Source organism: Phyllobates terribilis, unplaced genomic scaffold, assembly GCF_046119375.1.
Source record: "Phyllobates terribilis strain yellow unplaced genomic scaffold, ASM4611937v1 Scaffold_99__1_contigs__length_5935540, whole genome shotgun sequence".
In the NCBI taxonomy this organism is placed as follows: Eukaryota; Metazoa; Chordata; class Amphibia; order Anura; family Dendrobatidae; genus Phyllobates; species Phyllobates terribilis.
In genome coordinates, this window is record NW_027362859.1 from 480,303 (window position 1) to 550,529 (window position 70,227).

Below are 70,227 nucleotides of genomic sequence, written 5' to 3' on the forward strand. Positions count from 1 at the left end.
CTCCGTACACCTCGTACACGCGCGGCTCCGCTCCGTACACCTCGTACACGCGCGGCTCCGCTCCGTACACACGCGGCTCCACTCCGTACACCTTGTACACACGCGGCTCCGCACCGTACACCTCGTACACACGCGGCACCGTTCCGTAAACCTTGTACACACTTGGCTCCGCTCCGTACACCTCGTACACACGCGGCTCCGCTCCGTACACACGCAGCTCTGTTCCGTACCCACGCGGCTCCGCTCCGTACACCTCGTACACACGCGGCTCCGCTCCGTGCACCTCGTACACGCGCGGCTCCGCTCCGTACACCTCGTACACGCGCAGCTCCGCTCCGTACACCTCGTACACGCGAGGCTGCGCTCCGTACACCTCGTACACGCGCGGCTCCGCTCCGTACACCTTGTACACACGCGGCTCCGCTCCGTACACCTCGTACACACGCGGCTCCGCGCCGTACACCTCGTACACACGCGGCACCGTTCCGTAAACCTTGTACACACTTGGCTCCGCTCCGTACACCTCGTACACACGCGGCTCCGCTCCGTACACACGCAGCTCTGTTCCGTACCCACGCGGCTCCGCTCCGTACACCTCGTACACACGCGGCTCCGCTCCGTACACCTCTTACACGCGCGGCTCCGCTCCGTACACACGCAGCTCCACTCCGTACACCTTGTACACACGCGGCTCCGCTTCGTACACTTCGTACACACGCGGCTCTTCTCCGTACACCTCGTACACACGCGGCTCTGCTCCGTACACACGCAGCTCTGCTCCGTACACACGCGGCTCCGCTCCGTACACCTCGTTCACGCTCCGTACACCTCGTTCACGCTCCGTACACCTCATACACACGCGGCTCCGCTCCGTAAAACTCGTACACACGCGGCTCCGCTCCGTAAACCTTGTACACACGCGGCTCTGCTCCGTACACACGCGGCTCTGCTACGTACACACGCGGCTCCGCTCCGTACACCTCGTACACACACGGCTCCGCTCCGTACACTTCGTACACACGTGGCTCCGCACACCTCGTACACACAGGGCTCCGCTCCGTACACCTCGCACACGCGCGGCTCCGCTCCGTACACCTCGCACACGAGCGGCTCCGCTCCGTACACCTCGTACACGCGTGGCTCCATTCCGTACACCTCGCACACGCGCGGCTCCGCTCCGTACACCTCGCACACGCGCGGTTCCGCTCCGTACACCTCGCACACGCGCGGCTCCGCTCCTTACACCTCGTACACGAGCGGCTCCGCTCCGTACACCTCGTACACGCGCGGCTCCGCTCCGTACACCTCGTACACGCGCGGCTCCGTTCCGTACACCTCGTACACGCGCGGCTCCGCTCCGTACACCTCGTTCACACGCGGCTCCGCTCCGTACACAAGCGGCTCTGCTCCGTACACACGCGGCTCCGCTCTGTACACCACCTCGTACACACACGGCTCCGCTCCATACACCTCGCACACACGCGGCTCCGCTCCGTACACCTCGTACACACACGGCTCTGCTCCGTAAACCTCGTACACACGTGGCTCCGCTCCGTACACCTTGTACACATGCGGCTCTGCTCCGTACACACGCGGCTCTCCTCCGTACACACGCGGCTCCGCTCCCTACACCTCGTACACACACGGATCTGCTAAGTACACCTCGTACACACGCGGTTCCGCTCCGTACACCTCGTACACACACGGCTCTGCTCCGTACACCTCGTACACACGTGGCTCCGCTCCGTACACCTCGTACACACACGGCTCTGCTCCATACACATGCGGCTCCGCTCCGTACACCTCGTACACACGCGGCTCCGCTCTGTACACCTCGTACACACGCGGCTCCGCTCCGTACACCTCGTACACACACGGCTCTGCTCCATACACATGCGGCTCCGCTCCGTACACCTCGTACACACGCGGCTCCGCTCCGTACACCTCGTACACACGCGGCTCCGCTCTGTACACCTCGTACACACGCGGCTCCGCTACGTACACCTCGTGCACACGTGGCTCCGCTCCGTACACCTCGTACACAAGCGGCTCCGCTCCGTACACCTCGTACACGTGCGGCTCCGCTCCGTACACCTCGTAGACGCGCGGCTCCACTCTGTACACTTCGTACACGTGCGGCTCCGCTCCGTACACCTCGTACAGGTGCGGCTCCGCTCCGTACACCTCGTACACGCGCAGCTCCGCTCCGTACACCTCGTACACGCGCGGCTGCGCTCCGTACACCTCGTACACGCGCGGCTCCGCTCCGTACACCTCGTACACGCGCGGCTCCGCTCCGTACACACGCGGCTCCACTCCGTACACCTTGTACACACGCGGCTCCGCTCCGTACACCTCGTACACACGCGGCTCCGCACCGTACACCTCGTACACACGCGGCACCGTTCCGTAAACCTTGTACACACTTGGCTCCGCTCCGTACACCTCGTACACACGCGGCTCCGCTCCGTACACACGCAGCTCTGTTCCGTACCCACGCGGCTCCGCTCCGTACACCTCGTACACACGCGGCTCCGCTCCGTGCACCTCGTACACGCGCGGCTCCGCTCCGTACACCTCGTACACGCGCAGCTCCGCTCCGTACACCTCGTACACGCGAGGCTGCGCTCCGTACACCTCGTACACGCGCGGCTCCGCTCCGTACACCTTGTACACACGCGGCTCCGCTCCGTACACCTCGTACACACGCGGCTCCGCGCCGTACACCTCGTACACACGCGGCACCGTTCCGTAAACCTTGTACACACTTGGCTCCGCTCCGTACACCTCGTACACACGCGGCTCCGCTCCGTACACACGCAGCTCTGTTCCGTACCCACGCGGCTCCGCTCCGTACACCTCGTACACACGCGGCTCCGCTCCGTGCACCTCGTACACACGCGGCTCCGCTCCGTACACACGCAGCTCTGTTCCGTACCCACGCGGCTCCGCTCCGTACACCTCGTACACACGCGGCTCCGCTCCGTACACCTCGTACACACGCGGCTCCGCTCCGTACACCTCGTACACACGCGGCTCCGCTCCGTACACGTCGTACACACGCGGCACCGTTCCGTACACCTTGTACACACTTGGCTCCGCTCCGTACACCTCGTACACACGCGGCTCCGCTCCGTACACACGCAGCTCTGTTCCGTACCCACGCGGCTCCGCTCCGTACAACTCGTACACACGCGGCTCCGCTCCGTGCACCTCGTACACACACGGCTCCGCTAAGTACACCTCGTACACACGCGGCTCCGCTCCGTACACCTCGTACACGTGCGGCTCCGCTCCGTACACCTCGTACACGCGCGGCTCCGCTCCGTACACCTCGTACACACGCGGCTCTGCTCCGTACACCTTGTACACATGCGGCTCTGCTCCATACACACGCGGCTCCGCTCCCTACACCTCGTACACACACGGATCTGCTAAGTACACCTCTTACACACGCGGCTCCGCTCCGTACACCTCGTACACACACGGATCTGCTCCGTACACCTCGTACACACGTGGCTCCGCTCCGTACACCTCGTACACACACGGCTCTGCTCCATACACACGCAGCTCCGCTCCGTAAACCTCGTACACACGCGGCTTCGCTCCGTAAACCTCGTACACACGCGGCTCTGCTCCGTACACACGCGGCTCCGCTCCCTACACCTCGGACACGGCTCCGCTCCGTACACCTCGTACACGCGCGGCTCCGCTCCGTACACCTTGTACACACGCGGCTCTGCTCCGTACACCTCGTACACGCGCGGCTCCGCTCCGTACACCTCGTACACGCGCGGCTCCGCTCCATACACCTCGTATATGCGCGGCTCCGCTCCGTACCTCTCGTACACGCGTGGCTCCGCCCCGTACACCTCGTTCACGCGCGGCTCCGCTCCGTACACCTCGTAAACACGCGGCTCCGCTGCGTACACCTCGTACACACGCGGCTCCGCGCCGTACACCTTGTACACACACGGCTCTGCTCCGTACACACGCGGCTCCGCTCCATACACTTTGTACACACGCGGTTCTGCTCCGTACACCTCGTACACACGTGGCTCCGCTCCGTACACCTCGTACACACACGGCTCTGCTCCATACATATGCGGCTCCGCTCCGTACACCTCGTAAACACGCGGCTCCGCTCCGTACACCTCGTACACACGCGGCTCCGCTCCGTACACCTCGTACACACGCGGCTCCGCTCCGTACACCTCGTACAAACGCGGCTCCGCTCCGTACACCTCATACACACGCGGCTCCGCTCCGTACACCTCGTACACACGCGGCTCCGCTCCGTACACACCTCGTACACACGCGGCTCCACTCCGTACACCTTGTACACACTTGGCTCCGCTCCGTACACCTCGTACACACGCGGCTCCGCTCCGTACACACGCAGCTCTGCTCGGTACCCACGCGGCTCCGCTCCGTACACCTCGTACACACGCGGCTCCGCTCCGTACACCTCGTACACGCGCGGCTCCGCTCCGTACACCTCTACACGCGCGGCTCTGCTCCGTACACCTTGTACACATGCGGCTCTGCTCCGTACACACGCGGCTCCGCTCCCTACACCTCGTACACACACGGATCTGCTAAGTACACCTCTTACACACGCGGCTCCGCTCCGTACACCTCGTACACACACGGATCTGCTCCGTACACCTCGTACACACACGGATCTGCTCCATACACACGCAGCTCCGCTCCGTAAACCTCGTACACACGCGCCTTCGCTCCGTAAACCTCGTACACACGCGGCTCTGCTCCGTACACACGCGGCTCCGCTCCCTACACCTCGAACACACACGGCTCCGCTAAGTACACCTCGTACTCATGCGGCTCCGCTCCGTACACCTCGTACACGCGCGGCTCCGCTCCGTACACCTTGTACACACGCGGCTCTGCTCCGTACACACGCGGCTCTGCTCCGTACACACGCGGCTCCGCTCCCTACACCTCGTACACACACGGCTCCGCTAAGTACACCTCGTACTCATGCGGCTCCGCTCCGTACACCTCGTACACACACGGCTCCGCTAAGTACACCTCGTACATGCGCGGCTCCGCTCCGTACACCTCGTACACGCTCGGCTCCGCTCCGTACACCTCGTACATGCGCGGCTCCGCTCCGTAACTCTCGTACACGCGTGGCTCCGCTCCGTACACCTCGTTCACGCGCGGCTTTGCTCCGTACACCTCGTACACGCGCGTCTCCGCTCCGTACACCTCGTACACACGCGGCTCCGCTGCGTACACCTCGTACACACGCGGCTCCGCGCCGTACACCTCGTACACACACGGCTCTGCTCCGTACACACGCGGCTCCGCTCCATACACTTTGTACACACGCGGTTCTGCTCCGTACACCTCGTACACACGTGGCTCTGCTCCATACATATGCGGTTCCGCTCCGTACACCTCGTACACACGCGGCTCCGCTCCGTACACCTCGTACACACGCGGCTCCGCTCCGTACACCTCGTACATGCGCGGCTCCGCTCCGTAACTCTCGTACACGCGTGGCTCCGCTCCGTACACCTCGTTCACGCGCGGCTTTGCTCCGTACACCTCGTACACGCGCGTCTCCGCTCCGTACACCTCGTACACACGCGGCTCCGCTGCGTACACCTCGTACACACGCGGCTCCGCGCCGTACACCTCGTACACACACGGCTCTGCTCCGTACACACGCGGCTCCGCTCCATACACTTTGTACACACGCGGTTCTGCTCCGTACACCTCGTACACACGTGGCTCTGCTCCATACATATGCGGTTCCGCTCCGTACACCTCGTACACACGCGGCTCCGCTCCGTACACCTCGTACACACGCGGCTCCGCTCCGTACACCTCGTACACACACGGCTCTGCTCCGTACACCTCGTACACACGTGGCTCCGCTCCGTACACCTCGTACACACGCGGCTCGGCTCCGTACACCTTGTACACACTTGGCTCCGCTCCGTACACCTCGTACACACGCGGCTCCGCTCCGTACACACGCAGCTCTGCTCGGTACCCACGCGGCTCCGCTCCGTACACCTCGTACACACGCGGCTCCACTCCGTGCACCTCGTACACACGCGGCTCCACTCCGTACACCTCGTACACGCGCGGCTCCGCTCCATACACCTCGTAAACGCGCGGCTCTGCTCCGTACACCTTGTACACATGCGGCTCTGCTCCGTACACACGCGGCTCTGCTCCGTACACACGTGGCTCTGCTCCCTACACCTCGTACACACACGGATCTGCTAAGTACACCTCTTACACACGCGGCTCCGCTCCGTACACCTCGTACACACACGGATCTGCTCCGTACACCTCGTACACACGTGGCTCCGCTCCGTACACCTCGTACACATACGGCTCTGCTCCATACACACGCAGCTCCGCTCCGTAAACCTCGTACACACGCGGCTTCGCTCCGTAAACCTCGTACACACGCGGCTCTGCTCCGTACACACGCGGCTCCGCTCCCTACACCTCGGACACACACGGCTCCGCTAAGTACACCTCGTACTCACGCGGCTCCGCTCCGTACACCTCGTACACGCGCGGCTCCGCTTCGTACACCTTGTACACACGCGGCTCTGCTCCGTACACACGCGGCTCCGCTCCGTACACCTCGTACACGCGCGGCTCCGCTCCGTACACCTCGTACACGCGCGGCTCCGCTAAGTACACCTCGTACACACACGGCTCCGCTAAGTACACCTCGTACACACACGGCTCTGCTAAGTACACCTCGTACACACACGGCTCCGCTAAGTACACCTCGTACACACAAAGATCCGCTAAGTACACCTCCTACACACGCGGCTCCGCTCCGTACACCTCGTACACACGCGGCTCCGCTAAGTACAGCTCGTAGACACACGGCTCCGCTAAGTACACCTCGCACACGCGCGGCTCCGATCCGTACACTTCGCACACGCGCGGCTCCGCTCCGTACACCTCGCACATGCGCGGCTCCGCTCCGTACACCTCGCACACGCGCGGCTCCGCTCCGTACACCTCGCACACGCGCGGCTCCGCTCCGTACACCTCGCACACGCGCGGCTCCGCTCCGTACACCTCGTACACGCGCGGCTCCGCTCCGTACACCTCGTTCAAGCGCGGCTCCGCTCCGTACACCTCGTACACGCGCGTCTCCGCTCCGTACACCTCGTACACACGCGGCTCCGCTGCGTACACCTCGTACACACGCGGCTCCGCGCCGTACACCTCGTACACACACGGCTCTGCTCCGTACACACGCGGCTCCGCTCCATACACTTTGTACACACGCGGTTCTGCTCCGTACACCTCGTACACACGTGGCTCTGCTCCATACATATGCGGCTCCGCTCCGTACACCTCGTACACACGCGGCTCCGCTCCGTACACCTCGTACACACGCGGCTCCGCTCCGTACACCTTGTACACACACGGCTCTGCTCCGTACACCTCGTACACACGTGGCTCCGCTCCGTACACCTCGTACACACGCGGCTCCGCTCCGTACACCTTGTACACACTTGGCTCCGCTCCGTACACCTCGTACACACGCGGCTCCGCTCCGTACACACGCAGCTCTGCTCGGTACCCACGCGGCTCCGCTCCGTACACCTCGTACACACGCGGCTCCACTCCGTGCACCTCGTACACACCAGGCTCCACTCCGTACACCTCGTACACGCGCGGCTCCGCTCCATACACCTCGTAAACGCGCGGCTCTGCTCCGTACACCTTGTACACATGCGGCTCTGCTCCGTACACACGCGGCTCTGCTCCGTACACACGTGGCTCTGCTCCCTACACCTCGTACACACACGGATCTGCTAAGTACACCTCTTACACACGCGGCTCCGCTCCGTACACCTCGTACACACACGGATCTGCTCCGTACACCTCGTACACACGTGGCTCCGCTCCGTACACCTCGTACACACACGGCTCTGCTCCGTACACATGCGTCTCCGCTCTGTACACCTCGTACACATGCGGCTCGGCTCCGTACACCTCGTACACAAGCGGCTCTGCTCCGTACACCTCGTACACACGCGGCTCCGCCAAGGACACCTCGTACACACGCGGCTCCGCTTCGTACACCTCGCACACACGCGGCTCTGCTCCGTACACACGCGGCTCCGCTCTCTACACCTCGTACACACACGGCTCCGCTAAGTACACCTCGTACACACGCGGCTCCGCTCCGTACACCTCGTACACACGCGGCTCCGCTCCGTACACCTCGTACACACGTGGCTCCGCTCTGTACACCTCGTACACATGCGGCTCCGCTTCGTACACCTCGTACACACGCGGCTCTGCTCCGTACACTCGCGGCTCCGCTCTGTACACCTCGTACACAAGCGGCTCCGCTCCGTACACCTCGTACAAACGCGGCTCCGCCCCGTACACCTCGTACATACGCGGCTCTGCTCCGTACACACGTGGCCGGCTCCGCTCTGTACACCTCGTACACACACGGCTCCGCTAAGTACACCTCGTACACACGCGGCTCCGCTCCGTACACCTCGTACACACGCGGCTCCGCTCCGTACACCTCGTACACACGCGGCTCCGCTCCGTACACCTCGTAAACACGCGGCTCCGCTCCGTACACCTCGTACACACGCGGCTCCGCTCCGTACACCTCGTACACGCGCGGCTCCGCTCCGTACACCTCGTACACGCGCGGCTCCGCTCCGTACAACTCGTAAACGCGCGGCTCCGCTCCGTACACCTCGTACACGCGCGGCTCCGCTCCGTACACCTCGTACACATGCGGCTCCGCTCCGTACACCTCGTACATGCGCGGATTCGCTCCGAACACCTCGTACATGCGCGGCTCCGCTCCGTACACCTCGTACACATGCGGCTCCGCTCCGTACACCTCGTACACACGCGGCTCCGCTCCGTACACATGTGGCTCCGTTCCGTACACCTCGTACACATGCGGCTCCGCTCCGTAAACCTCGTACACAAGCGGCTCCGCTCCGTAAACCTCGTACACACGCGGCTCCGCTCTGTACACCTCGTACACATGCGGCTGCGCTCCGTACACCTCGTACACACGCGGCTCCGCTCCGTACACCTCGTACACACGCGGCTCCGCTCCGTACACCTCGTACACACGCGGATCTGCTCCGTACACATGCGGCTCCGCACTGTACACCTCGTACACACGCGGCTCCACTCCGTACACCTCGTACACATGCGGCTCCGCTCCGTACACCTCTTACACATGCGGTTCCGCTCCGTACACCTCGTACATGCGCGGCTCCGCTCCGTACACCTCGTACACATGCGGCTCCGCTCCGTACACCTCTTACACACGCGGCTCTGCTCCGTACACGCGCGGCTCCGCTCTGCACGCCTCATACACAAGCGGATCTGCTCCGTACACACGCGGCTCCACTCCATACACCTCGTACACACGCGGCTCCGCTCCGTGCACCTCGTAAACGCGCGGCTCCGCTCCGTACACCTCGTACACGCGCGGCTCCGCTCCGTACACCTCGTACACGCGCGGCTCCGCTCCGTACACCTCGTACACGCGCGGCTACGCTCCGTACAGCTCGTACACGCGCGGCTCCGCACACCTCGTACACGCGCGGCTCCGCTCCGCACACCTCGTACACGCGCGGCTCCGCTCCGCACACCTCGTACACGTGCGGCTCCGCTCCGTACACCTCGTACACGCGCGGCTCCGCTCCGTACACCTTGTACACGCGCGGCTCCGCTCCGTACACCTCGTACACGCGCGGCTCCGCTCCGTACACCTCGTACACGCGCGGCTACGCTCCGTACACCTCGTACACGCGCGGCTCCGCTCCGTACACACGTGGCTCCGCTACGTACACCTCGTACACATGCTGCTCCTCTCCGTACAACTCGTACACAATCGGCTCCGCTCCGTACACCTCGTACACACGCGGATCTGCTCCGTACACGCCCGGCTCCGCTCCGTACACCTCGTACACGCGCGGCTCCGCTCCGTACACCTCGTACACGCGTGACTCCGCTCCGTACACCTCGTACACGCGCGGCTCCGCTCCGTACACCTCGTACACGCGCGGCTCCGCTCTGTACACCTAGTACACGCGCGGCTCCGCTCCGTACACCTCGAACATGCGCGGCTCCGCTCCGTACACCTCGTACACGCGCGGCTCCGCTCCGTACACCTCGTACACGCGCGGCTCCGCTCCGTACACCTCGTACACGAGCGGCTCCGCTCCGTACACCTCGTACACGCGCGGCTCCGCTCCGTACACACGTGGCTCTGCTCCGTACACCTCGTACACATGCGGCTCCGCTCCGTACACCTCTTACACACGCTTCCGCTCCGTACACCTCGTACACACACGGCTCCGCTAAGTACACCTCGTACACACAAGGCTCCGCTAAGTACACCTCGTACACAGACAGCTCCGCTAAGTACACCTCGTACACACACGGCTCCGCTAAGTACACCTCGTACACACACTGCTCCGCTAAGTACACCGCTTACACAAACGGCTCCGCTCCGTACACCTCGTACACACGCGGCTCTGCTCCGTACACACGCGGCTCCGCTCCGCACGCCTCATACACACTCGGATCTGCTCCGTACACACGCGGCTCCGCTCCATACACCTCGTACACAGGCGGCTCCGCTCCGTACACCTCGTACACACGCGGCTCCGCTCCGTGCACCTCGCACATGTGCGGCTCCGCTCCGTACACCTCGTACACGCGCGGCTACGCTCCGTACACCTCGTACACGCGCAGCTACGCTCCGTACACCTCGTACACGCGCGGCTCCGCTCCGTACACCTCGTACACGCGCGGCTCCGCTTCGCACACCTCGTACACGTGCGGCTCCGCTCCGTACACCTTGTACACGCGCGGTTCCGCTCCGCACGCCTCGTACACACGCGGATCTGCTCTGTACACACGCGGCTCCGCTCCATACACCTCGCACACACGCGGCTCCGCTCCATAAACCTCGTACAAGCGCGGCTCCGCTCCATACACCTCGTACACACATGGCTCCGCTAAGTACACCTCGTACACGCACGGCTCCGCTAAGTGCACCTCGTACACACACGGCTCCACTAAGTACACCCCGTACACACACGGCTCCGCTAAGTACACCTCGTACACACACGGCCCCGCTAAGTACACCTCTTACACAAACGGCTCCGCTCCGTACACCTCGTACACACGCGGCTCTGCTCCGTACACGCTTGGCTCCGCACGCCTCATACACACGCGGATCTGCTCCGTACACACGCGGCTCCGCTCCATACACCTCGTACACGCGCGGCTCCGCTCCGTACACCTCGTACACACGCGGCTCCGCTCCGTGCACCTCGTACAAGCGCGGCTCCGCTCCGTACACCTCGTACACACGCGGCTCCGCTCCGTACACCTCGTACACGTGCGGCTCCGCTCCGTACATCTCGTACACGCGCGGTTCCGCTCCGCACGCCACGTACACACGCGGATCTGCATCGTACACACGCGGCTCCGCTCCATACACCTCGTACACACGCGGCTCCGCTCCGTACACCTCGTACACGTGCGGCTCCGCTCCGTACATCTCGTACACGTGCGGCTCCGCTCCGTACATCTCGTACACGCGCGGTTCCGCTCCGCACGCCTCGTACACACGCGGATCTGCTTTGTACACACGCGGCTCCGCTCCATACACCTCGTACACACGCGGCTCCGTTCCATACACCTCGTACACGCGCGGCTCCGCTCCATACACCTCGTACACGCGCGCCTCCGCTACGTACACCTCGTACACGCGCGGCTCCTTTCCGTACACCTCGTACACGCGCGGGTCCGCTCCGTACACCTCGTACACGCGCGGCTCCGCTCCGTACACCTCGTACACGCGCAGCTCCGCTCCGTACACCTCGTACACGCGCGGCTACGCTCCGTACACCTCGTACACACGCGGCTCCGCTCCGTACACCTCATACACGCGCGGCTCCGCTCCGTACACCTCGTACACACGCGGCTCCGCTCCGTACACCTCGTACACGTGCGGCTCCGCTCCGTACATCTCGTACACGCGCGGTTCCGCTCCGCACGCCACGTACACACGCGGATCTGCATCGTACACACGCGGCTCCGCTCCATACACCTCGTACACACGCGGCTCCGCTCCGTACACCTCGTACACGCGCGGCTCCGCCCCGTACACCTCGTACACGCGCGGCTACGCTCCGTACATGCGCGGCTACGCTCCGTACACCTCGTACACGCGCGGCTACGCTCCGTACACGCGCGGCTCCGCTCCGTACACCTAGTACACGCGCGGCTACGCTCCGTACACGCGCGGCTCCGCTCCGTACAACTCGTACACGCGCGGCTCCGCTCCGTACACCTCGTACACGCGCGGCTCCGCTCCGTACACACGTGGCTCTGCTAAGTACACCTCGTACACATGCGGCTCCGCTCCGTACACCTCGTACACACGCGGCTCCGCTCCGTAAACCTCGTACACAAGCGGCTCCGCTCTGTACACCTCGTACACATGCGGCTGCGCTCCGTACACCTCGTACACACGCGGATCCGCTCCGTACACCTCGTACACACGCGGCTCCGCTCCGTACACCTCGTACACACGCGGCTCTGCTCCGTACACATGCGGCTCCGCACTGTACACCTCGTACACACGCGGCTCCGCTCCGTACACCTCGTACACATGCGGCTCCGCTCCGTACACCTCGTACACACGCGGCTCCGCTCCGTACACATGTGGCTCCGTTCCGTACACCTCATACACATGCGGCTCCGCTCCGTAAACCTCGTACACAAGCGGCTCCGCTCTGTACACCTCGTACACATGCGGCTGCGCTCCGTACACCTCGTACACACGCGGATCCGCTCCGTACACCTCGTACACACGCGGCTCCGCTCCGTACACCTCGTACACACGCGGCTCTGCTCCGTACACATGCGGCTCCGCACTGTACACCTCGTACACATGCGGCTCCGCTCCGTACACCTCGTACACACGCAGCTCCGCTCCGTACACCTCGTACACACGCGTTCCGCTCCGTACACCTCGTACACACGCGGCTCCGCTCCGTACACCTCGTACACACGCTGCTCCGCTCCGTACACCTCGTACACACGCGGCTCCGCTCCGTACACCTCGTACACACGCGGCTCTGCTCCGTACACACGCGGCTCCGCTCTGTACACCTCGTACACACGTGGTTCCGCTCCGTACACCTCGTACACGTGGGTCCGCTCCGCACGCCTCGCACACGCGCGGCTCCGCTTCGTACACCTCGTACACACGCGGCTCCGCTCACCTCATACACACGCGGCTCCGCTCCGTACACCTCGTACACACGCGGCTCCGCTCCGTACACCTTGTACACACGCGGCTCAGCTCCGTACACCTCGTACACGTGGGTCCGCTCCGCACACCTCGTACACGCGCGGCTCCGCTCCGCACGCCTCGTACACGCGCGGCTCCGCTCCGTGCGCCTCGTACACGCTTGGCTCCGCTCCGTACGCCTCGTACACGCGCGGTTCCGCTCCGCGCGCCTCGTACACGCGCGGCTCCGCTCCGTACACACACGGCTCCGCTCCATACACCTCGCACACACGCGGCTCCGCTCCATACACCTCGTACAAGCGCGGCTCCGCTCCATACACCTCGTACACACATGGCTCCGCTAAGTACACCTCGTACACACACGGCTAAGCTAAGTACACCTCGTACACACACGGCTCCGCTAAGTACACCTCGTACACACACGGCTCCGCTAAGTACACCTCGTACACACACGGCTAAGCTAAGTACACCTCGTACACACACGGCTCCGCTAAGTACACCTCGTACACACACGGCTCCGCTAAGTACACCTCTTACACAAACGGCTCCGCTCTGTACACCTCGTACACACGCGGCTCTGCTCCGTAAACACGCGGCTCCGCACGCCTCATACACACGCGGATCTGCTCCGTACACATGCGGCTCCGCTCCATACACCTCGTACACACGCGGCTCCGCTCCGTACATCTCGTACACACGCGGCTCCGCTCCGTGCACCTCGTACACGAGCGGCTCCGCTCCGTACACCTCGTACACGTGCGGCTCCGCTCCGTACACCTCGTACACGCGCGGTTCCGCTCCGCACGCCTCGTACACACGCGGCTCCGCTCCATACACCTCCTACACATGCGGCTCCGTTCCATACACCTCGTACACGCGCGGCTCTGCTCCATACACCTCGTACACGCGCGCCTCCGCTCCGTACACCTCGTACACGCGCGGCTCCGCTCCGTACACCTCGTACACGTGCGGCTCCACTCCGTACACCTCGTACACGCGCGACTCCGCTCCGTACACCTCGTACACGCGCGACTCCGCTCCGTACACCTCGTACACGCGCCGCTTCGCTCCGTACACCTCGTACACGCGCGGCTCCGCTCCGTACACCTCGTACACGCGCAGCTCCGCTCCGTACACCTCGTACACGCGCGGCTCCGCTCCGTACACCTCGTACACGCGCGGCTCCGCTCCGTACACCTCGTACACGCGCGGCTCCGCTCCGTACACTTCGTACACGCGCGGCTCCGCTCCGTACACCTCGTACACGCGCGGCTCCGCTCCGTACACCTCATACACATGCGGCTCTGCTCCGTACACACGTGGCTCCGCTCCGTACACCTCGTACACATGCTGCTCCTCTCCGTACAACTCGTACACAAGCGGCTCCGCTCCGTACACCTCGCACACACGCGGATCTGCTCCGTACACACGCGGCTCCGCTCCATACACCTCGTACACACGCGGCTCCGCTCCGTACACCTCGTACACGCGCGGCTCCGCTCCGTACACCTCGTACACGCGCGGCTACGCTCCGTACACCTCGTACACGCGCGGCTACGCTCCGTACACCTCGTACACGCGCGGCTACGCTTCGTACACCTCGTACACGCGCGGCTCCGCTCCGTACACCTCGTACACGCGCGGCTCCGCTCCGTACAACTCGTACACGCGCGGCTCCGCTCCGTACACCTCGTACACGCTCGGCTCCGCTCCGTACACCTCGTACACGCGCGGCTACGCTCCGCACACCTCGTACACGCGCGGCTACGCTTCGTACACCTCGTACACGCGCGGCTCCGCTCCGTACAACTCGTACACGCGCGGCTCCGCTCCGTACACCTCGTACACACGTGGCTCTGCTAAGTACACCTCGTACACATGCGGCTCCGCTCTCTACACCTCGTACACATGCGGTTCCGCTCCGTACACCTCGTACATGCGCGGCTCCGCTCCGTACACCTCGTACATGCGCGGCTCCGCTCCGTACACCTCGTACACATGCGGCTCCGCTCCGTACACCTCGTACACACGCGGCTCCGCTTCGTACACATGTGGCTCCGTTCCGTACACCTCGTACACATGCGGCTCCGCTCCGTAAACCTCGTACACAAGCGGCTCCGCTCTGTACACCTCGTACACATGCGGCTGCGCTCCGTACACCTCGTACACACGCGGCTCCGCTCCGTACACCTCGTACACACGCGGCTCCGCTCCGTACACCTCGTACACACGCGGCTCTGCTCCGTACACATGCGGCTCCGCACTGTACACCTCGTACACACGCGGCTCCGCTCCGTACACCTCGTACACATGCGGCTCCGCTCCGTACACCTCGTACACACGCAGCTCCGCTCCGTACACCTCGTACACACGTGTTCCGCTCCGTACACCTCGTACACACGCGGCTCCGCTCCGTACACCTCGTACACACGCGGCTCCGCTCCGTACACCTCGTACACACGCTGCTCTGCTCCGTACACACGCGGCTCCGCTCTGTACACCTCGTATACACGTGGTTCCGCTCCGTACACCTCGTACACGCGCGGCTCCGCTCCGTACGCCTCGTACACGCGCGGCTCCGCTCCGCGCGCCTCGTACACGCGCGGCTCCGCTACGTACGCCTCGTACACGCGCGGCTCCGCTCCGTATGCCTCGTACATGCGCGGCTCCGCTCCGTACGCCTCGTACACGCGCAGCTCCGTACACCTTGTACACACGCGGCTCTGCTCCGTACACCTCGTACACACGCGGCTCTGCTCCGTACACCTCGTACACACGCGGCTCTGCTCCGTACACCTCGTACACACGCGGCTCTGCTCCGTACACACGTGGCTCCGCTCTGTACACCTCGTACACACACGGCTCCGCTAAGTACATCTCGTACACACGCGGCTCCGCTCTGTACACCTCGTACACACGCGGTTCCGCTCCGTACACCTCGTACACGTGGGTCCGCTCCGCATGAATCGTACACACGGCTCCGCTCCGTACATCTCGCACACGCGCGGCTCAGCTCCGTACACCCCATACACACGTGGCTCCGCTCACCTCATACACACGCGGCTCCGCTCCGTACACACGCGGCCCCGCTCCGTACACCTCGTACACACAAGGCTCTGCTCCGTACACCTCGTACACACGCGGCTCCGCTCCGTACACCTCGTACACGTGGGTCCGCTCCGCACACCTCGTACACGCGCGGCTCCGCTCCGCACGCCTCGTACACGCGCGGCTCCACTCCGTACGCCTCGTAGACGCGCGGCTCCGCTCCGTACGCCTCGTAGACGCGCGGCTCCACTCCGTCCGCCTCGTACACGCGCGGTTCTGCTCCGTCCGCCTCGCACACGCGCGGCTCCGCTCCGTACGCCTCGCACACGCGCGGCTCCGCTCCGTACGCCTCGCACACGCGCGGCTCCGCTCCGTACGCCTCGCACACGCGCGGCTCCGCTCCGTACACCTCGCACACGCGCGGCTCCACTCCGTACACCTCGCACACGCGCGGCTCCGCTCCGTACACCTCGTACACGCGCGGCTCCGCTCCGTACACCTCGTACACGTGGGTCCGCTCCGCACACCTCGTACATGTGCGGCTCCGCTCCGCACGCCTCGTACACGCGTGGCTCCGCTCCGTACACCTCGTACACGTGCGGCTCCGCTCCGTACACCTTGTACACGCGCGGTTCCGCTCCGCACGCCTCGTACACACGCAGGTCTGCTCCGTACACACGCGGCTCCGCTCCATACACCTCGTACAAGCGCGGCTCCGCTCCATACACCTCGTACACACATGGCTCCGCTAAGTACACCTCGTACACGCTCGGCTCCGCTCCGTACACCTCGTACACGTGCGGCTCCGCTCCGTACACCTTGTACACGCGCGGTTCCGCTCCGCACGCCTCGTACACACGCGGATCTGCTCCGTACACACGCGGCTCCGCTCCATACACCTCGCACACACGCGGCTCCGCTCCATACACCTCGTACAAGCGTGGCTCCGCTAAGTACACCTCGTACACATACGGCTCCGCTAAGTACACCTCGTACACACACGGCTCCGCTAAGTACACCGCGTACACACACGGCTCCGCTAAGTACACCTCTTACACAAACGGCTCCGCTCTGTACACCTCGTACACACGCGGCTCTGCTCCGTACACGCGCGGCTCCGCACGCCTCATACACACGCGGATCTGCTCCATACACACGCGGCTCCGCTCCGTACATCTCGTACACACGCGGCTCCGCTCCGTACATCTCGTACACACGCGGCTCCGCTCCGTGCACCTAGTACACGCGCGGCTCCGCTCCGTACACCTCGTACACGCGCGGCTCCGCTCCGCAAGCCTCGTACACACGCGGCTCCGCTCCGTACACCTCGTACACACGCGGCTCCGTTCCATACACCTCGTACACGCGCGGCTCCGCTCCATACACCTCATACACGCGCGCCTCCGCTCCGTACACCTCGTACACGCGCGGCTCCGCTCCGTACACCTCGTACACGCGCGGCTCCGCTCCGTACACCTCGTACACGCGCGGCTCCGCTCCGTACACCTCGTACACGCGCGGCTCCGCTACGTACACCTCGTACACGCGCGGCTCCGCTACGTACACCTCGTACACGCGCGGCTCCGCTCCGTACACCTCGTACACGCGCGGCTCCGCTCCGTACACCTCGTACACGCGCGGCTCCGCTCCGTACACTTCGTACACGCGCGGCTCCGCTCCGTACACCTCGTACACGCGCGGCTCCGCTCCATACACCTCATACACACGCGGCTCTGCTCCGTACACACGTGGCTCCGCTCCGTACACCTCGTACACATGCTGCTCCTCTCCGTACAACTCGTACACAAGCGGCTCCGCTCCGTACACCTCGTACACACGCGGATCTGCTCCGTACACACGCGGCTCCGCTCCATACACCTCGTACACGCGCGGCTCCGCTCCGTACACCTCGTACACGCGCGGCTCCGCTCCGTACACCTCGTACACGCGCGGCTCCGCTCCGTACACCTCGTACACGCGCGGCTCCGCTCCGTACACCTCGTACACGCGCGGCTCCGCTCCGTACACCTCGTACACGCGCGGCTACGCTCCGTACACCTCGTACACGCGCGGCTACGCTTCGTACACCTCGTACACGCGCGGCTCCGCTCCGTACACCTCGTACACGCGCGGCTCCACTCCGTACACCTCGTACACGCGCGGCTCCGCTCCGTACACACGTGGCTCTGCTAAGTACACCTCGTACACATGCGGCTCCGCTCCGTACACTTCTTACACATGCGGTTCCGCTCCGTACACCTCGTACATGCGCGGCTCCGCTCCGTACACCTCGTACATGCGCGGCTCCGCTCCGTACACCTCGTACACATGCGGCTCCGCTCCGTACACCTCGTACACACGCGGCTCCGCTTCGTACACATGTGGCTCCGTTCCGTACACCTCGTACACATGCGGCTCTGCTCCGTAAACCTCGTACACAAGCGGCTCCGCTCTGTACACCTCGTACACATGCGGCTGCGCTTCGTACACCTCGTACACACGCGGCTCCGCTCCGTACACCTCGTACACACGCGGCTCCGCTCCGTACACCTCGTACACACGCGGCTCTGCTCTGTACACATGCGGCTCCGCACTGTACACCTCGTACACACGCGGCTCCGCTCCGTACACCTCGTACACATGCAGCTCCGCTCCGTACACCTCGTACACACGCAGCTCCGCTCCGTACACCTCGTACACACGCGTTCCGCTCCGTACACCTCGTACACACGCGCCTCCGCTCCGTACACCTCGTACACACGCGGCTCCGCTCCGTACACCTCGTACACACGCGGCTCCGCTCCGTACACCTCGTACACACGCGGCTCTGCTCCGTACACACGCGGCTCCGCTCTGTACACCTCGTACACACGTGGTTCCGCTCCGTACACCTCGTACACACGCGGCGCCGCTCATCTCATACACACGCGGCTCCGCTCCGTACACCTCGTACACACGCGGCTTCGCTCCGTACACCTCGTACACACGCGGCTCCGCTCCGTACATCTCGTACACGTGGGTCCGCTCCGCACACCTCATACACGTGCGGCTCCGCTCCGCACGCCTCGTACACGCGCGGCTGCGCTCCGTACGCCTCGTACACACGCGGCTCCGCTTCGTGCGCCTCGTACACGCGCGGCTCCGCTCCGTACGCCTCGTACACGCGCGGCTCCGCTCCGCGCGCCTCGTACACGCGCGGCTCCGCTCCGTACGCCTCGTACATGCGCGGCTCCGCTCCGTACGCCTCGTACACGCGCAGCTCCGTACACCTTGTACACACGCGGCTCTGCTCCGTACACCTCGTACACACACGGCTCTGCTCCGTACACCTCGTACACACGCGGCTCTGCTCCGTACACCTCGTACACATGCGGCTCTGCTCCGTACACACGTGGCTCTGCTCTGTACACCTCGTACACACACGGCTCCGCTAAGTACATCTCGTACACACGCGGCTCCGCTCTGTACACCTCGTACACACGCGGTTCCTCTCCGTGCACCTCGTACACGTGGGTCCGCTCCGCATGCCTCGTACACACGGCTCCGCTCCGTACACCTCGCACACGCGCGGCTCCGCTCCGTACACCCCATACACACGTGGCTCCGCTCACCTCATACACACGCGGCTCCGCTCCGTACACACGCGGCTCCGCTCCGTACACCTCGTACACACAAGGCTCTGCTCCGTACACCTCGTACACACGTGGCTCCGCTCCGTACACCTCGTACACGTGGGTCCGCTCCGCACACCTCGTACACGCGCGGCTCCGCTCCGTACACCCCATACACACGTGGCTCCGCTCACCTCATACACACGCGGCTCCGCTCCGTACACACGCGGCTCCGCTCCGTACACCTCGTACACACAAGGCTCTGCTCCGTACACCTCGTACACGCGCGGCTCCGCTTCGTGCGCCTCGTACACGCGCGGCTCCGCTCCGTGCGCCTCGTACACGCGCGGCTCCGCTCCGTACGCCTCGTACACGCGCGGCTCCGCTCCGCGCGCCTCGTACACGCGCGGCTCCGCTCCGTACGCCTCGTACACGCGCGGCTCCGCTTCGCACACCTCGTACACGTGCGGCTCCGCTCCGTACACCTTGTACACGCGCGGTTCCGCTCCGCACGCCTTGTACACACGCGGATCTGCTCCGTACACACGCGGCTCCGCTCCATACACCTCGCACAAACGCGGCTCCGCTCCATACACCTCGTACAAGCGCGGCTCCGCTCCATACACCTCGTACACACATGGCTCCGCTAAGTACACCTCGTACACACACGGCTAAGCTAAGTACACCTCGTACACACACGGCTAAGCTAAGTACACCTCGTACACACACGGCTCCGCTAAGTACACCTCGTACACACACGGCTCCGCTAAGTACACCTCGTACACACACGGCTCCGCTAAGTACACCTCGTACACACACGGCTCCGCTAAGTACACCTCTTACACAAACGGCTCCGCTCCGTACACCTCGTACACACGCGGCTCTGCTCCGTACACGCGCGGCTCTACACGCCTCATACACACGCGGATCTGCTCCGTACACACGCGGCTCCGCTCCATACACCTCGTACACACGCGGCTCCGCTCCGTACATCTCGTACACACGCGGCTCCGCTCCGTGCACCTTGTTCACGCGCGGCTCCGCTCCGTACACCTCGTACACATGCGGCTCCGCTCCGTACACCTCGTACACACGCGGCTCCGCTCCGTACACCTCGTACACGTGGGTCCGCTCCGCACACCTCGTACACGCGCGGCTCCGCTCCGCACGCCTCGTACACGTGCGGCTGCGCTCCGTACGCCTCGTACACGCGCGGCTCCGCTCCGTACGCCTCGTACATGTGCGGCTCCGCTCCGTACACCTTGTACACGCGCGGTTCCGCTCCGCACGCCTTGTACACACGCGGATCTGCTCCGTACACACGCGGCTCCGCTCCATACACCTCGCACACACGCGGCTCCGCTCCATACACCTCGTACAAGCGCGGCTCCGCTCCATACACCTCGTACACACATGGCTCCGCTAAGTACACCTCGTACACACACGGCTAAGCTAAGTACACCTCGTACACACACGGCTCCGCTAAGTACACCTCGTACACACACGGCTCCGCTAAGTACACCTCGTACACACACGGCTCCGCTAAGTACACCTATTACACAAACGGCTCCGCTCTGTACACCTCGTACACACGCGGCTCTGCTCCGTACACGCGCGGCTCCGCACGCCTCATACACACGCGGATCTGCTCCGTACACACGCGGCTCCGCTCCATACACCTCGTACACATGCTGCTCCTCTCCGTACACCTCGTACACGCTCGGCTCCGCTCCGTACACCTCGTACACGCGCGGCTACGCTCCGTACACCTCGTACACGCGCGGCTACGCTTCGTACACCTCGTACACGCGCGGCTCCGCTCCGTACACCTCGTGCACGCGCGGCTCCGCTTCGTACAACTCGTACACGCGCGGCTCCGCTCCGTACAACTCGTACACACGTGGCTCTGCTAAGTACACCTCGTACACATGCGGCTCCGCTCCCTACACCTCTTACACATGCGGTTCCGCTCCGTAAACCTCGTACATGCGCGGCTCCGCTCCGTACACCTCGTACATGCGCGGCTCCGCTCCGTACACCTCGTACACATGCGGCTCCGCTCCGTACACCTCGTACACACGCGGCTCCGCTTCGTACACATGTGGCTCCGTTCCGTACACCTCGTACACATGCGGCTCCGCTCCGTAAACCTCGTACACAAGCGGCTCCGCTCTGTACACCTCGTACACATGCGGCTGCGCTCCGTACACCTCGTACACACGCGGCTCCGCTCCGTACACCTCGTACACACGTGGCTCCGCTCCGTACACCTCGTACACACGCGGCTCTGCTCCGTACACATGCGGCTCCGCACTGTACACCTCGTACACACGCGGCTCCGCTCCGTACACCTCGTACACATGCGGCTCCGCTCCGTACACCTCGTACACACGCAGCTCCGCTCCGTACACCTCGTACACACGCGGCTCCGCTCCGTACACCTCGTACACACGCGGCTCCGCTCCGTACACCTCGTACACACGCGGCTCCGCTCCGTACACCTCGTACACACGCGGCTCCGCTCCGTACACCTCGTACACACGCGGCTCCGCTCCGTACACCTCGTACACACGCGGCTCTGCTCCGTACACACGCGGCTCCGCTCTGTACACCTCGTACACACGTGGTTCCGCTCCGTACACCTCGCACACACGCGGCGCCGCTCACCTCATACACACGCGGCTCCGCTCCGTACACCTCGTACACACGCGGCTTCGCTCCGTACACCTCGTACACACGCGGCTCCGCTCCGTACATCTCGTACACGTGGGTCCGCTCCGCACACCTCGTACACGCGCGGCTCCGCTCCGCACGCCTCGTACACGCGCGGCTGTGCTCCGTACGCCTCGTACATGCGCGGCTCCGCTCCGTACGCCTCGTACACACGCGGCTCCGCTTCTTGCGCCTCGTACACGCGCGGCTCCGCTCCGTGCGCCTCGTACACGCGCGGCTCCGCTCCGTACGCCTCGTACACGCGCGGCTCCGCTCCACGCGCCTCGTAAACACGCGCGGCTCCGCTACGTACGCCTCGTACACGCGCAGCCCCTTTCACCTTGTACACACGCGGCTCTGCTCCGTACACCTCGTACACACACGGCTCTGCTCCGTACACCTCGTACACACGCGGCTCTGCTCCGTACACCTCGTACACACGCGGCTCTGCTCCGTACACACGTGGCTCCGCTCTGTACACCTCGTACACACACGGCTCCGCTAAGTACATCTCGTACACACGCGGCTCCGCTCTGTACACCTCGTACACACGCGGTTCCGCTCCGTACACCTCGTACACGTGGGTCCGCTCCGCATGCCTCGTACACACGGCTCCGCTCCGTACACCTCGCACACGCGCGGCTCCGCTCCGTACACCCCATACACACGTGGCTCCGCTCACCTCATACACACGCGGCTTCGCTCCGTACACACGCGGCTCCGCTCCGTACACCTCGTACACACAAGGCTCTGCTCCGTACACCTCGTACACACGCGGCTCCGCTCCGTACACCTCGTACACGTGGGTCCGCTCCGCACACCTCGTACACGCGCGGCTCCGCTCCGCACGCCTCGTACACGCGCGGCTCCGCTCCGTACGCCTCGTACACGCGCGGCTCCGCTCCGTCCGCCTCGTACACGCGCGGTTCCGCTCCGTCCGCCTCGCACACGCGCGGCTCCGCTCCGTACACCTCGTGCACGCGCGGCTCCGCTTCGTACAACTCGTACACGCGCGGCTCCGCTCCGTACACCTCGTACACACGTGGCTCTGCTAAGTACACCTCGTACACATGCGGCTCCGCTCCCTACACCTCTTACACATGCGGTTCCGCTCCGTAAACCTCGTACATGCGCGGCTCCGCTCCGTACACCTCGTACATGCGCGGCTCCGCTCCGTACACCTCGTACACACGCGGCTCCGCTCCGTACACCTCGTACACACGCGGCTCCGCTTCGTACACATGTGGCTCCGTTCCGTACACCTCGTACACATGCGGCTCCGCTCCGTAAACCTCGTACACAAGCGGCTCCGCTCTGTACACCTCGTACACATGCGGCTGCGCTCCGTACACCTCGTACACACGCGGCTCTGCTCCGTACACCTCGTACACACGTGGCTCCGCTCCGTACACCTCGTACACACGCGGCTCTGCTCCGTACACATGCGGCTCCGCACTGTACACCTCGTACACACGCGGCTCCGCTCCGTACACCTCGTACACATGCGGCTCCGCTCCGTACACCTCGTACACACGCAGCTCCGCTCCGTACACCTCGTACACACGCGGCTCCGCTCCGTACACCTCGTACACACGCGGCTCCGCTCCGTACACCTCGTACACACGCGGCTCCGCTCCGTACACCTCGTACACACGCGGCTCCGCTCCGTACACCTCGTACACACGCGGCTCCGCTCCGTACACCTCGTACACACGCGGCTCTGCTCCGTACACACGCGGCTCCGCTCTGTACACCTCGTACACACGTGGTTCCGCTCCGTACACCTCGCACACACGCGGCGCCGCTCACCTCATACACACGCGGCTCCGCTCCGTACACCTCGTACACACGCGGCTTCGCTCCGTACACCTCGTACACACGCGGCTCCGCTCCGTACATCTCGTACACGTGGGTCCGCTCCGCACACCTCGTACACGCGCGGCTCCGCTCCGCACGCCTCGTACACGCGCGGCTGTGCTCCGTACGCCTCGTACATGCGCGGCTCCGCTCCGTACGCCTCGTACACACGCGGCTCCGCTTCGTGCGCCTCGTACACGCGCGGCTCCGCTCCGTGCGCCTCGTACACGCGCGGCTCCGCTCCGTACGCCTCGTACACGCGCGGCTCCGCTCCACGCGCCTCGTAAACACGCGCGGCTCCGCTACGTACGCCTCGTACACGCGCAGCCCCTTTCACCTTGTACACACGCGGCTCTGCTCCGTACACCTCGTACACACACGGCTCTGCTCCGTACACCTCGTACACACGCGGCTCCGCTAAGTACATCTCGTACACTCGCGGCTCCGCTCTGTACACCTCGTACACACGCGGTTCCGCTCCGTACACCTCGTACACGTGGGTCCGCTCCGCATGCCTCGTACACACGGCTCCGCTCCGTACACCTCGCACACGAGCGGCTCCGCTCCGTACACCCCATACACACGTGGCTCCGCTCACCTCATACACACGCGGCTTCGCTCCGTACACACGCGGCTCCGCTCCGTACACCTCGTACACACAAGGCTCTGCTCCGTACACCTCGTACACACGCGGCTCCGCTCCGTACACCTCGTACACGTGGGTCCGCTCCGCACACCTCGTACACGCGCGGCTCCGCTCCGCACGCCTCGTACACGCGCGGCTCCGCTCCGTACGCCTCGTACACGCGCGGCTCCGCTCCGTCCGCCTCGTACACGCGCGGTTCCGCTCCGTCCGCCTCGCACACGCGCGGCTCCGCTCCGTACACCTCGTACACGCGCGGCTCCGCACACCTCGTACACACGCGGCTCCGCTCCGTACACCTCGTACACGTGGGTCCGCTCCGCACACCTCGTACAAGTGCTGCTCCGCTCCGCACGCCTCGTACACGCGTGGCTCCGCTCCGTACACCTCGTACACGTGCGGCTCCGCTCCGTACACCTTGTACACGCGCGGTTCCGCTCCGCACGCCTCGTACACATGCGGATCTGCTCCGTACACACGCGACTCCGCTCCATACACCTCGTACAAGCGCGGCTCCGCTCCATACACCTCGTACACACATGGCTCCGCTAAGTACACCTCGTACACACACGGCTAAGCTAAGTACACCTCGTACACACACGGCTCCGCTAAGTACACCTCGTACACACACGGCTCCGCTCCGTGCGCATTGTACACGCGCAGCTCCGCTCCGTACGCCTCGTACACGCGCGCCTCGTACACGCGCGGCTCCGCTATGTACGCCTCGTACACGCGCGGCTCCGCTCCGTACGCCTCATACACGCGCAACTCCGTACACCTTGTACACACGCGGCTCTGCTCCGTACACCTCGTACACACACGGCTCTGCTCCGTACACCTCGTACACACGCGGCTCTGCTCCGTACACCTCGTACACACGCGGCTCTGCTCCGTACACACGTGGCTCCGCTCTGTACACCTCGTACACACACGGCTCCGCTAAGTACATCTCGTACACACGCGGCTCCGCTCTGTACACCTCGTACACACGCGATTCCGCTCCGTACACCTCGTACACGTGGGTCCGCTCCGCATGCCTCGTACACACGGCTCCGCTCCGTACACCTCGCACACACGCGGCTCCGATCCGTACACCTCGTACACACGTGGCTCCGCTCCGTACACCTCGTACACGTGGGTCCGCTCCGCACACCTCGTACACGCGCGGCTCTGCTCCGTCCGCCTCGTACACGCGCGGCTCCGCTCCGTACACCTCGCACACGCGCGGCTCCGCTCCGTACACCTCGTACACGCGCGGCTCCGCTCCGTACACCTCGTACACACGCGGCTCCGCTCCGTACACCTTGTACACGTGGGTCCGCTCCGCACACCTCGTACATGTGCGGCTCCGCTCCGCACGCCTCGTACACACGTGGCTCCGCTCTGTACGCCTCGTACACGCGCGGCTGCGCTAAGTACGCCTCGTACACGCGCGGCTCCGCTTCGTACGCCTCGTACACGGGCGGCTCCGCTCCGTACGCCTCGTACACGCGCGGCTCCGCTCCGTGCGCCTCGTACACGCGCGGCTCTGCTTCGTGCGCATCGTACATGCGCGGCTCCGCTCCGTACGCTTCGTACACGCGCGGCTCCGCTCCGTACGCCTCGTACACGCGCGGCTTCGCTCCGTACGCCTCGTACACGCGCGGCTCCGCTCTGTACGCCTCGTACACGCGCGGCTCCGCTCCGTACACCTCGTACACACGCGGCTCTGCTCCATACACCTCGTACACACGCGGCTCTGCTCTGTACACACGCGGCTCCGCTCTGTACACCTCGTACACACACGGCTTCGCTAAGTACATCTCGTACACACGCGGCTCCGCTCTGTACACCTCGTACACACGCGGCTCCGCTCCGTACACCTCGTACACGTGGGTCCGCTCCGCACGCCTCGTACACGTGGGTCCGCTCCGCACGCCTCGTACACACGGCTCCGCTCCGTACACCTCGTACACACGCGGCTCCGCTCCGTACACCTCATACACACGCGGCTCCGCTCCGTACACCTCGTACACACGCGGCTCCGCTCCGTACACCTCGTACACACGCGGATCCGCTCCATACACCTCGTACACACGCGGCTCCGCTCCGTACACCTCGTACACGTGGGTCCGCTCCGCACGCCTCGTACACGCGCGGCTCCGCTCCGCACGCCTCGTACACGCGCGGCTCCGCTCCGCATGCCTCGTACACGCGCGGATCCGCTCCGCACGCCTCGTACACGCGCGGCTCCGCTCCGCACACCTCGTACACGCGCGGCTCCGCTCCGTCCGCCTCGTACACGCGCGGCTCCGCTCCGTGCGCCTCATACACGCGCGGCTCCGTACACACTGCTCTGCTCCGTACACCTCGTACACGCGCGGCTATGCTCCCTACGCCTCGTACACGCGCGGCTACGCTCCGTACACCTCGTACACACGCTGCTCTGCTCCGTACACCTCGTACACACGCGGCTCTGCTCCGTACACCTCGTACACACGCGGCTCTGCTCCGTACACCTCGTACACACGCGGCTCTGCTCCGTACACCTCGTACACACGCGGCTCTGCTCCGTACACCTCGTACACACGCGGCTCCGCTCCGTACACCTCGTACACACGCGGATCCGCTCCGTACACCTCGTACACACGCGGCTCCGCTCCGTACACCTCGTACACGTGGGTCCGCTCCGCACGCCTCGTACACGCGCGACTCCGCTCCGCACGCCTCGTACACGCGCGGCTCCGCTCCGCACGCCTCGTACACGGGCGGCTCCGCTCCGTCCGCCTCGAACACGCGCGGCTCCGCTCCGTGCGCCTCATACACGCGCGGCTCCGCTCCGTACGCCTCGTACACGCGCGGCTCCGTACACACTGCTCTGCTCCGTACACCTCGTACACGCGCGGCTCCGCTCTGTACGCCTCGTACACGCGCGGCTACGCTCCCTACGCCTCGTACACGCGCGGCTACGCTCCGTACACCTCGTACACGCGCGGCTACGCTCCGTACACCTCGTACACGCGCGGCTCCGCTCCGTACGCCTCGTACACGCGCGGCTCCGCTCCGTACGCCTCGTACACGCGCGGCTCCGCTCCGTACACCTCGTACACACGCGGCTCTGCTCCGTACACCTCGTACACACGTGGATCTGCTCCGTACACACGGCTCTGCTCCGTACACCTCGTACACACGCGGCTCTGCTCCGTACACCTCGTACACGCGCGGCTCCGCTCCGTACGCCTCGTACACGCGCGGCTCCGCTCCGTACGCCTCGTACACGCGCGGCTCCGCTCCGTACGCCTCGTACACGCGCGGCTCCGCTCCGTACGCCTCGTACACGCGCGGCTCCGCTACGTACGCCTCGTACACACGCGGCTCCGCTCCGTACGCCTCGTACACACGCGGCTCCGCTCCGTACGCCTCGTACACACGCGGCTCGGCTCCGTACACCTCGTACACACGCGGCTCCGCTCCGTACACCTCGTACACACGCGGCTCCGTTCCGTACACCTCGTACACACGCGGCTCTGCTCCGTACACCTCGTACACACGCGGCTCTGCTCCGTACACCTCGTACACACGCGGCTCTGCTCCGTACACCTCGTACACACGCGGCTCTGCTCCGTACACCTCGTACACACGCGGCTCCGCTCCGTACACCTCGTACACACGCGGCTCTGCTCCGTACACACGGCTCTGCTCCGTACACCTCGTACACGCGGCTCTGCTCCGTACACCTCGTACACGCGCGGCTCTGCTCCGTACACCTCGTACACGCGCGGCTCTGCTCCGTACACCTCGTACACGCGCGGCTCTCCTCCGTACACCTCGTACACGCGCGGCTCTGCTCCGTACACCTCGTACACGCGCGGCTCCGCTCCGTACGCCTCGTACACGCGCGGCTCCGCTCCGTACGCCTCGTACACGCGCAGCTGCGCTCCGTACGCCTCGTACACGCGCGGCTCCGCTCCGTACACCTCGTACACGCGCGGCTCCGCTCCGTCCGCCTCGTACACGCGCGGCTCCGCTCCGTGCGCCTCATACACGCGCGGCTCCGCTCCGTACGCCTCGTACACGCGCGGCTCCGTACACACTGCTCTGCTCCGTACACCTCGTACACGCGCGGCTCCGCTCCGTACGCCTCGTACACGCGCGGCTATGCTCCCTACGCCTCGTACACGCGCGGCTACGCTCCGTACACCTCGTACATGCGCGGCTACGCTCCGTACACCTCGTACACACGCGGCTCTGCTCCGTACACCTCGTACACGCACGACTCCGCTCCGTACACCTCGTACACGCGCGGCTCCGCTCCGTACACCTCGTACACACGCGGCTCCGCTCACCTCGTACACACGCGGCTCCTCTCCGTACACCTCTTACACACGCGGCTCTGCTCCGTACACCTAGTACACGCGTGGCTCCGCTCCGTACACCTCGTACACACGCGGCTCCGCTCCGTACACCTCGTACACACGCGGCTCCGTTCCGTACACCTCGTACACACGCGGCTCTGCTCCGTACACCTCGTACACACGCGGCTCTGCTCCGTACCCCTCGTACACACGCGGCTCTGCTCTGTACACCTCGTACACATGCGGCTCCGCTCCATACACCTCGTACACACGCGGCTCTGTTCCGTACACCTCGTACACACGCGGCTCTGCTCCGTACACCTCGTACACACGCGGCTCTGCTCCGTACACCTCGTACACACGTGGATCTGCTCCGTACACACGGCTCTGCTCCGTACACCTCGTACACACGCGGCTCTGCTCCGTACACCTCGTACACGCGCGGCTCCGCTCCGTACGCCTCGTACACGCGCGGCTCCGCTCCGTACGCCTCGTACACGCGCGGCTCCGCTCCGTACGCCTCGTACACGCGCGGCTCCGCTCCGTACGCCTCGTACACGCGCGGCTCCGCTCCGTACGCCTCGTACACACGCGGCTCCGCTCCGTACGCCTCGTACACACGCGGCTCCGCTCCGTACGCCTCGTACACACGCGGCTCGGCTCCGTACACCTCGTACACACGCGGCTCCGCTCCGTACACCTCGTACACACGCGGCTCCGTTCCGTACACCTCGTACACACGCGGCTCTGCTCCGTACACCTCGTACACACGCGGCTCTGCTCCGTACACCTCGTACACACGCGGCTCTGCTCCGTACACCTCGTACACACGCGGCTCTGCTCCGTACACCTCGTACACACGCGGCTCCGCTCCGTACACCTCGTACACACGCGGCTCTGCTCCGTACACACGGCTCTGCTCCGTACACCTCGTACACGCGGCTCTGCTCCGTACACCTCGTACACGCGCGGCTCTGCTCCGTACACCTCGTACACGCGCGGCTCTGCTCCGTACACCTCGTACACGCGCGGCTCTGCTCCGTACACCTCGTACACGCGCGGCTCTGCTCCGTACACCTCGTACACGCGCGGCTCTGCTCCGTACGCCTCGTACACGCGCGGCTCCGCTCCGTACGCCTCGTACACGCGCGGCTCCGCTCCGTACGCCTCGTACACGCGCAGCTGCGCTCCGTACGCCTCGTACACGCGCGGCTCCGCTCCGTACGCCTCGTACACGCGCGGCTCCGCTCCGTACGCCTCGTACACGCGCGGCTCCGCTCCGTACACCTCGTACACGCGCGGCTCTGCTCCGTACACCTCGTACACGCGCGGCTCCGCTCCGTACGCCTCGTACACGCGCGGCTGTGCTCCGTACGCCTCGTACACGCGCGGCTCCGCTCCGTACGCCTCGTACACGCGCGGCTCCGCTCCGTACGCCTCGTACACGCGCGGCTCCGCTCCGTACACCTCGTACACGCGCGGCTCCGCTCCGTACACCTCGTACACGCGCGGCTCCGCTCCGTACGCCTCGTACACGCGCGGCTCCGCTCCGTACGCCTCGTACACGCGCGGCTCCGCTCCGTACGCCTCGTACACGCGCGGCTCCGCTCCGTACGCCTCGTACACACGCGGCTCCGCTCCGTACGCCTCGTACACTCGCGGCTCCGCTCCGTACACCTTGTACACACGCGGCTCTGCCCCGTACACCTCGTACACACGCGGCTCCGCTCCGTACACCTCGTACACAAGCGGCTCTGATCCGTACGCCTCGTACACACGCGGCTCCGCTCCGTACGCCTCGTACACACGCGGCTCCGCTCCGTACGCCTCGTACACACGCGGCTCCGCTCCGTACACCTCGTACACACGCGGCTCCGCTCCGTACACCTCGTACACACGCGGCTCCGCTCCGTACACCTCGTACACACGCGGCTCTGCTCCGTACACCTCGTACACACGCGGCTCTGCTCCGTACACCTCGTACACACGCGGCTCCGCTCCGTACTCCTCGTACACGCGCTGCTCCGCTCCGTACACCTCGTACACACGCGGCTCTGCTCCGTACACACGGCTCTGCTCCGTACACCTCGTACACACGCGGCTCTGCTCCGTACACCTCGTACACACGTGGCTCCGCTCCGTACACCTCGTACACACGCGGCTCTGCTCCGTACACACGGCTCTGCTCCGTACACCTCGTACACGCGCGGCTCTGCTCCGTACACCTCGTACACGCGCGGCTCTGCTCCGTACACCTCGTACACGCGCGGCTCTGCTCCGTACACCTCGTACACGCGCGGCTCTGCTCCGTACACCTCGTACACGCGCGGCTCTGCTCCGTACACCTCGTACACGCGCGGCTCCGCTCCGTACACCTCGTACACGCGCGGCTGCGCACCGTACGCCTCGTACACGGGCGGCTCTGCTCCGTACGCCTCGTACACACGCGGCTCCGCTCCGTACACCTCGTACACACGCGGCTCTGCTCCGTACACCTCGTACACACGCGGCTCCGCTCCGTACACCTCGTACACACGCGGCTCTGCTCCGTACACCTCGTACACACGCGGCTCCGCTCCGTACACCTCGTACACACGCGGCTCCGCTCCGTACTCCTCGTACACGCGCTGCTCCGCTCTGTCCGCCTCGTACACGCGCGGCTCCGCTCCGTGCGCCTCATACACGCGCGGCTCCGCTCCGTACGCCTCGTACACGCGCGGCTCCGTACACACTGCTCTGCTCCGTACACCTCGTACACGCGCGGCTCCGCTCCGTACGCCTCGTACACGCGCGGCTATGCTCCCTACGCCTCGTACACGCGCGGCTACGCTCCGTACACCTCGTACACGCGCGGCTACGCTCCGTACACCTCGTACACGCGCGGCTACGCTCCGTACGCCTCGTACACGCGCGGCTCCGCTCCGTACGCCTCGTACACGCGTGGCTCCGCTCCGTACGCCTCGTACACGCGCGGCTCCGCTCCGTACGCCTCGTACACGCGCGGCTCCGCTCCGTACGCCTCGTACACGCGCGGCTCCGCTCCGTACGCCTCGTACACGCGCGGTTCCGCTCCGCACGCCTCGTACACACGCGGATCTGCTTCGTACACACGCGGCTCCGCTCCATACACCTCGTACACACGCGGCTCCGTTCCATTCACCTCGTACACGCGCGGCTCCGCTCCATACACCTCGTACACGCGCGGCTCCGCTCCGTACACCTCGTACACGCGGGGCTCCGCTCCGTACACCTCGTACACGCGCGGCTCCGCTCCGTACACCTCGTACACGCGCGGCTCCGCTCCGTACACCTCGTACACGCGCGGCTCCGCTCCGTACACCTCGTACACGCGGGGCTTCGCTAAGTACACCTCGTACACGCGCGGCTCCGCTCCGTACACCTCGTACACGCGCGGCTCCGCTCCGTACACCTCGTACACGCGCGGCTCCGCTCCGTACACCTCGTACACGCGCGGCTCCGCTCCGTACACCTCGTACACGCGCGGCTCCGCTCCGTACACCTCGTACACGCGCGGCTCCGCTCCGTACACCTCGTACACGCGCGGCTCCGCTCCGTACACTTCGTACACGCGCTGCTCCGCTCCGTCCGCCTCGTACACGCGCGGCTCCGCTCCGTGCGCCTCGTACACGCGCGGCTCCGCTCCGTACGCCTCGTACACGCGCGGCTCCGTACACACTGCTCTGCTCCGTACACCTCGTACACGCGCGGCTCCGCTCCGTACGCCTCGTACACGCGCGGCTATGCTCCCTACGCCTCGTACACGCGCGGCTACGCTCCGTACACCTCGTACACGCGCGGCTACGCTCCGTACACCTCGTACACGCGCGGCTCCGCTCCGTACACCTCGTACACGCGCGGCTCCGCTCCGTACACCTCGTACACGCGCGGCTACGCTCCGTACACCTCGTACACGAGCGGCTACGCTCCGTACACCTCGTACACGCGCGGCTCCGCTCCGTACGCCTCGTACACGCGCGGCTCCGCTCCGTACACCTCGTACACACGCGGCTCCGCTCCGTACAACTCATACACGCGCGGCTCCGCTCCGTACACCTCGTACACGCGCGGCTCCGCTCCGTACACACGTGGCTCTGCTAAGTACACCTCGTACACATGCGGCTCCGCTCCGTACACCTCTTACACATGCGGTTCCGCTCCGTACACCTCGTACATGCGCGGCTCCGCTCCGTACACCTCGTACATGCGCGGCTCCGCTCCGTACACCTCGTACACATGCGGCTCCGCTCCGTACACCTCGTACACACGCGGCTCCGCTCCGTACACCTCGTACACATGCGGCTACGCTCCGTAAACCTCGTACACAAGCGGCTCCGCTTTGTACACCTCGTACACATGCGGCTGCGCTCCGTACACCTCGTACACACGCGGCTCCGCTCCGTTCACCTCGTACACACGCGGCTCCGCTCCGTACACCTCGTACACACGCGGCTCTGCTCCGTACACATGCGGCTCTGCACTGTACACCTCGTACACACGCGGCTCCGCTCCGTACACCTCGTACACATGCGGCTCCGCTCCGTACACCTCGTACACGCGCGGCTACGCTCCGTACACCTCGTACACGAGCGGCTACGCTCCGTACGCCTCATACACGCGCGGCTCCGCTCCGTACGCCTCGTACACGCGCGGCTCCGCTCCGTACACCTCGTACACACGCGGCTCCGCTCCGTACAACTCATACACGCGCGGCTCCGCTCCGTACACCTCGTACACGCGCGGCTCCGCTCCGTACACACGTGGCTCTGCTAAGTACACCTCGTACACATGCGGCTCCGCTCCGTACACCTCTTACACATGCGGTTCCGCTCCGTACACCTCGTACATGCGCGGCTCCGCTCCGTACACCTCGTACATGCGCGGCTCCGCTCCGTACACCTCGTACACATGCGGCTCCGCTCCGTACACCTCGTACACACGCGGCTCCGCTCCGTACACCTCGTACACATGCGGCTACGCTCCGTAAACCTCGTACACAAGCGGCTCCGCTTTGTACACCTCGTACACATGCGGCTGCGCTCCGTACACCTCGTACACACGCGGCTCCGCTCCGTTCACCTCGTACACACACGGCTCCGTTCACCTCGTACACGCGCGGCTACGCTCCGTACACCTCGTACACGAGCGGCTACGCTCCGTACACCTCGTACACGCGCGGCTCCGCTCCGTACGCCTCGTACACGCGCGGCTCCGCTCCGTGCACCTCGTACACACGCGGCTCCGCTCCGTACAACTCATACACGCGCGGCTCCGCTCCGTACACCTCGTACACGCGCGGCTCCGCTCCGTACACACGTGGCTCTGCTAAGTACACCTCGTACACATGCGGCTCCGCTCCGTACACCTCTTACACATGCGGTTCCGCTCCGTACACCTCGTACATGCGCGGCTCCGCTCCGTACACCTCGTACATGCGCGGCTCCGCTCCGTACACCTCGTACACATGCGGCTCCGCTCCGTACACCTCGTACACACGCGGCTCCGCTCCGTACACCTCGTACACATGCGGCTACGCTCCGTAAACCTCGTACACACACGGCTCTGCTCCGTACACCTCGTACACACGCGGCTCTGCTCCGTACTCCTCGTACACACGCGGCTCTGCTCCGTACACACGTGGCTCCGCTCTGTACACCTCGTACACGCGCGGCTCTGCTCCGTACGCCTCGTACACGCGCGGCTCCGCTCCGTACGCCTCGTACACGCGCGGCTCCGCTCTGTACGCCTCGTACACGCGCGGCTCCGCTCCGTACACCTCGTACACACGCGGCTCTGCTCCATACACCTCGTACACACGCGGCTCTGCTCTGTACACACGCGGCTCCGCTCTGTACACCTCGTACACACACGGCTTCGCTAAGTACATCTCGTACACACGCGTCTCCGCTCTGTACACCTCGTACACACGCGGCTCCGCTCCGTACACCTCGTATACGTGGGTCCGCTCCGCACGCCTCGTACACGTGGGTCCGCTCCGCACGCCTCGTACACACGGCTCCGCTCCGTACACCTCGTACACACGCGGCTCCGCTCCGTACACCTCATACACACGCGGCTCCGCTCCGTACACCTCGTACACACGCGGCTCCGCTCCGCACACCTCGTACACGCGCGGCTCCGCTCCGTCCGCCTCGTACACGCGCGGCTCCGCTCCGTGCGCCTCATACACGCGCGGCTCCGCTCCGTACGCCTCGTACACGCGCGGCTCCGTACACACTGCTCTGCTCCGTACACCTCGTACACGCGCGGCTATGCTCCCTACGCCTCGTACACACGCTGCTACGCTCCGTACACCTCGTACACACGCGGCTCTGCTCCGTACACCTCGTACACACGCGGCTCTGCTCCGTACACCTCGTACACACGCGGCTCTGCTCCGTACACCTCGTACACACGCGGCTCCGCTCCGTACACCTTGTACACACGCGGCTCTGCTCCGTACACCTCGTACACACGCGGCTCCGCTCCGTACACCTCGTACACACGCGGATCCGCTCCGTACACCTCGTACACACGCGGCTCCGCTCCGTACACCTCGTACACGTGGGTCCGCTCCGCACGCCTCGTACACGCGCGGCTCCGCTCCACACGCCTCGTACACGCGCGGCTCCGCTCCGTCCGCCTCGTACACGCGCGGCTCCGCTCCGTGCGCCTCATACACGCGCGGCTCCGCTCCGTACGCCTCGTACACGCGCGGCTCCGTACACACTGCTCTGCTCCGTACACCTCGTACACGCGCGGCTCCGCTCTGTACGCCTCGTACACGCGCGGCTATGCTCCCTACGCCTCGTACACGCGCGGCTACGCTCCGTACACCTCGTACACGCGCGGCTACGCTCCGTACGCCTCGTACACGCGCGGCTCCGCTCCGTACGCCTCGTACACGCGCGGCTCTGCTCCGTACACCTCGTACACACGCGGCTCTGCTCCGTACACCTCGTAAACACGCGGCTCTGCTCCGTACACCTCGTACACACACTGCTCTGCTCCGTACACCTCGTACACGCGCGGCTCCGCTCCGTACGCCTCGTACACGCGCGGCTATGCTCCCTACGCCTCGTACACGCGCGGCTACGCTCCGTACACCTCGTACACGCGCGGCTACGCTCCGTACACCTCGTACACACGCGGCTCTGCTCCGTACACCTCGTACACGCACGACTCCGCTCCGTACACCTTGTACACGCGCGGCTCCGCTCCGTACACCTCGTACACACGCGGCTCCGCTCACCTCGTACACACGCGGCTCCGCTCCGTACACCTCTTACACACGCGGCTCTGCTCCGTACACCTAGTACACGCGTGGCTCCGCTCCGTACACCTCGTACACACGCGGCTCCGCTCCGTACACCTCGTACACACGCGGCTCCGTTCCGTACACCTCGTACACACGCGGCTCTGCTCCGTACACCTCGTACACACGCGGCTCTGCTCCGTACCCCTCGTACACACGCGGCTCTGCTCTGTACACCTCGTACACACGCGGCTCCGCTCCATACACCTCGTACACACGCGGCTCTGTTCCGTACACCTCGTACACACGCGGCTCTGCTCCGTACACCTCGTACACACGCGGCTCTGCTCCGTACACCTCGTACACACGTGGCTCTGCTCCGTACACACGGCTCTGCTCCGTACACCTCGTACACACGCGGCTCTGCTCCGTACACCTCGTACACGCGCGGCTCCGCTCCGTACGCCTCGTACACGCGCGGCTCCGCTCCGTACGCCTCGTACACGCGCGGCTCCGCTCCGTACGCCTCGTACACGCGCGGCTCCGCTCCGTATGCCTCGTACACGCGCGACTCCGCTCCGTCCGCCTCGTACACGCGCGGCTCCGCTCCGTGCGCCTCATACACGCGCGGCTCCGCTCCGTACGCCTCGTACACGCGCGGCTCCGTACACACTGCTCTGCTCCGTACACCTCGTACACGCGCGGCTCCGCTCTGTACGCCTCGTACAAGCGCGGCTATGCTCCCTACGCCTCGTACACGCGCGGCTACGCTCCGTACACCTCGTACACGCGCGGCTACGCTCCGTACGCCTCGTACACACGCGGCTCTGCTCCGTACACCTCGTACACACGCGGCTCTGCTCCGTACACCTCGTAAACACGCGGCTCTGCTCCGTACACCTCGTACACACGCGGCTCTGCTCCGTACACCTCGTACACACGCGGCTCCGCTCCGTACACCTCGTACACACGCGGCTCTGCTCCGTACACACGGCTCTGCTCCGTACACCTCGTACACGCGGCTCTGCTCCGTACACCTCGTACACGCGCGGCTCTGCTCCGTACACCTCGTACACGCGCGGCTCTGCTCCGTACACCTCGTACACGCGCGGCTCCGCTCCGTACGCCTCGTCCACGCGCGGCTGCGCTCCGTACGCCTCGTACACGCGCGGCTCCGCTCCGTACGCCTCGTACACGCGCGGCTCCGCTCCGTACGCCTCGTACACGCGCGGCTCCGCTCCGTACGCCTCGTCCACGCGCGGCTGCGCTCCGTACGCCTCGTCCACGCGCGGCTCCGCTCCGTACGCCTCGTACACACGCGGCTCCGCTCCGTACGCCTCGTACACACGCGGCTCCGCTCCGTACACCTCGTACACACGCGGCTCTGCCCCGTACACCTCGTACACACGCGGCTCCGCTTTGTACACCTCGTACACACGCGGCTCTGCTCCGTACACCTCGTACACACGCGGCTCCGCTCCGTACGCCTCGTACACACGCGGCTCCGCTCCGTACACCTCGTACACACGCGGCTCTGCCCCGTACACCTCGTACACACGCGGCTTCGCTCCGTACGCCTCGTACACACGCGGCTCCGCTCCGTACACCTCGTACACACGCGGCTCCGCCCCGTACACCTCGTACACGCGCGGCTCCGCTCCGTCCGACTCGTACACGCGCGGCTCCGCTCCGTGCGCCTCATACACGCGCGGCTCCGCTCCGTACTCCTCGTAAACGCGCGGCTCCGTACACACTGCTCTGCTCCGTACACCTCGTACACGCGCGGCTCCGCTCCGTACGCCTAGTACACACGCGGCTATGCTCCCTACGCCTCGTACACGCGCGGCTACGCTCCGTACACCTCGTACACGCGCGGCTACGCTCCGTACACCTCGTACACACGCGGCTCTGCTCCGTACACCTCGTACACGCACGACTCCGCTCCGTACACCTTGTACACGCGCGGCTCCGCTCCGTACACCTCGTACACACGCGGCTCCGCTCACCTCGTACACACGCGGCTCCGCTCCGTACACCTCTTACACACTCGGCTCTGCTCCGTACACCTAGTACACGCGTGGCTCCGCTCCGTACACCTCGTACACACGCGGCTCCGCTCCGTACACCTCGTACACACGCGGCTCCGTTCCGTACACCTCGTACACACGCGGCTCTGCTCCGTACACCTCGTACACACGCGGCTCTGCTCCGTACCCCTCGTACACACGCGGCTCTGCTCTGTACACCTCGTACACACGCGGCTCCGCTCCATACACCTCGTACACACGCGGCTCTGTTCCGTACACCTCGTACACACGCGGCTCTGCTCCGTACACCTCGTACACACGCGGCTCTGCTCCGTACACCTCGTACACACGTGGCTCTGCTCCGTACACACGGCTCTGCTCCGTACACCTCGTACACACGCGGCTCTGCTCCGTACACCTCGTACACGCGCGGCTCCGCTCCGTACGCCTCGTACACGCGCGGCTCCGCTCCGTACGCCTCGTACACGCGCGGCTCCGCTCCGTACGCCTCGTACACGCGCGGCTCCGCTCCGTACGCCTCGTACACGCGCGGCTCCGCTCCGTACGCCTCGTACACGCGCGGCTCCGCTCCGTACGCCTCGTACACGCGCGGCTCCGCTCCGTACGCCTCGTACACGCGCGGCTCCGCTACGTACGCCTCGTACACGCGCGACTCCGCTACGTACGCCTCGTACACACGCGGCTCCGCTCCGTACGCCTCGTACACACGCGGCTCCGCTCCGTACGCCTCGTACACACGCGGCTCCGCTCCGTACACCTCGTACACACGCGGATCCGCTCCGTACACCTCGTACACACGCGGCTCTGTTCCGTACACCTCGTACACACGCGGCTCTGCTCCGTACACCTCGTACACACGCGGCTCTGCTCCGTACACCTCGTACACACGCGGCTCTGCTCCGTACACCTCGTACACACGCGGCTCTGCTCCGTACACCTCGTACACACGCGGCTCCGCTCCGTACACCTCGTACACACGCGGCTCTGCTCCGTACACACGGCTCTGCTCCGTACACCTCGTACACGCGGCTCTGCTCCGTACACCTCGTACACGCGGCTCTGCTCCGTACACCTCGTACACGCGCGGCTCTGCTCCGTACACCTCGTACACGCGCGGCTCTGCTCCGTACACCTCGTACACGCGCGGCTCTGCTCCGTACACCTCGTACACGCGCGGCTCTGCTCCGTACGCCTCGTACACGCGCGGCTCCGCTCCGTACGCCTCGTACACGCGCGGCTCCGCTCCGTACGCCTCGTCCACGCGCGGCTGCGCTCCGTACGCCTCGTACACGCGCGGCTCCGCTCCGTACGCCTCGTACACGCGCGGCTCCGCTCCGTACGCCTCGTACACGCGCGGCTGCGCTCCGTACGCCTCGTACACGCGCGGCTCCGCTCCGTACGCCTCGTACACGCGCGGCTGCGCTCCGTACGCCTCGTACACGCGCGGCTCCGCTCCGTACGCCTCGTACACACGCGGCTCCGCTCCGTACGCCTCGTACACACGCGGCTCCGCTCCGTACACCTCGTACACACGCGGCTCTGCCCCGTACACCTCGTACACACGCGGCTCCGCTTTGTACACCTCGTACACACGCGGCTCTGCTCCGTACACCTCGTACACACGCGGCTCCGCTCCGTACGCCTCGTACACACGCGGCTCCGCTCCGTACACCTCGTACACACGCGGCTCTGCCCCGTACACCTCGTACACACGCGGCTTCGCTCCGTACGCCTCGTACACACGCGGCTCCGCTCCGTACACCTCGTACACACGCGGCTCCGCCCCGTACACCTCGTACACGCGCGGCTCCGCTCCGTCCTACTCGTACACGCGCGGCTCCGCTCCGTGCGCCTCATACACGCGCGGCTCCGCTCCGTACTCCTCGTAAACGCGCGGCTCCGTACACACTGCTCTGCTCCGTACACCTCGTACACGCGCGGCTCCGCTCCGTACGCCTAGTACACACGCGGCTATGCTCCCTACGCCTCGTACACGCGCGGCTACGCTCCGTACACCTCGTACACGCGCGGCTACGCTCCGTACACCTCGTACACACGCGGCTCTGCTCCGTACACCTCGTACACGCACGACTCCGCTCCGTACACCTTGTACACGCGCGGCTCCGCTCCGTACACCTCGTACACACGCGGCTCCGCTCACCTCGTACACACGCGGCTCCGCTCCGTACACCTCTTACACACTCGGCTCTGCTCCGTACACCTAGTACACGCGTGGCTCCGCTCCGTACACCTCGTACACACGCGGCTCCGCTCCGTACACCTCGTACACACGCGGCTCCGTTCCGTACACCTCGTACACACGCGGCTCTGCTCCGTACACCTCGTACACACGCGGCTCTGCTCCGTACCCCTCGTACACACGCGGCTCTGCTCTGTACACCTCGTACACACGCGGCTCCGCTCCATACACCTCGTACACACGCGGCTCTGTTCCGTACACCTCGTACACACGCGGCTCTGCTCCGTACACCTCGTACACACGCGGCTCTGCTCCGTACACCTCGTACACACGTGGCTCTGCTCCGTACACACGGCTCTGCTCCGTACACCTCGTACACACGCGGCTCTGCTCCGTACACCTCGTACACGCGCGGCTCCGCTCCGTACGCCTCGTACACGCGCGGCTCCGCTCCGTACGCCTCGTACACGCGCGGCTCCGCTCCGTACGCCTCGTACACGCGCGGCTCCGCTCCGTATGCCTCGTACACGCGCGGCTCCGCTCCGTACGCCTCGTACACGCGCGGCTCCGCTACGTACGCCTCGTACACGCGCGACTCCGCTACGTACGCCTCGTACACACGCGGCTCCGCTCCGTACGCCTCGTACACACGCGGCTCCGCTCCGTACGCCTCGTACACACGCGGCTCCGCTCCGTACGCCTCGTACACACGCGGCTCCGCTCCGTACACCTCGTACACACGCGGCTCCGCTCCGTACACCTCGTACACACGCGGCTCTGTTCCGTACACCTCGTACACACGCGGCTCTGCTCCGTACACCTCGTACACACGCGGCTCTGCTCCGTACACCTCGTACACACGCGGCTCTGCTCCGTACACCTCGTACACACGCGGCTCTGCTCCGTACACCTCGTACACACGCGGCTCCGCTCCGTACACCTCGTACACACGCGGCTCTGCTCCGTACACACGGCTCTGCTCCGTACACCTCGTACACGCGGCTCTGCTCCGTACACCTCGTACACGCGGCTCTGCTCCGTACACCTCGTACACGCGCGGCTCTGCTCCGTACACCTCGTACACGCGCGGCTCTGCTCCGTACACCTCGTACACGCGCGGCTCTGCTCCGTACACCTCGTACACGCGCGGCTCCGCTCCGTACGCCTCGTACACGCGCGGCTCCGCTCCGTACGCCTCGTACACGCGCGGCTCCGCTCCGTACGCCTCGTACACGCGCGGCTGCGCTCCGTACGCCTCGTACACGCGCGGCTCCGCTCCGTACGCCTCGTACACGCGCGGCTCCGCTCCGTACGCCTCGTACACGCGCGGCTCCGCTCCGTACGCCTCGTACACGCGCGGCTCTGCTCCGTACACCTCGTACACGCGCGGCTCTGCTCCGTACACCTCGTACACGCGCGGCTCTGCTCCGTACACCTCGTACACGCGCGGCTCTGCTCCGTACACCTCGTACACGCGCGGCTCCGCTCCGTACGCCTCGTACACACGCGGCTCCGCTCCGTACGCCTCGTACACACGCGGCTCCGCTCCGTACGCCTCGTACACACGCGGCTCCGCTCCGTACGCCTCGTACACACGCGGCTCCGCTCCGTACACCTCGTACACACGCGGCTCTGCCCCGTACACCTCGTACACACGCGGCTCCGCTCCGTACACCCGCGGCTCCGCTCCGTACGCCTCGTACACACGCGGCTCCGCTCCGTACGCCTCGTACACACGCGGCTCCGCTCCGTACGCCTCGTACACACGCGGCTCCGCTCCGTACACCTCGTACACACGCGGCTCTGCCCCGTACACCTCGTACACACGCGGCTCCGCTCCGTACGCCTCGTACACACGCGGCTCTGATCCGTACACCTCGTACACACGCGGCTCCGCTCCGTACGCCTCGTACACACGCGGCTCCGCTCCGTACGCCTCGTACACACGCGGCTCCGCTCCGTACACCTCGTACACACGCGGCTCCGCTCCGTACACCTCGTACACACGCGGCTCCGCTCCGTACACCTCGTACACACGCGGCTCTGCTCCGTACACTTCGTACACACGCGGCTCTGCTCCGTACACCTCGTACACACGCGGCTCCGCTCCGTACACCTCGTACACACGCGGCTCCGCTCCGTACTCCTCGTACACGCGCTGCTCCGCTCCGTACACCTCGTACACACGCGGCTCTGCTCCGTACACACGGCTCTGCTCCGTACACCTCGTACACACGCGGCTCTGCTCCGTACACCTCGTACACACGCGGCTCCGCTCCGTACACCTCGTACACACGCGGCTCTGCTCCGTACACACGGCTCTGCTCCGTACACCTCGTACACGCGCGGCTCTGCTCCGTACACCTCGTACACGCGCGGCTCTGCTCCGTACACCTCGTACACGCGCGGCTCTGCTCCGTACACCTCGTACACGCGCGGCTCTGCTCCGTACACCTCGTACACGCGCGGCTCTGCTCCGTACACCTCGTACACGCGCGGCTCCGCTCCGTACACCTCGTACACGCGCGGCTGCGCACCGTACGCCTCGTACACGCGCGGCTCTGCTCCGTACGCCTCGTACACACGCGGCTCCGCTCCGTACACCTCGTACACACGCGGCTCTGCTCCGTACACCTCGTACACACGCGGCTCCGCTCCGTACACCTCGTACACACGCGGCTCTGCTCCGTACACCTCGTACACACGCGGCTCCGCTCCGTACACCTCGTACACACGCGGCTCCGCTCCGTACTCCTCGTACACGCGCTGCTCCGCTCCGTCCGCCTCGTACACGCGCGGCTCCGCTCCGTGCGCCTCGTACACGCGCGGCTCCGCTCCGTACGCCTCGTACACGCGCGGCTCCGTACACACTGCTCTGCTCCGTACACCTCGTACACGCGCGGCTCCGCTCCGTACGCCTCGTACACGCGCGGCTATGCTCCCTACGCCTCGTACACGCGCGGCTACGCTCCGTACACCTCGTACACGCGCGGCTACGCTCCGTACACCTCGTACACGCGCGGCTCCGCTCCGTACGCCTCGTACACGCGCGGCTCCGCTCCGTACGCCTCGTACACGCGCGGCTCCGCTCCGTACGCCTCGTACACGCGCGGCTCCGCTCCGTACGCCTCGTACACGCGCGGCTCCGCTCCGTACGCCTCGTACACGCGCGGCTCCGCTCCGTACGCCTCGTACACACGCGGCTCCGCTCCGTACACCTCGTACACACGCGGCTCTGCCCCGTACACCTCGTACACACGCGGCTCCGCTCCGTACACCTCGTACACACGCGGCTCCGATCCGTACACCTCGTACACACGCGGCTCCGCTCCGTACGCCTCGTACACACGCGGCTCCGCTCCGTACGCCTCGTACACACGCGGCTCCGCTCCGTACGCCTCGTACACACGCGGCTCTGCTCCGTACGCCTCGTACACACGCGGCTCTGCTCCGTACACCTCGTACACACGCGGCTCTGCTCCGTACACCTCGTACACACGCGGCTCCGCTCCGTACACCTCGTACACACGCGGCTCTGCTCCGTACACCTCGTACACACGCGGCTCTGCTCCGTACACCTCGTACACACGCGGCTCCGCTCCGTACACCTCGTACACACGCGGCTCTGCTCCGTACACACGGCTCTGCTCCGTACACCTCGTACACGCGGCTCTGCTCCGTACACCTCGTACACGCGCGGCTCTGCTCCGTACACCTCGTACACGCGCGGCTCTGCTCCGTACACCTCGTACACACGCGGCTCTGCTCCGTACACCCCGTACACACGCGGCTCCGCTCCGTACACCTCGTACACACGCGGCTCTGCTCCGTACACACGGCTCTGCTCCGTACACCTCGTACACGCGGCTCTGCTCCGTACACCTCGTACACGCGCGGCTCTGCTCCGTACACCTCGTACACGCGCGGCTCTGCTCCGTACACCTCGTACACGCGCGGCTCTGCTCCGTACACCTCGTACACGCGCGGCTCCGCTCCGTACACCTCGTACACGCGCGGCTGCGCTCCGTACGCCTCGTACACGCGCGGCTCTACTCCGTACGCCTCGTACACGCGCGGCTCTGCTCCGTACGCCTCGTACACGCACGACTCCGCTCCGTACACCTCGTACACGCGCGGCTCCGCTCCGTACACCTCGTACACACGCGGCTCCGCTCACCTCGTACACACGCGGCTCCGCTCCGTACACCTCTTACACACGCGGCTCTGCTCCGTACACCTAGTACACGCGTGGCTCCGCTCCGTACACCTCGTACACACGCGGCTCTGCTCCGTACACCTCGTACACACGCGGCTCCGTTCCGTACACCTCGTACACACGCGGCTCTGCTCCGTACACCTCGTACACACGCGGCTCTGCTACATCCACACTGTAAACCCCTCCTGACCCCACACATAAACTTCAGCTCATCCAGCACCATGACAACCAGCACAGCAGAGTCCTGCATCCACTGAGGCCCCTGATCATGTGACCCCTGACTCCTCCCCTCCTGTGACCTCATCACAGCTCCTGTACGCACAGAGCAGCCATATATGTGGTGGCGGCTCTGCAGGTGGAGGTATGTGGAGACCCCATTACTGGGCGCAGGGGGCATTAACCCCTTCAGCACGGAGACTCTTTTAGGGTCTTTATAAGAATCATAAGGTTTTTGTTCTGTTTCCTGTAATAGATACATACGACCCAACTATGGAGACAGGAAGGGAGGAAACGTATTGTTCTCATAGTACAGGACCCCTTTACTAGCCCTGCAGTGTAATGCCCCCTTTATGCCCCTTATGCAGGATGTATGATGCCCCCACACAGTGTAATGCCCCCATTATGCCCCTTATGCAGGATGTATGATGCCCCCCACAGTGTAATGCCCCCATTATGCCCCTTATGTAGTATGTATGATACCCCCACACAGTGTAATGCCCCCATTATGCCCCTTATGTAGTATGTATGATGCCCCCACACAGTGTAATACCCCCATTATGCCCTTTATGCAGGATGTATGATGCCCCCACACAGTGTAATGCCCCCATTATGCCCCTTATGCAGTATGAATATCCCCACACAGTGTAATGCCCCCATTATGCCCCTTATACAGGATGTATGATGCCCCACACAGTGTAATGCCCCCATTATGCCCCTTATGTAGTATGTATGATGCCCCCACACAGTGTAATGCCCCCATTATGCCCCTTATGCAGTATGTATGATGCCCTCATACAGTGTAATGCCCCCATTATGCCCCTTATACAGGATGTATGATGCCCCCATTATGCCCCTTATGCAGTATGTATGATGCCCCCACACAGTGTAATGCCCCCATAATACCCCTTATGCAGTATGTTTGATGCCCCCACACAGTGTAATGCCCCATTATGCCCCTTATGCAGTATGTATGATGCCCCCACACAGTGTAATGCCCCCATTATGCCCCTTATGCAGTATGTATGATGCCCCCCACACAGTGTAATGCCCCTTATGCAGGATGTATGATGCCCCCACACAGTGTAATGCCCCCATTATGCCCCTTATGCAGTATGTATGATGCTCCCACACAGTGTAATGCCCCCATTATGCCCCTTATGCAGTATGTTTGATGCCCCCACACAGTGTAATGCCCCCATTATGCCCTTTATGCAGGATGTATGATGCCCCCCCCCCCCACAGTTTAATGTTCAGGGATGTACTAAAAAGAATGAAGATCAGGAATAAATAAAAAGAATGAACATAAAAACTTACAGGTCCAAACATATGGAGAGATATTATGGATTTCTTGTGTATATTGGACATGGGATGAACATGAAATATATGAAGATTACAAGGGAATGAACACATTCCATATAAACAGTTGTATATTCTGTTCCTACACTACCACCATCCCCCCACACACAGTATAATATTTCCACAGTATCGCCTGAGGTCCTGCAGTTGGAATAAGTCCTGAGGTCTTGCAGTTGGAATAATCCCTCTGGGATTGGTTTTCCCTCTGCCTGCTCCCCTACATGTAGACCCTCGAGCATGTATACATGCATGTAGGGGAGCAGGCCTTACTTGATATCGAGGCTTTGTACAGTAATATACCGCATGAGGATGGTATCAGAGGAGTAAGACATTTCTTGAAATCAAGATCAATAGAGTGTAGTAGACATAATGACTTCATGGAGGATCTTCTAAAACTCACACTTACTCCCAACATATTTCTTTTTGACAGGAAGTACTTCCACCAGTTCAGGGGTACTGCGATGGGGAGCCCCTGTGCCCTCTCGTATGCTAACCTATTCCTGGGCTCATAGGAGGAAACCACAATATTCAGGGATGATCATAAGTGATGGCATCCATATATTGGGGTATTATATAGATATATTGACAACATTTTTATCATCTGGTCAGAGACGAGTGAGCAATTTCTTGAATTTGTCAGGGAACTCAATACCCATAGAGTGGGACTTAGATTTATATCAGAGTTTAATTATTACCAGTTGCCTTTCCTGGATGTACCAATCAAGAAAGTACGGGATGGGACCCTAGGGCCACTCATCTACCATTAACCTATGAGCACTAATAAACTATTAAATTACTAAAAAAAAAAAACAAGCAATATCCATGGGGCCAATTTTTACAGTTGAGTAGAAACTGCTCTAATGTCACAGATGTTAATATACAGGCAATAGACATGAACACCAGATTCAAGGAATAAGGTACCCACTGTTTATTTTGGATTCCGCACGATTGTTTGCAGAAAAACAGGAGAGACAGACACTCCTCCATGCCTAACCGAGAGACCAAGAAAAATATGGAATAACACAAGTAATAGAAACTTGTCACAATCACAGTGACCGTATCTTTAATATCCTCAGAAAACACTAGTATGTACTTGTGGTCGACCCGGACCTGAGGGTGCTGTGGGATCTACTCCCACACCGTAGGAATTAGCACGAGCACTCGGTCTCCTGGATTGAATTGGATCACTCTGGCTGACCGGTTGTAGACTCTGGCATGAGCTTCTTGTGCCTGGAGGAGATGTTCTTTCATAATGGGCATCACCTTCGCAATCCTCTCCTGCATCAGAGCGACGTGCTCGATAACGCTCCTGTGGGGCGACACCTCCGCTTCCTAGGTTTCCTTTGCAACATCCAGGAGACCACGCGGATGTCAACCATACAGGAGTTTTAATGGCGAGAACCCTGTAGAGACCTGTGGAACCTCTCGGATGGAGAACAAGAGATACGGTAGGGGACAATCCCCGTCTCTGCGGCCCTTTCTATGGCCTTTCTCAGCATACTCTTCAGAGTCTTGTTAAACCTTTCGACAATGCCATCTGTCTTAGGATGGTATACTGAAGTCCTCACCTGGGAGAATTGCAGGACTTTGCATAACTCCCTCATCACCTTACTCATAAAGGGAGTTCTCTGGTCGGTGAGTATCTCCCTTTGGTGAGCCTGTTCGGGGGAAAAACTATGGACAAACTCGCAGGCTATACTCTTTGCGATGGAGTCTCTCAATGGAATCGCTTCAGGAAAGCGTGTGGCATAGTCCAGGATAACCAATATACACTGCTCAAAGAAATAAAGGGAACACTCAAATAACACATCCTAGATCTGAATGAATGAAATATTCTCATTGAATACTTTGTTCTGTACAAAGTTGAATGTGCTGACAACAAAATCACACAAAAATCATCAATGGAAATCAAATGTATTAACCAATGGAGGCCTGGATTTGGAGTCACCCCCAAAATTAAAGTGGAAAAACACACTACAGGCTGATCCAACTTTGATGTAATGTCCTTAAAACAAGTCAAAATGAGGCTCAGTATTGTGTGTGGCCTCCACGTGCCTGTTTGACCTCCCTACAATTCCTGGGCATGCTCCTGATGAGGCGGCGGATGGTCTCCTGTGGGATCTCCTCCCAGACCTGGACTAAAGCATCCGCCAACTCCTGGACAGTCTGTGGTGCAATGTGACGGTGGATGGAGCGAGACATGATGTCCCAGATGTGCTCAATCGGATTCAGGTCTGGGGAACAGGCAGGCCAGTCCATAGCTTCAATGCCTTCATCTTGCAGGAACTGCTGACACACTCCAGCCACATGAGGTCTGGCATTGTCCTGCATTAGGAGGAACCCGGAGCCAACCGCACCAGCATATGGTCTCACAAGGGGTCTGAGGATCTCATCTCGGTACCTAATGGCAGTCAGGCGACCTCTGGCGAGCACATGGAGGGCTGTGCGGCCCTCCAAAGAAATGCCACCCCACACCATTACTGACCCACTGCCAAACCAGTCATGGTGAAGGATGTTGCAGGCTGCAGATCGCTCTCCACGGCATCTCCAGACTCTGTCACATCTGTCACATGTGCTCAGCGTGAACCTGCTTTCACCTGAAAAGAGCACAGGGCGCCAGTGGCGACTTTACCAATCCTGGTGTTCTTTGGCAAATGCCAAACGTCCTGCACGGTGTTGGGCTGTGAGCACAACCCCCATCTGTGGATGTCGGGCCCTCATACCACCCTCATGGAGTCGGTTTCTAACCGTTTGTGCAGACACATGCACATTTGTGGCTTGCTGGAGGTCATTTTGCAGGGCTCTGGCAGTGCTCCTCCTGTTCATCCTTGCACAAAGGAGGAGGTAGCGGTCCTGCTGCTGGGTTGTTGCTCTCCTACAGCCCCCTTCACGTCTCCTGGTGTACTGGCCTGTCTCCTGGTAGCGCCTCCAGCCTCTGGACACTACGCTGACAGACACAGCAAACCTTTTTGCCACAGCTCGCATTGATGTGCCATCCTGAAGAAGATCCCACAGGAGACCATCTGCAACCTCATCAGGAGCATGCCCAGGCATTGTAGGGAGGTCATACAGGCACGTAGAGGCCACACACAATACTGAGCCTCATTTTGACTTGTTTTAAGGACATTACATCAAAGTTGGAGCAGCCTGTAGTGTGTTTTTCCACTTTAATTTTGGGGGTGGCTCCAAATCCAGGCCCCCATTGGTTAATAAATTTGATTTCATTGATGATTTTTGTGTGATTTTGTTGTCAGCACATTCAACTTTGTACAGAACAAAGTATTCAATGAGAATATTTCATTAATTCAGATCTAGGATGTGTTATTTGAGTGTTCCCTTTATTTTTTTGAGCAGTGTATACTGATGTTGCCCACGAGCAGATTCAATCAGGGGACCAACCAATTTCCATAGCAATCCTCTTGAATGCTCTACAATAATGGGCAAAGGCACAAGGCGACTTCGAAAGTGAGAGGTGGGGGCGGTTAACTGGCGTGTAGGGCAAGACTTGCAATACTTACATCCGGGCCAATAGAACCTCTGCACAATCTGTTCCTGCGTTTTTTCCACTCCCAGATATCCCCGCAAGACATGTCAATGGGCCATGTCCAACACCTTCTGTCTATAGGGGCCCGGCACTATTAACTGCTCCACTCGCTCCTCCCTCACTTTCTTGACCCGGTACAACGACTCCCCACTCATCATAAAATGGGGAAATCTTGTGTCAGCCCCCAGCTCCTGTGTAACCCCATTTATAACAGTGACATTATTAAAGGCTTCCTTCAGAGTTAGGTCCCGATGTTGGGCAAACCCAAAATTCTCGCTGGTCACCCCTAACTCCGGAATGGCAGACACAAAAGGGAAACCTGTCTGACTCTGGGTGTGGTGATACCTCCTCGGGGTTAACTGGTTTCTTATCTGAGCCAGCGAACCTGGAACTCTTCCCCGACACATTCCGAAATAAACACAAGTCCCAGCCTATAGTAATAGGGTGCAACAAGTCCTGAACGACGCCGACCTCGTGGGACTCAGTACTGTGAGCCATTTCAATGTCTACTCTGGCCATGGGGTAGTCCTTAGCATCACCATGAATGCACCGAACGCCAACTTTTTTTCCCTGGGATCATTTGAAGAGGAAGGGTGGCCATCATAAGAGTCACCAGACTCCCTTATTCTAGCAGTGCTGTTACCTCCTGTCCGTTCACCTTCACAGTACATGCTTGTGGCCCCTCGCTGGGTTGACACTTCACACTGCAGGTCGGATAAGCATAATATGAACAATGGCGTCCTATGCTGCAGTCCATCGGCTCAGCGGACAACGGGCGGCTATATGGCCTGGGCCGTGGCACCTCCAGTAAACAACATCACCTGTAGGGACCTTAGGCTCCACCTCCCCCACCCCTTTGGACCCTGAATGGCCCACCCCCTTTTCAGTCTCAACCCCCTGTTGGGAACCCCAGTATGGAGTGGGCTGCCTTCCCAAGGAACCTTCAACCCCCTGGTATCTCTCGACCAGTCCAACCAGGTCATCCGCATTCCAAGGATCACCCTGGGCAACCCAAGTCTGTATGGGCCTTGGCAGGGAGTGCACAAACCGGTCCATCACCACCCGCTCTACCATCTGCGCAGGTGTAGGGGAATCCGGTACCAGCAACTTCTGGACCAGGTGCAACAGGTCAAACATTTGGAAGCGAGGTGGTTTGTCCCGATGATTACCCCAGCGGTGAACCCACTGCTCCCTGATAGTCATTGTCACCCCCAAGTGGGCGAGAATCTCAGTTTTTAGCTTGCCATACCCTTTGGCGTCCTGCAAAGCTAAATCATAGTACACCTTCTGGGGCTCTCCCGTCAAGTATGGTGCCAATACCTCAGCCCACTGCTCTGGCATAAGTTTCTCCCTCTCAGCGACCCTTTCAAACACCGTTAGGAAGGCCTGAACGTTATCCACCAAGGTCATTTTCTGCAATGCCCATTGTGACATCCAGAATTAGTGCTGTTGCAGAGTGTGACATGCAGAAGTAGTGCTGTTGCTTTAAAAGCATTCAGCAACTATTAGCAGTAACACAAGCACATGAGACAGGAAGTGTTGTGCTCCAGAAGCATCCAGCAACTAGAGGGGTTAACACAGTCACAGGAGTACAGTGTCCATTTTAGGACATGATCAGATATCAAAATCAAACATCATAATGATGTCAGTTTGAGGCTAAATACCCTGTCTGACAAATGTTTCTCACAAGTGACTTTGATAAGTGACTTTTACAACTGTAATAATAATAATAAAAAAGTCACTGTTCGCTGATGGGACTTGAACCTAAAATTCTGTATCCAGACACCAGTGCACTAACCACTGAGCTATTAACTCAGTTGAAGAAACCTAGGAGTTCCATTTGGTTATATGATTTTCAGTGCAAATCTGATTGAAACTCATTGGGACTTATGCACAGACTGCTAGCAAGACAGATTCAAATGATGTTTGATTTTGATGTGTGAGTCTGATGTGTGACTTTCTTCAAACATCAGAATCAGAATCACAATGACTTTTAGTCACCCTGAGTATTTTCATGGTTGATCTCATAAGACAAGAAAAGCTGCCAGTTACTATTACTTGCCTGGATAGCTCAATGGTAAGGCATCAGCCTCTGAAACTAAAGTGTCACAGTTCAAATCCCAATAGAAATATTATTATTATTATTATTATTTTTTTTTTAACTATCCATATTTAGCACACAAACTACAGGGGTGTTTTACTTTTTAATATCTGACATTTTGATTGTCATCCTGACGTGTTAAGAGTTTCAGACAAGCTGTCTATTTGCATGGTAAATTACATAGCCAAAGTAAATTGGGAGGCACTAATTTGCTACATATCTATTTCCAAGTGACTGTTCATTTGCATAATTTCTTAAAGGGGTCTAATAATAACATTTCTTTATTGTCAATTTTTCTTTCCATCCACCCAAGAACTGGCTGCAAACTCCCAATTTACTTTTGCTATGTAATTATTATTATATATCACTACCTAAATAATCAAATAATGAACCTACAGCTCAATGGTAAGGCATCTGTGTCACATAGTTTTGGTTTGAAAGGATAATAGTAGTAATAATAATAATAATAATATAATTAATAATAAAAAGTTCAGTGTCCCTACAGGTTTTTCTTGGCTTATGAGATTAACCATGATAATACTCAGGGGGTCTAAAAGTAATTGTGATTCTTATTCTGATGTATGAGAAAAGTCGTCAGATATTAAAGCCAAGCATCAGTGAAGTTTGTGTGCTCGCCAACATCATTTAAAAAACAAAAGTTTATTTTTTCTGCACCAGGGATTTAAACTCAGAACTAGTGAAGGGCGAGCACTAAAATGCTCGGGTGCTCCATGCTCGGGTTGAGCACATTGGAATACTCGGGTGCTCGACCCAAGCAACGAGCCCAATGTAAGTCTATGGGAAACGCAAGCATTTTTCAGGCGGCTCCCCCCGGCGGTCTGTTTTTGATCAAAAATAGCATGAAAGCTATCCCACCATGGCAAGGTGAACCCATTCGGGATAGTCCTACTCTGTATAATATTAAAAACCTTACCATGTGTCAAAGCCTCAAATTTCTGTGTGTGAATCAAACATGAGATCTAATGTGATAGAAGATTACAGTCCAGGGAAGATGGGAAACATTCATATAGACGACCGGTGGAGATGTAGTCAGTGACAGACTCTGGCTAAATATGTTTCTAAAGCCATAGTAGAAGATGAAGATGTTGTCCTCCTCATGAAGTAATTATTTCTCATGTCCTGTATAATGAATATCTCCTGCAGTATTGCTAATGCCGATTCCAGTGTCGGTAAATGAGACGAGAATTAGCTTTATGGCAGATGAGTCTTTGAGAAACGTGTTCAGCTGCAGACTCCAAGGAAGAAACTGCTTGTTGTCTGTGGCCTAAAATATATAGGTTTTATTACTATATGTAAAGAAGAAAACTAAATACTGTAAAATAATAAATCTCCTCATATGTTTCCCTTTATTATCTCCAGTAATTGTATTATTACACAGGATTTTTATGATGTTACATCGGCTCATCATCTTCTCATTTAGGTCCCTACAATATCAGATCCTCTCAGTGAAGATCTATTAAAGAGAATTTTCCTTATGGAATCATCAAAGATGGATATGGATAGAGACAAGATGGCAGAGAGGATATTACACCTCACCCTAGAGATCCTCTTCCGGCTTACTGGAGAGGTGAGAGATTCTGATGACGTCACATTACATCATTCTTATCTATGGGAATAACAGATGGACAGAACTGGAGAGGTGAGGACTCTGGAAATGTCTGTAGTGAGATTTATTAATGTGTCTCTCCATAACCAGGATTACACAATAGTGAAGAAGACCTCTAGTGAGCGCTGTCAGGTCCATGTGTCTGAGGGATGGGGAAGACCCTTGAGCCCAATCACGGAGCTTCCACCTCACCCCCTGATACATGAGGACATCAATGACCAGAAGATCCTAGAACTCACCTACAAGATGATTGAGCTGCTAACTGGAGAGGTGACACTGCTGGGATATTATACAGTAACGCTATGGAGGGATCGGGGGGATGACGGTATCATTGTATGTGTCAGGTTCCTATAAGATGTCAGGATGTCACTGTCTATTTCTCCATGGAAGAGTGGGAGTATTTAGAAGGACACAAAGATTTGTACAAAGACGTCATGATGGAGGTTCCTCAGCCCCTCACATCACCAGGTAATAGGACAGGACTAAATACACACGACCTATAATTATCTGTATGTAAAGAATGAATTCAGTCCCTTATGTGTTTCCTCCAGATCTATCCAGTAAGAGGACAACACCAGAGAGATGTCCACGTCCTCTTCTTCCACTGGACTGCAAACAAGAAGATCCCAGTGTTCCTCAGGATCATCAGGTAGATGGAGAGAAGCTATCATGAGATCTCCCCTATGATGTGTAGACGGCTGTGAAGGTCTTGTGCTCAGTCTTGTTTTATCCACCAGTATTTTGTGTTTTCTATTTGTGTAATGAGAACGGTGGAGATGGCAGGATTACAGCCGATCATAGATGTGACTTCTCATCTGTTTGTGACTTTTACAATATTTGTTTCAGGGTGAAGATCTGACCTATATTAATACTATAGAGGCATATGTGAGTGGTGATGAGCGGTGTAAAGAGGAGATTCCTACATATGACCACCCAGGTGAGTAGTGACCACTAAATTCAGAGAAGTCACAGATTCTTCTCAGTCACCGGCTGTGGCTGCTTTATCAGTGGTGGAGTCCGGCCGTATCACAATCGTGTGATCACCATTTTGCCTCTAAACCACAACATTCTCCTCCACCCAAAACTGTTCAAATGATTTTGGGCATTGAAACCCTTTTCCATAGAACTTACAACCTGGAGGATCCACCTACCCCCTGTGATTAGGAGACGTTACCTGCCCAGATCTGTAAACCACAAAGCCAGAAAATCACTTGAAGAAAAATATTATGATGGGACTGTAAGAGAAAGCGGATGGTAATGATGGTGTTGGCTTCCTAGATCCCTGATATCTTATTGGATGAATCTACCTTCTCTCCCTTCTGTGCTGCTGAATGTCCTCATATGGTCCCTACAAGACCAGGTCTAGTCTTTCTGGCCAAACTTCACTTTTATGATTTACAACATTAAATTTGCAGTGAGGGCCAAGTGTGAATTTCTGTACAATAACAACAGAGTTTCCCTTTATCGTGACTTTTCAATTTCTTTTAAAACCGACTAACTTCAAACCAGATTGTGATAAACTAAACAAAAGCAAACATTACACCTGTGCCATGATATCTCTCTAAGCTAAATTTAAGACACCTCAGCTCTGCACTATTATGAAAAGTTCTCTTTGAAAATCTAATATTTCTTCTTGAAACTCATCTGACAGAAAATATTATCCCTTACGATAGTTTAGATTACTAAGAGCCACCGAACCCCATACTCCAATTACCCCAGAGAGGTTTCACGACTAGTTACTCACTACTTACTGATGGAGACTGTTGAGTTTGATCATTTCAGTAGATGTGTTCTTGTCTATAGTCACAGTTTTTGAGTACAGTAGTTAGTGCCCAAAATACTCTGATTTAACCCCTTCCTGCAGCCAGTTTTGTGTTCCTATCTGGGCCCATTTTTCAAATCTGACGTGTGTCACTTTATATGGTGATAATTTTGGAATTCTTCACAAAGGATAATAGGAAACAAATGGACCTTACAAATAATATTCTAACTTCTCTTGAATCTGACAATACCCCATATACGGTTGTACACTACTGTCTGGGCACATGGCAGGTTAAGAAGGGAAGGAGCGCCATTTAGCTATTTGAATGCAGATTTTGCTGGGATAGTGTGCGGACACAATGTATTGGGGGCACTGTTCATAGTCACCTGGGACCTCAAAAGATGGCTACCACAAACAGGCTTGGCACTATCTACTCCATTTTCCAGATACCAGGGTTTGCCTTGCTCATCATACTTTAACCCCTCTACATGGATTTGGACTTAGACAGAGACCCCCTAAGCTTGGGCCACAGTGTTACCTAATGTTCTGTGGTGTGAGATGGCAAGAACAATAGACAGATAGCAGAGTCAAAACATGGAGGTCAGAGAAAATACAAAATCACACAAAAGTAGTCAGTAAATGGGCTGAGGTCACAACAGGAAACAAATACACAAGCCGGGAGCTGAACACAGAGGACTGAACCAGAGGAGGACAAGGCTGTATCTGGCAGCTTCCAGCAATATGCTTCCAGCTTTAGTAGGGTGCGGTGCTTTCCAGTTGGCTGAAGCAGGGAGCAGATTACTCCAGCTGGACAGCACACACACCCATACTGCCAGATTGGATGGTACTACTGGTCCCAGGCACCCTAATCTTAGTGGTGGACAGAGACTGCGCCGCCCAGAGCTTCTGGTTCTGACGTCTCCTCCATCACCAGCGCCGCCTGCAGGATGAATAAGGCGGCTCCTGGTGACAGAAGCAGACATCCCAGGAGCAGATCCCAGAGGAGATGGGACACACCATTTACAGAAGCCCTAATGTGACCAAAATGCAGAAAACCAGAGCAGTAGAAATCCCCATAAAGTGACTCCATTTTGGAAATTATAACCCTCAGTGAATTAATCTATAGGAGCAGTGACTATTTTGACTCCACAGTCACTTTCCGGATATTAGCACGCAGTGGATGTTGGAGATTGAAAATTACAAATATATAATTTTATTACCCAACACATAGTGCCCAGATTGTGCTCCAGGAGACACACACCATCAATTAAGTGGGGTCTTCTCATTATAGTAATGCCGAATACATGGAGGCTAAATGTGGTTTGGGCGCACTGCAAGGCTCTGAAGAGAGGGGGAGATCTGACTTTGGAAGAGCGGATATTGCTGGATTGGTTTATGGAAGCCATGTTGCTTTTCAAAAGCCTTTGAGCCACTAATAATGTGGAAACCTCTGGTTTTCCATTGACAGATGATGGACCTGAGTGGGGACTTGTTTTTTGTGAGATGAGTAGAAGTTTTTATTGATATTATTTTCACCTACATAACATTGTTTGGTGGCTTTTTATTCCATATTTGGGAGGCAGAATTAACAAACAGTTGAACACTACGATCCACTGGTTCATCCTATGAGGTTTTCTATTAGACTGTGAACTGTCATTGTCTTGATGAATAATGACGGCTAACATAGGGCAAAATTTAAAAAAAATCACAGAAAAAAATACAGCCTTACTAACACCAAATCATATAACAAATGCACTAGCAGGATGCCGCAGACCCCCATGATAAAGGTGGGGGCTGCGCAGGTGCAAAATACTTATGGAGCAACCACTCACAATCATACCAATTCATGGAAGGGGTGGTTGCCTAGTATTAAAGATGCACACAGAAGAAGCTTGCATAGGACGCCAGTCACACAGGTAGGTGTGATGCACAGTGTCTGGCTTAGCCTAATGATGCCCATACTATTACATCAGGAGGGCTGCCCAGCACTATATAAGTGCACCCCACATGGACAGACACCCCAGTACACCCAACCAACACTAAAATGCTAATGCATTTGTTATCTGATTTGGTGTTGGTAAGGCTGATTTTTTTCTGTGATGTTTTCTTGGTAAATAATGATACTTTTACATAAAGTACATTTTTACGGAGAGTTTAAGTAAAAATATTCAACAATATAAATTTTAAGGATATGTTATTCATAAATAATAATTGGTTTTCTTCTTGGCAGATGACTGTACCAGGAGATCAGAGGGACAGCTGACATCTTCAATTTTTAAATCTGATGATCTTGGGATCCCACAGGATACAATTGAAGTGAATGCCATTACTCCAGATATACCATCATCCATTCACAGCAAAGATCTGTCATCTGATCCTTTGAAACACGTCCTGTCTTCTGATTCATTACCGACTACTAAGGAAAATCAAAGTCACAAAATAAGCATTAAAAAACAAATTGCTCCTAAAGCAAAGAAGCCATTTTCACATTCAGAATATGGAAATAGTTTTTCCCTCGAAAAGTCTTTTCTTAAACATCAAAAAATTCACACAGCAGAGAATAGATTTTCTTGTTTCAAGTGTGGGAAATTTTTTAACCAGAAATCAGATCTTGTTAATCACCAGAGAAGTCACACAGAGGAGAAGCCATTTTCTTGTTCAGAAAGTGAAAAATATTTTACAGAGAAATCAAGTTTAATCAAATATCAGAGAACTCACACAGGAGAGAAGCCTTTTTGCTGTTCAGAATGTCAGAAATGTTTTAACCAGAAATCAAATTTGGTTAATCACCAGAGGACTCACACAGGGGAGAAGCCTTTTTTCTGTTCGGAATGTGAAAAATGTTTTAGCCAGAAATCAGGTTTGGTTAAGCACCAGAGAATTCACACAGGGGAGAAGCCTTTTTTCTGTTCAGAATGTGGAAAATATTTTAGCTGGAAATCAGGTTTAGTTGAGCACAAGAGAATTCACACAGGGGAGAAGCCTTTTTCCTGTTCAAAATGTGGGAAATGTTTTAGCCGGAAATCAGTTTTGGTTAATCACCAGAAAAGTCACACAGGGGAGAAGCCTTTTTCCTGTTCAGAATGTGGGAAATGTTTTATCCAGAAATCAGATTTGGTTAAGCACAACAGAACTCACACAGGGGAGAAGCCTTTTTGCTGTTCAGAATGTGGGAAATGTTTTAGCTGGAAATCAGATTTGGTTAATCACCAGAGAAATCACACAGGGGAGAAGCCTTTTTCCTGTTCAGAATGTGGGAAGTATTTTAGCTGGAAATCAGGTTTGGTTATACACCAGAGAAATCACACAGTGGAGAAGCCTTTTTCTTGTTCAGAATGTGGGAAATGTTTTGTGAAGAAATCATCACTTCTTAGTCACCAGAGAACTCACACAGACGAGAAGCCATTTTCATGTTCTTAATGTGGGAAATGTGTTACACGGAAATCAACTCTTAACAAACTTCATAGAAGTCACACAGGGGAGAAGCCTTTTACATTTTTAACCGAAAATTGTATCTTCATAAAGGGGTTGTCCACTACTAGGACAACTCCTTCTCATTCCTCATGTTTGGCCTTGTTAAAATAAAAACACTCATACGCACTTACTGTTCTGGCGCCGTTCCATTGGTGTCACAACTTGCGTTTCCGTAAGGCTGTTATATCACACAAGATTGCTACATCACACAATCCTGCTGCCAATCAACGCCACCTTCAGACGTATTGTACATCAACAGGAAGGACATGGCCTGGACATAGCACCAAGAGAACGCACACACTGAAAGCACTCTCTTCTCTCTTCAGACCGTGTTCTTGGGTGAATTATAAGCAATTTACAGCCTCAAACATGACTTTCGATATGGGAAAGAAAGAAGAGATCAGAGGTTAATCTGAGATCCTCCACCTCCGTCAGCATGTCTGGTATGCAGCATTTCTTATGGAAGGTCTTATCTTCCTGCTCCGGAGCTATTACTGCCTCACCTCAGCATGGAAAAAGAAGCAGTCTTAACCCTCATGATGCCAGACAGCTCCAGACTGTCAGTCCTGCACCAACTTCTCTCTTAATGTAGGCCTCACAAGAAAACAGCTCCACAAATCTCCCTGTACTCTCACCAAAGCCCCCATACTGAGCAGTGCTTGCTTCACAGGGACATTTACCCCCCAACCACAGGTTATTCTGATATGGGGAACGCCATAATTTATTTGTATATCAGATTACGTCTATCCCTACTAAAGAAGATATGGAGCAATATATTCAGAGGCTGGAGACCACATACAATACTGAAATACGTCCCCTCACTTCTATCCTGTCACAGCTTACTGACAAGGTACAGGGATTAGAGGATAATGTCGTCCAAGTTAGAGGCCATCATAATGCTCAGAAACTAACACTGGATCTTCACAGCCAGTAAATAAACCATCTGTTTAATATGGTTGATGATGAAGAAAATCGCAATAATATCTGCACAAGTGATTATGCCAACACTGCGATCATTATTCAATAATATCCATGGTGATCCTATTGATAAGGAGCTGGAGATTGAAAAAAGCGCACCATACAATAGGCAATCATAGCCCAGATCCTGAGTGTCCAAGGGACATTATCTGTCGCATACATTTTTTCAATGTAAAATAGGCCATTGTGAGGAAAGCAGAGGAGTTGGGTCCTTGTGATTTCAATGGAAAACGCATATGAAAAGTTTGGACACACCTTCTCATTTAAATTTTTTTCTGTATTTTCATGACTATGAAAATTGTACATTCACACTGAAGGCATCAAAACTATGAATTAACACATGTGGAATTATATACTTAACAAAAAAGTGTGAAACAACTGAAAATATGTCTTATATTCTAGGTTCTTCAAAGTAGCCACCTTTTGCTTTGATGACAGCTTTGCACACTCTTGGCATTCTCTTGATGAGCTTCAAGTGGTAGTCACCGGAAATGGTCTTCCAACAATCTTGAAGGAGTTCCCAGAGATGCTTAGCACTTGTTGCCCTTTTGCCTTCACTCTGCGGTCCAGCTCACCCCAAACCATCTCAATTGGGTTGAGGTCTGGTGACTGTGGAGGCCAGGTCATCTGGCGTAGCACCCCATAACTCTCCTTCTTGGTCAAATAGCCCTTACACAGCATGGAGGTGTATTTGGGGTCCTTGTCCTGTTGAAAAATAAATGATGGTCCAACTAAACGCAAACCGGATGGAATAGCATGCCGCTGCAAGGTGCTGTGGTAGCCATGCTGGTTCAGTATGCCTTAAATTTTGAATAAATCCCCAACAGTGTCACCAGAAAAGCACCATCACACCTCCTCCTCCATGCTTCACGGTGGGAACCAGGCATGTAGAGTCCATCCGTTCACCTTTGCGAAAAATTGGGCAAACTTTGAAAGTGTCCCCAAGTGCAGTTGCAAAAACCATCAAGCGCTACAAAGAAACTGGCTCACGTGAGGACTGCCACAGGAAAGGAAGACCAAGAGTCACCTCTGCTTCTGAGGATAAGTTTATCCGAGTCACCAGCCTCAGAAATCGCAGGTTAACAGCAGCTCAGATTAGAGACCAGGTCAATGCCACACAGAGTTCTAGCAGCAGACGCATCTCTTCAACAACTGTTAAGAGGAGACTTTGTGCAGCAGGCCTTCATGGTAAAATAGCTGCTAGGAAACCACTGCTAAGGACAGGCAACAAGCAGAAGAGACTTGTTTAGGCTAAATAACACAAGGAATGGCCATTAGACCAGTGGAAATCTGTGCTTTGGTCTGATGAGTCCAAATTTGAGATCTTTGGTTCCAACTACCGTGTCTTTGTGCGATGCAGAAAAGGTGAACGGATGGACTCTACATGCCTGGTTCCCACTGTGAAGCATGGAGGAGGTGTGATGGTGTGGGGGTGCTTTGCTGGTGACACTGTTGGGGATTTATTCAAAATTGAAGGCATACTGAACCAGCATGGCTACCACAGCATCTTGCAGCGGCATGCTATTCCATCCGGTTTGCGTTTAGTTGGACCATCATTTATTTTTCAACAGGCAATGACTCCAAACACACCACCAGGTTGTGTAAGGGCTATTAGACCAAGAAGGAGAGTGATGGGGTGCTACGCCAGATGACCTGGCCTCCACAGTCACCAGACCTGAACAGAATCGAGATGGTTTGGGGTGAGCTGGACCGCAGAGTGAAGGCAAAAGGGCCAACAAGTGCTAAGCATCTCTGGGGACGCCTTCAAGATTGTTGGAAGACCATTTCCGGTGACTACCTCTTGAAGCTCATCAAGAGAATGCCAAGAGTGTGCAAAGCAGTCATCAAAGCAAAAGGTGGCTACTTTGAAGAATCTAGAATAGAAGACATATTTTCAGTTGTTTCACACTTTTTTGTTAAGTATATAATTCCATATGTGTTAATTCATAGTTTTGATGCCTTCAGTGTGAATGTACACTTTTCATAGTCATGAAAATACAGAAAAATCTTTAAATGAGAAGGTGTGTCCAAACTTTTGGTCTGTACTGTATCTCTCTGATTTAAGGGCATAAAAATTCAAATTTTGAAAATTGCAAAATTTTCAAAATTTTTGCCCAATTTCCGTTTTTTTCACAAATAAACGCAAGTGATATTGAAGAAATTTTACCACAATCATGAAGTACAATATGCCACGAAAAAACAATCTCAGAATCAGGGGGATCCGTTGAAGCGTTCCAGAGTAATTACCTCATAAAGTTACAGTGGTCAGAATTGTAAAAATTGGCCTGGTCATTAACGTGCAAACCACCTTGGGTTGTAAAGGGGTTAACTTTGCCTTGGATCCTTCTTTAGACACATCCCTGGGCTGGAGTCACCAATCTAAAACACAAACAAAAGCTTTGCTAATTGTGCTTTGGTCTCAACCAGTTGATGTATGGAAGATACTACATCCAGACGTAAAGGATTATACCTATTATTCTCCTTTACACAATATGCATAGCCATATAGTCCTTTTCTTAATTAGCCGTCACTTGCCTACATGGCAACCTACATCTCAGGTAGGAACTGCTGTATGGTCAGATCATGCTCCTGTATATTGTAACTAGCTATTGAACCCGTTCTATGCCTGGGTGGCGAGCATTTTTATTGGTATATGGTCTCCCATGCTGGTATATGCTGCCCCCCTCCTGGTATTTCTGCTGCCCCCATCCTGTCCCCACCATCCCATCCTGGTATGCATGGCACCCCTCATCCCCATCCTGGTATGCATGGCACCCCTCATCCCCATTCTTGGTATGCATGGCACCCCTCATCCCCAATCTTGGTATGCATGGCACCGCTCATCCCCAATGTTGGTATGCATGGCAGCTCTCATTCAAAATCTGGTATACATTGCACTCCTCATCCCAATCCTGGTATTATGATACCCAATCCCTCATCCTGGTATGCATGGCACCACTAATACCCCAATCCTGGTATGCATGGCACCCCATCCCTCATCCTGGTATGTATGGCACCCCTTATCCCCCAATCCTGGTATGTATTGCCTCCTCATCCCCCAATCCTGGTATGCATGGCACCCCTCATTCCAAATCTGGTATACATTGCACCCCTCATCCCAATCCTGGTATGTATGTTACCCAATCCCTCATCCTGGTATGCATGGCACCACTCATCCCCCAATCCTGGTATGCATGGCACCCCATCCCTCATCCTGGTATGCATGGTGCCTCTCATTCCTATCCTGGTATGCATGGTACCCCTCATCCCTATTCTGGTATGTATGGTACCTCTCATCCTGGTATGCATGGCACCCCTCATCCTTATTCTGGTATGCATGGTACCCCTCATCCTGGTATGCCTGGTACCCCTCATCCCTATCCTGGTATGCATGGTACCCCGCATTCCTATCCTGGTATGCATGACACCCCATACCTCATCCTGGTATGCATGGCACCCCTCATCCCTATTCTGGTATGCATGGTACCCCACATCCTGGTATGCATGGTACCCCTCATCCCTATCCTGATATGCATGGTACCCAGCATTCCTATCCTGGTATGCATGACACCACATCCCTCATCCTGGTATACATGGCACCCCTCATCCCAATTCTGGTATGTATGGTCTCATCCCAGAAACCTGGTATGCATGGCACCCAATCCCTTATCCTGGTATGCAATGCACGCTTCATCCCCAATCCTGGTATATATGGCTCCCTCATCCCTATCCTGGTATGCATGGCACCCCATCCCCTATCCTGGTATGTATTGCACCCCTCATCCCTATACTGGTATGTATGGCACCCCTCATCCCTATTCTGGTATGCATGGTACCCCTCATCCTGGTATGCATGGTACCCCTCATCCCTATCCTGGTATGCATGGTACCCCGCATTCCTATCCTGGTATGCATGACACCCCATCCCTCATCCTGGTATGCATGGCACCCCTCATCCCTATTCTGGTATGCATGGTACCCCTCATCCTGGTATGCATGATACCCCTCATCCCTATCCTGGTATGCATGGTACCCCTCATCCCTATCCTGGTATGCATGGTACCCCGCATTCCTATCCTGGTATGCATGACACCTCATCCCTCATCCTGGTATACATGGCACCCCTCATCCCAAGTCTGGTTTTTATGGCTTCCTCATCCCTATCCTGGTATGCATGGCACCTAATCCCTCATCCTGGTATGCATGGCACGCCTCATCCCCAATCATGGTATATATGGCTTCCTCATCCCTATCCTGGTATGCATGGCACCCCATCCCCTATCCTGGTATGTATGGCACCCCTCATCCATATACTGGTATGCATGGCACCCCATCCCCTATCCTGGTATGTATGGCACCCCTCATCCATATACTGGTATGCATGGCACCCCTCATCCCTATACTGGTATGTATGGTACCCCTCATCCTTATTCTGGTATGCATGGTACCCTTCATCCTGGTATGCATGGTAACCCCCGAATTCCTATCCTGGTATGTATGGTACCCCTCATCCCTATCCTGGTATTCATGGTACCCCATCCCTATCCTGGTATGCATGGTACCCCGCATTCCTATCCTGGTATGTAGGGTACCTCTCGTCCCTATCCTGGTATGCATGGTACCCCATCCCTATCCTGGTATGCATGGTACCCCATCCCTATCCTGGTATGTATGGTACCCCTCATCCCTATTCTGGTATGCATGGCACCCCTCACCCCCCAATCCTGGTATGCATGGTCCCCTCACCCACCAATCCTTGTATGCATGACACTCCTCATCCCTATACTGGTATGTATGGCACCCCTCACCCCCCCAATCCTGCTATGTGTGGTACCCCTCATCCTGGTATGCATGGCACCCCATTCCTCATCCTGGTATGCATGGTACCCCTCATCCCCCAATCCTGGTATGCATGGTACCCCTCATCCTCCAATCCTGGTATGCTTGGTACCCCTCATCCCCCAATCCTGATATGTGTTGCCCCCTCGCCCCCCAATCCTGGTATGTATGGCACCCCTCATCCCTTTCACGTTGCACACATACAAAAAAATAAACACTTAATCTCACCTTTCTTCTCTGTGCTCAAGCACTGCGGTGTTCTGTTCTGCCGGAGGCTGGGGGAGGAGTGCGACGCCAGAGTACGCGCATGCCCATACCGCGCTGTCCGGCGCTATTTTGCTGAAGACACACTGCAAATAGCGCTACGTGCATGTGCTGATTCCAACACCTTCACTTCTGCCCCTTTCTCCGGCGAAGAGAGGCGCCGCGGCAACGCTCCTCCCGGTCAGGTAAGTATGTAAGTACGGCGCCGGAGATCGCGGTATGCGTTCAGTGTCTACGCATACTGTGATCTCCGGCGCCATATACGCTTCTCTTACCTGTAACGGCTCCATGCCTGCTTCTGTCAGGAGCCGGACTGCGCAGGCTTGTCGCACTTGCGCAGTCTATAAAGGCTTCAGACAGAAACGCATCTCCCGTTATATTATAGATCTGACTATGCTGGACTCCACCAAGGCTTCAGATGTTGGAACCTAAATGATAATCTGCTGAAAGACTCACTCTGTGTCTCAGACCTTCTTGAGACTATAGACTCCTTCAAATATATGAGCATGATGAAAATGCCTTACCATTTAAATGGGAAGCACTCACATGTGTCCTCAGAGGTGTAATAATAAAACATAGATAAAAGCTCAAAAAAGGAGAGAACAGCTAAAGTCTCATTTGCTTGAGCGGATTGATCTCCTTGACAAACAACATAAATGATCTGCTTCCCTCCAGGTATACGCAGACCGCCTTAACGCTAGAATGGAGCTAAAGTAGTTTCATGGATGGGGTACTCGCAAATGTTGTGTAATTTCAGGGCACCTACTTATGTGGAAGCTTCCATTCTCGGTACTAGATATGGGGCCTCCTCGAGAAAATGACTTAAAATGTCGTACACTAAAGTTAATATATAAGGTGTGGGATAGGGGTAAAAATATTCTGGGGATTGAAAAGTACACAAACTATACTCCTTTATGGCACAACTATAACTTACCAGAGCTATAGAAGCTAAATAATATTAGTGAGTGGGAGGACCGGGGTACTAGAATAAACGTCCTACTGATGGACATCACCCAATAGATACCATTGCTAAAGCAGTGGATACAAAAGGTCTGTCTATTAACCCTTATTTATAGGCAGTTACTGGCCCTACATTTGGATAAATATCCTTTGATAGTTAAGAGAAAATGGGAGGAGGATGTAGGTCCGTTATCTGAGGAGCAATGGGGGAAATACTGGATTTGACACCGAATCTTTCATTGTCAGAGTCACAAAGATAGTCCCGAATTCTTCTCATTCATAGAGCATATAGATCCCAAAGTATTTTGTTTTAAATTGAAATAGAAACGGATGACACATGTCCTAGATGTGGTCAAAATGATGCCCACCTGATGCATATGACATGGAAATGTGTAAATATTGGCGACTACTGGAAGGGGGTGATCACTCTTGTACTATCTGTATTTGGGATACAACTTCAGTTGCAACCTAAAATTTGTATCCTAGGACTCCTGGGAGAGGACGTAGACCCAGACTCCATATGGTAGTAGCTAGCTCAGGAGTATTATTCCAAGCCAGAAAATTGTTGGAAATACATTGGATAGACAATTCTCCTCCAATGATAACAGAACTAAAATCCAGGATAAATGACACTCTACGCTTAAAAAGGGGATCTTATATTAAAGGAACGCTCTCAAGAAATTCATACAAATATGGGAGCAATGGTTAATTACCCCAGGTATTGCTTCAAAGAACCTTCACAGAAATACTATACTGGATCGTTTGTCCATTTCCTTACAGTAAGCCAGGAATTTATATCCTTATACCCAAGATGTCAGCAAATAATAATTGTCTCAGTCCACACAATTGCCCCTTCTTAGATATATTCTTTTTCTTTTGATGTCTCAATAGGAAAAAAAATAAGCCGTCAGGAAGTATTCAGATATTTATGTACAAATGTAAAATTAGTATTCCAAAACCTTGTACTATAGAGCGATATTGGGATTTATATCATTGTAAACCGGTTCTTGTATTGTTTACTGGTTTTTCTTTCTTTTTATTTTTTTTGTCACAAAGTTTATTTAAAAAACAAAATGTTGGTAATTCTTAGTTTCGTTAAATAAAAATGATCTGATTGAAAAAAATAAATGAGGGAAGGTCTTTACTAGATCAAACGTATACAAAATATCAAGATCACATGTGAAGGTTCTCGTACGAATTCACAGATAAATGTGGTTGCTCATTGGCAAGGAGGTTACATCCACACGTGTAAAGGACATACGGCTCCAACATAAAAGGGGCACCCGGGCCAGAAACTCATAACCCCATTGACATAGAGGAAGCATTTAGTTGCCTTTATAGTTCGCTATGTAATATTCATGGACAATACCACGACATGCCACCTAATATTCTTGAAACTAAAAATGACAAATATATTATGGACACTGCCGTTCCTTCCTTACAGACCCCTGAGCAGGAGATACTAGACAAAGCTTTCACTGAACAAGAGATAGGAGAGGCCATTAAATCATTCCCTATCGGGAAGAGCTCTGGGCCAGATGGATTCAATAATAGATTTTATAAGATGTTTACACCTCTGTCATTACCATTTTTAGCCAAAGTGTTCAATAATATCTCAGAAGACTCCCTCTTTGCCCCCCAATCACTTAAGGCTCATATAATGGTTTCATCAAAGCCTGGAAAAGGACCAAATACCTGCCCTAATATTCATCCAATATCATTAAATAATGTAGACGTCAAAATATTCTCTAAAGTGGTTACAACACGGCTCTCCCACTATCTACCCTCAATTGTCAGCAACGTCATGCCTTCATTAAGGGTAGATAAGCTCGTGATAATAAAAATAAAACGTTGTTAATTTCACATGCAAAAAACAGGGGATCCCAATGTGCATTGTTTCTGCCTACGCCAAAAAAGCGTTCTACACAGTGCATTGGACTTTCTTGAAGAGCACCCTACCACAAATTAGGTTGGACTCTTTCTTGTTATCTAAAATTCTATCCTTCTATACTGACCCTAAAGCGATAGGGTAAACGGCCTTCTATATGACACATTTTCTATTAAAAAAGGGACGAGACAAGGGTGTCCCTTATCACCTCTGCCATACACATTGGTGATGGAACATTTAGCGGTAGCATTACACACAAATCCAGATATTAGTGGAGTTACTATAGGCTCACATCACTATAAACTAGCTCTACATGCAGACGACTTGTTGCTCTATGTTTCAAACCCAATGATCTCATTTCCCTCTATAATAAAGGAATTTGAATAACTCGGCCATGAAAGCAATTTTAAAGTCAACTACTCTAAAACAGAAGCCATGAACATAACTTTTAACCCTGAACTGACACAATAGCTCATTTCTAACTTCCCCTTTAAGTGTCAGAAAGACACAATTAAGTACCTGGGTATACAAATTCTGGGGAACTTGGATGATCTGTATCTTTTATATTATATCCCCCATCCTTGAACAAATGGTTAAAAATCAAATGAATTATAACTTGAAACCCTTGTCCTGGTTTGGTCGTATTAGTGTGATCAAAATGGACATTTTACCAGATCTTCTTTATATATTTCAGACCGTTGCGGTCTGCGTTCCTCAGACCTTTTTCTCCCGTCTCAACAATTCTAAGAGCAAGTTTGTATGGGGAACATCGAGTCCTAGGATACGTGTTAAAATATTGTGAAGAAACAGGAGGGAGGGTTAGGGAGCTGCAACACTGAATCCAAACAGGGTGAAGATAGTCCACTGAAGGGTGCCGGTCCGGCTGGTGAGCACAGACATATGAAGAAAACGAAAAGGAGAAAATCAGCACCCCAACAGGTAAAATATGAGAAAAATGTATTGGATCATTTAAAAAAACAAAAAAAAAAAGTAAAATTCTTATGTATTTCTGGCGCTAGGATTGCGCCCTTAGTTATAGCAGATGAGTAAAGGACAATGAAGTCATATATATATATATATATATATATATATATATATATATATATATATACAAGCACAATGGAGACACATGACATGAAATAAGAAATCAATTAGACATAAGTGTACAGGTGTGAGATCACAGGGTCCGAACATCGCAAATGCCATCAACTATAGCAACGGAAGGTGGGAGGATATACTGATTATAGAGGGACAGGAACATGTATGCATGAGATGGATGATAGATTCAGTATAGAGAATCGCAATAACAATGTCCAATAAACAGATAAAACGCATCAATGTCTAAATTGTTAATAGAAATATTGTTCTTATCGATCTGACACTCGTAAAAATATAATATAAAATAATATGCACAATAACCAATATGGAGAAACTATAAACCTATAACAATGAACATATAAAGGGGAAAAAAATAATGCCAATTAAAACTAATTACATAGTAGAGAATTTACAAGGAAATCCACCCGCATCTGATCTGGTGCAAAGTATAATATCCTGGCAAAGGATCATAGAGCCGCAGATATACCGAGCATTATCTGTCATATAACCGGGAGGCAAATAGATCATTGTAAAACAGACGAGAACAAGTACAGAACACTGGTGAGATTACTGTGGAGCATTGTAATGGCGAATCAGATTACTGTGGAGCATTGTAATGGCGAATCAGATTACTGTGGAGCATTGTAATGGCGAATCAGATTACTGTGGAGCATTGTAATGGCGAATCTGATTAGATGGAGCGTACAAATCCATGATATCCAGGAGCTGAATGTATAACAGATCAATGGCAATGGGAGACGTCTGCATAGAGTCTGATGGAAAACCTGATCATGAGGCTATAGATAGAGCAAGCATTTCTATCTGTATCAATGAAA

The 70,227-nt window shown here is 57.9% G+C and overlaps 1 protein-coding gene across 1 annotated transcript; it reads left to right on the forward strand.

The window, feature by feature from the left end:
* The first annotated feature begins 45,580 nt into the window (after positions 1-45,580).
* Positions 45,581-60,533, forward strand: LOC141198684 (uncharacterized). Its single transcript, XM_073663086.1, has 7 exons — positions 45,581-45,642; positions 53,943-54,089; positions 54,219-54,398; positions 54,473-54,596; positions 54,680-54,777; positions 54,975-55,065; positions 58,121-60,533. Exons 2-7 carry the CDS (start codon positions 53,997-53,999, stop codon positions 59,308-59,310), a joined length of 1,776 nt encoding a protein of 591 aa, XP_073519187.1. The 5' UTR covers positions 45,581-45,642; positions 53,943-53,996; the 3' UTR covers positions 59,311-60,533.
* The last annotated feature ends 9,694 nt before the right edge of the window (positions 60,534-70,227 follow it).

Excerpts from the sequence above, each read along its gene's own strand:
- LOC141198684 (XM_073663086.1), top strand. The coding sequence starts at position 53,997 with ATGGAATCATCAAAGATGGATATGGATAGAGACAAGATGGCAGAGAGG. Across the intron at positions 54,597-54,679 it reads TCAGCCCCTCACATCACCAG|ATCTATCCAGTAAGAGGACA; the intron begins GTAATAGGACAG and ends TGTTTCCTCCAG. Across the intron at positions 55,066-58,120 it reads TCCTACATATGACCACCCAG|ATGACTGTACCAGGAGATCA; the intron begins GTGAGTAGTGAC and ends TCTTCTTGGCAG.